This window comes from Cupressus sempervirens, chromosome 10, assembly GCF_028749045.1.
Source record: "Cupressus sempervirens isolate cs-2001-9-10 chromosome 10, ASM2874904v1, whole genome shotgun sequence".
NCBI classification, from domain to species: domain Eukaryota; kingdom Viridiplantae; phylum Streptophyta; class Pinopsida; order Cupressales; family Cupressaceae; genus Cupressus; species Cupressus sempervirens.
Window position 1 is genome coordinate 38,521,800 of NC_143127.1, and position 72,089 is coordinate 38,593,888.

Genomic DNA, 72,089 nt, shown 5'->3' on the forward strand with positions numbered 1-72,089 from the left:
CATAGCTCCACTTTGCATCTCATTCTAGCTTAATTTTCATTTGCATTGCATTCTTGAGGAACTCCTTGAGACATTTGCATTCTTGCATCTTGTCTTTGGAACCTCCCATTGCATGGTTTACTAGCAAGAAGAGTATCTCTAAGGCTCATCTGAGAGCCCTTAAACTTGAAATACACTCTCTTGCACTCCGTGAATAGGGAGCTCTAAGCTAGCATCTGAACATTCCAACTCATGGAATCGTTTGGATAGAATGGTTTATAGTGTGACACATTTCGAGTGTACAGTATTTAGGTTGTAATCACTAGATTGTAATAAGATCGAACTTGTTGTTTGGTGGATGTAGCCCAGGGATTGGGTGAACCACGTTAAATCTTGGTACCTTGTGTTTATTTCTGCGTGATCTATTATTGGTTATATTTGCATGTAGTTTTAATTTCAATCTATGGTTTATCCTAACACATCTAAGGAAAGACTTGCATCCTTGGAGTCATGTACTATGCCTTCTATTTTGATGGGTGATGATACTCCTGTCGGGGTGTGTGGGAGAGGGTCTATTGATGTGGGGGATGGAACTTTCCATGGTGTTCTTTTTGTACCCTCATTATCAACTAATCTCCTATTGGTATACCAGATCACTCATATAGGTTCAGGCAAGTGGGTTGAGTTCACTTTTGATTTAGTGGAGATATGTGAGTTGCACAATGATTCTATAGTTACAGTTGGGAGAGCATATCATTAGTCATGACTCTATCTATTTTCTCACTTTTTTTACAATCCTCCTTTGACCTATTTTCTCACTCACTCTAATGATGAGAGTAAATTATGGCATAAGAGGTTTGGCTATCTTAACTTCCACTACTTGCATCAGCTCAACCAGCAGAGCATGGTCACAGGGTTGCCTTCAGTTTAGTTGTTAAGCAGTGTTTTCCAAGGTTGCATTCGTGGTAAGCATCCTAAGGAAAAGTTTGACAAAAGTAAGGCATGGAGAGCTTCATAGATACTAGAATTAGTTCACAGTGATTTGGTTGATCCATTTCAATATCCTTCTTTCAATAGGGCTCAATATGTCCTCACATTCATTGATGACTTTTCTTGATATACTTGGTTGTACTTTCTCAAACAGATGTTAGAGGTATTTGAACATTTTTAGGACTTCAAAATTTTTTTAGAGAAGCAATTTGGGAAAGCCATCAAAGTTTTTCACATAGATAATGGTGGTGAGTATGTCAACTATTGGTTTGAAAGATTTTGCACTTCAAAGGGGAATGATTTACAACATCCAATTCCATACAATCCTTAGTAGAATGTTGTTGTAGAATGAAAGAATAGATTCTTGAAGGAAATAGAAAACTATATGATTCACTCTAGATCTCTTGCACCATAGTATTGGGAAGAGGCCATTAACTATGCTTATTATATCTAGAATCATGTTTCTCACTGAGCCTTGAAGGGAGTTACTCCTTTTGAAGCTTGAAGCAATCGAAAACCATCAGTTAAGCACTTTTGAGTTTTTGGCTCTCCTACATGGGCCCACATTCCTGCAAAGAAATGCAAGGCATTGGATCCACTTAGCAGACCTTGCATATTTGTAGGTTATCCTGATGGTGTGAAGGGTTATTGGTTGCTCCACCCTACTACACATGAGTTTTTCATTGAGAGAAGTGTTTAGTTTGAGGAGGGATTTTCAAGTTCACTTTCTATCACTTTTCCAACTCCTACTTTGACATTGGAGTCACTCAGAATACATGACAAATCTTCTAATGAGTCAGATTCACTTGAGCAGTCTTCTACCTCCACTTTTGATGCAGGGAGTGATTCAGAGAACTCGCCTCCTTCCTCTCCTAGTCATCATTTAGAGGTTAATGATTCCCCTCCAGATTCTCCATCTTTCAGTCCACTTTGGGCTAGAAAGACCTTGCAGTCTATAGGTGATTGGGTTGGGGATCCATCAGACACCAGGAAGACTTGTTTACAATTCCAAGATGCTCTTCATGCCTTCATTGCTACTACCTAAGATCCACGGTCCTTTCATGAGGCTTCTAGTATTCCTAAGTGGGATACAACTATGTAGGAAGAGTATAGTTCCTTGATGAGGAACCACAGTTGGGATCTTGTCCCTCTTCCTAAGGGAAGAAAACTTGTTTGATGTAAGTGGATCCATCGGACAAAATTTGTAGCAAATGGGTCAGTTGACAAGAACAAGGCTTGCTTGGTCACCAAAGGATTCTCCTAGGTCCCTAGGATTGACTACTCTTAGACTTTTGCCAGTTGCTTGAATGAATTCCATTTGACTTGTTCTTGCCATTACTGTAGCTAATCGTTGGGAAGCACATAAGATGGATGTGAAGAGTTCTTTTCTTCACAGTGATCTTCATGAGGAGATCTACATAGAGAAGCCATATGTTTTCTTTAGGAGTGTTCACTTGTGTGTCATATTGAAAAGTCTCTTTATGGCCTCAAACAAGCTCCTCGGGCCTAGTATGCCAAGATGGACTCCTTCCTTCTCTCAATTGGGTTCACTCGGTGTCATTCTAATCCTTATGTCTACATTTTGCAACAAGGAAATTCACTCCTATTTTTGGTTTTGTATGTTGATAACTTGCTAATCATAGGAAGTTCTTCACCCACCATTAAGGTTATCAAAGTTTCCCTTTAGGATAGTTTTTTGATGACTGACTTGGGCTTGTTGCATTACTTTCTCGAGATTGAGATCTTTCAGTCTCCTTTTAGGATCACCATCACATAGTCCAAGTATGCTCTAGATTTACTCTCAAGGTTTCATATGGTTGACTATAAGCTTCCTCTGACTCCCCTCCTTTTTGGAGTCAAAATTGAGGCTCAGTGTTCTTCTCGACTTGTTGGTGGCACCTTGTATCACCAACTTGTTGGCAGTCTCATTTATCTGACTCATACGAGACCCAACATCGCATATGTTGTAAGCATGGTCTCTCAATTCATGCAGGAGCCTCATGAGCTGCACTAGGAAGAAGCCAAGTGGATCCTTCACTACATTCAGAGTTCTCATAGTTATGGGATTCACTATGCAGCAGGTATTGATCTTGATTTGGTGGGTTACATAGATTTAGATTGGGCTGGTGATTCTCAGGATCGCAAGTCTACTTCAAGTTATAGATTTTCACTTGGTTTAGGTCTTGTTTGTTGGTTGAGCAAAAAAAAAAATCTACTATTGCTTTATCTTCTACTAAGGCTAAGTATCAGGGGGTTGTGAATGTCGCCACTGAGGCCATTTGGCTTCAACATCTTCTCACTGATTTTGGCATCCAAATCAGATGGCCATCAGTCATATTTTGTGACAACTAGAGTACCATTTAGATCTCATGAAATCTAGTCCATCATCAACAGACCAAGCACATAGAGATCCACATGCACTACATCTGGGAGCTCATCCATGGTCATGTCATCAACCTTCACTATTGTCTGAATTCTGAATAGGTTGCTAATATCTTCACCAAACCCTTTACTGAGAGCAAGTTCCTTCATTTGCGAGCTTTGTTAGGGGTGCAGGATGCTTCATCTTCATGTACTTTTATGTACATGGGTACCTCATCAAGCTTGACTTGTCGGGACCCATTTCTACATCCACCTAAGCTTTGCTTACTAGGGGGGGGGTGTTAGTGTAGTTTTTTTATTTCCTAGTGAGTTATTTATTTTTTCCTATATTGCTAGGTTTTTCCTACACTTTTAATAATCTTGCTTAGGTTAATAAAGCATGTCTTATTTAGTAAGTGGTTGTGAGGTGTCACCTTCCTACATGTGAACATCCATTAGCTATCTTAGGAAGATACTTTGCTATCTTTAGTCTGATAGATGATTGCTCCTAATTGGTCAGTGTTGCCACCTCCTCTCTCTTCCTAGTCCATATAAGCATGCTACCTAGCTTGTATTTGGTATCAATTTCTTTTGCATCCACTTAATGCTATTTTTCTTCTAGCATTTGCATTACTATCTTGGAGATTAACTCTATGTTGCTATTTTGATTTTGTATCATTTGCATTCATAGTTTAGATATCTATTATGTGCACTAGTTTTCTAGGTTACCAATTTTTTTAGATTCTAACATTTCTAAGCCCCTTCCTAATCTTAATTGTGAGATGCTCACACTTCATTCAATTTATAATTAAGTGTTTTATGATTATTAATTAGGTTTATAATTTTTTTGGGGGTTATTCAGTGAATGGATAATGGCACAAAGGGACCATGTATTGAGTGAAAATGACCACTTTCAACCCTTCGATGCTTGACAAATTCTATAGGGAGATTCATTAATACCCAAAAACCAAAAAAATAACTTTTTTTTCAACATCTAATGTATAGTTTAGGATGTATATGAGTGCAACATTAGCTATGATGACTATTAGTATGTGTCCTCTAACTTCCTGCAAAATCTCTAAGGTTATTTTTATCCAAAGAGATATTAAATCTTTTGTCAAATCATCCCATAATTTTCCTTTTTTCAAAATTTTCAAATTCTCAATTTTTTTTTTATTCTTTTTTTATTGATTTAACTCACATATTACAAAAGAGATTAAATTTGCCACTTGAAATTGCAGCTTAAAAATAAAAAACCAAATTGACTATACATGATGTCACCAACGCTACATTTTACTTAAAAAATGAATATTCCTACTAAACAAAATAAGTTAGCAACTACATGGAACATATAAAAAAATGAATAGTCCTACTAAACAAAATAAGTTAACAACTACATGGAGACATATTGTTAATGGAGGATTTGAGCAATACAAATCCATAAAACCCGAAGGACACCTGCATGCAAGAACCTATCATAGAGAAGAAAAGACAAAGAGAAGGCAAGGGTTTGGCTCTAAAAATATGAAAGAATATATTATCAAATTGAAGGAATGAATGAAATTTACAATTGTTCAATCCTTATAGAAGGAGATTGTAAAACCTAAAAGGGAAACCCTAAGAGGTAAATGACATTTAATAATTAAATGAAAATGCAAGTGCATAAGGGGAAATATTAAGAAAGGAGTAAAGGTAATTTAATAAATGAAATGAAATTAAAAATTTACTCTAACACCCCCCCTTAATATGAGCAACAATGTAGCTACAAATAATGCATGAAAAGGCAAGAAAATTACAATGCTGAAAGCAAACTTGGGTCCTAGAAACAAGGCTTGATGAGGTACCTAGTCACAATCAAATCTCTATGAAACGGAGAAATATGGAAAACCACATGGGAAAAGACCTACTCCAAAAAGGCGCTAGCTAATATAACACAAAAAAAATGACATGCATATCTATGTGTAATGCCTTGCTAGGGAATCCAAAAGAAATTAACCTAAAGTTTGACTAAGTTTGTCAAACATTTTTTTAAAGATAATAAACAACAATAGATAATACATTAGAAAAGATAACAACAAGAGATAAAATAATAGTAGAAACATTAAGTCACATATATAACAACCATCATAAATAGATTACATCTCTTAGGGTTTTGTGACATTGAATCGCATTTAAATTTAATTAATATTAAATCTAACATGTAACAAATCCATATTAAAGAATAACTACAAGTACAAATTCCATTTAAACAATATACAATTATCTCGAATGCCACTTGGAAATAAAAAAAATGCACAGTCATCCATTGTACAGGTCTCAGGGTATGAAAGGCTGAAATAATATACATCATAAAATAGATTACATCATCTCATAAGATCTATAAAATTAAATACAATCCACTTAGAGTAACTATCCATCATAGAAATTCAAGATCAAATAGAAAGGAACATTTGCACAAATGCATCTAGCAATGGCATCCAATGGTCAGATCTCAATCCTATAAGAAAATGCACTACCATCCTACCTTGTGAAACCTAAAAAGGTCCACTCTCACCCTATTGAGGAGACAGTCTCAAGTTCCAAATAGGATAACAAAACATAAGTCAAAACCAACATCTAGGTTCAAGGAATCACTTGAAAGCTAACTATCTCAAAGGGTACCAAGACACAAGTATTAAATAATCCCAAAGGAAACACAGACATGTAGGAAATCTACTATGCAAGTGGGTAGGCAAGTGTCATCACATGAGCCAACTCTAAGGTTATCCTGGTAGCCTCTCTAGACTCTACCCCCCTAGTGTCTATATGTAGCATCAGTATCCTTTCATATAGACAAGGCATACTAACGAGTCAACTCTAAGGTTACCCTGGCAGTCTCTCAAGACTCTGGTCCCCTAGTGACTTTATGTGGTACCATGTCTTATTAATTCATTTTAAACCCATTTAATGAAATGTTATCACTTATTAAAACAACCTACAATGGGTTACCTAGGCAATGTATTTAGGGTTGTGGCCTCCATTACAAGTCACTTCCCAACATGACATACTGATAACCTACCCTAAGCTTAGTAAAAGTAGAAGATCACAAAAGACCACATACCATACATCAGTTCTTAAACAAGCAAATAACAAGTACTTAAAATCACAAATCATAATCACAAATTCTACCAATACGATCATCCTAATAGGATTGATCCCAAAATCAAGTAAACATAAACCAAATCCATGTCACAACATGACATCACCAAAACAATTCATTTAATCACCTCAATCCTATATAAGTAACTGGGGAGCAATCATAGATAATTGATCGAAGACTCATAAGGTTAGACTAGGAAAATCACACCATTCACTTCAGTTCTATACAAGAGATATTGGAAAGCAATAACAACCATCTGAACAAATTCCTCATAGAATACACATGGCACATCACCATGGTTGGGTATAAAAGATCATATAAAAAATATTTTCATGACATCATAGAACAAACCCCCAAGCCTCTGGTAAACATCCTGACTGGTCAAAGCTAAGTCAAACCCCAAAACCCAACATCAGTAAATCACATGTCATAAAGAGTACATACAAAAGTCATTTTCATAACTCATAAGGTTTTAAAAAAATCAAGGTTTATTTTCACTTATAGGTTTTCAAGTTCTCATTTTCATTTTCAAGTATCACAGTTCATAATGTTTTTGATCTCAATCAAGGTTTACATTTCCATTTCTCTAGTTGCCAGATTTACTATGGTTTCTAATTTCACTAGAATCCCAAATGATTCAACAATTCATATAAAGTCGTTTAAACATTGTTTCATAGTTCAATTTGTTATCCAAACATAAGAGTTCAGGTTTTTATTTCTAAGTTTTTGACTTTATAAAGTTTATAAATTTCCCCTATAATAGAACCCATTTCCACTCTTAAATCCAATCACCCAATTACCACTAACTCAAAGAATTATTGTCTCTATAGAATAATATTAATAATAAATTATTAAATAATTAACTAGTAATTATTTAACAATATTAAATAATAAAAATAATTTCATTAAATAATTTCCTTTTAATGTCCTATTAACAAATTAATTAATTAATCAATTAATCAATTAAATTAATTGCTAGTAATATATATTTTAAAGAAACTACTTAATGGACTCTACTTGATGAAAAGTTGGTGGTGATGAATGGTGAGTGCAAGGTGATTTGCAGGGGCTAGGGCCTGCGTGCCCTAGGCTTGGTGTTGGGTGTCTCGCGATGGTGGAGAACACATAGTGTCTAGTTCACAGGGGTGGACTAAGCAGGCTATGTCATGATAGGGTTGAGGGGTGTGGGTCTATGTGCTCGGGCAGCGGTGAGGCTGGCAGGGGCAAGCCTGCATCTGTTGCTTCTTTGATTCGAGGTAGTCGGTGTGAGGCCAATAGCAGGGGGTGGGTTCTTGCTGCTCTCTTATTTGATTGGTGATTGGATTTTGGTCTCTGCTCATGGGGCAACTAGAGGTCCCATCTCAGATTTTATTTGAGGATTTGGTGATGGTTGAGACCTCTCTTTTGTTGCAGGGAGGGGATGAAAGCAAGGCTATCAATATTTTGTCTGGGATGCATGCATCATCATCGAAGGATTATGTCTGTATCAAGAAGAAGAATGGATGTTTGGAGTGATCTGATGATCGACCAGTGTTAATTATTCAACTGGAACAGATTTTAGAGGATGTGGATTATTGGGGCAAGCATGCGCTCATATGTAAGTTTTTGGGTCTCAAGCTTTCTCTTCTTGTGCTAGAATCATGGGCACATCGGATATGGAACCCAGAAGGGGATATGGAAATTCTTCTGGTGGCCAACAACTATTTTTTTGTTATTTTCTCAAGTATGTCAAACAGGAACAAGGTCTTTGAGGGAGGCCCATATTTCTTTAACTAGGTTGGGCTTTTCCTCAAACCCTGGTACATTGGATTTAACTCTGCTAAGGAGATCTTGTCTCGGGTCCTTGTGTGGGTTCGGCTTCCTTGATTGCCTCTAGAATTTTGGAGAGAGGACATCCTTCATTCAATATCACTTCTGCTGGGGAAATCGGTTGGGTCGGCCACACTAACCCAAGACCGCAAGGTAATTTCATATGCTCGAATTTTTGTGGAAGTTGATCTGAATAATCCACTGCCTGATTCTATGGAAATTTATATGAGCACTTCTTCATGGGTTCAACAATTGGACTACGAGACTTTACCCTTCAAATGCAGGATTTTTCATGAATATGGGCACCTACAGTGCAATTGCCCCTAGAATAAAATTTCTCAGTCATCTACAGCCACTGTACTGACTCCTAAGGAAGACAAGGGTAAGGCCCAGATGCCAAATGGTCCCTCTATGGATAAGGAGGGTTTTATTCCAGTAAAACTTCTTAATAAAGGAAAGGGGTAGAAGAGAACTTGGATGGATAGACAAAATGATGGTAGTTTTAACAAGTTTAATGTTCTAGAGAATTTGGTATAGGAGGAAGGAATCCCTATTGAGATACCCCCAGGTGATGGGTCCTTTTCTACACCCTAGCTCTAGGTGGAAGGTATTCTGGTCCAGGATTCTGAGAAAGAACAAGGCCAACCAATTGGGTTAGATGGAGTGGTTCAGGAGATTAGTTGTGATATTCCTAGAGGGTCGCATCCTGGTGATGCTTCATGTATCACAGCTGCAAATCTTCCTAGCAATAAAGGGGTGCCTGATAATACAAAAGGCTCTAAAGCTGCTTCCACTTTAGGTTTACAACAAAAGCCTTTTAAAAAGGGGACCTCAGAGAAGTCTGCTAAGAGTGGAAGGAAGACAGATCAGGAGAAGGTTAAGATGATGGGCAAGACTTTGGTTGAGGTTGGGTTAGTGATGCCCATTGACTCCCACTTCTCACAGTCTTCTAAATTATTATTCTATCTTGGAATGTGAGGGGGTTGAGCAGCATCCCTAGAAAAATGGTTGTTCATAGATTGATAGAGTCTCATTCTCCAGATGTTATTTTCATTCAAGAAACTAAGCTTTCAGTTGATGAATTGGATAACTGTGGACCAAAGATTTGGCCCCATGGTTGCTGGCAGGGAGTAAGTGCTCATGGGAGCTCAGGGGGTCTCACTTGTCTCTGGAATCCTAAGAAGGTCACTCCTTTGTGGTGGATTGCGAGTAGGTCTTCCATCTCCTTTTTGGCTTCTCATTTTGAGACAGGTGAAAGGTGCTTATTATCTAATATTTATGCTCCTAGTGATTTGATAGGTAAATCTCATATGTGGTCTCATATTATGTTTGTCTGTTCTCTGGATCCCTTTCTTCCTTAGATTGTGGCTGGAGATTTTAATGTTGTTACTAGTCTAGAGGAGAAGAGGGGTGAGATTTCTCAACTTGGTCCTTCTTCTAGTATGCTTAGAGATAATATTGGTTCTTTGAATCTTATTGATGTTAAACCCAATTCTGGTATATTCACCTGGAACAACAGAAGGAGTGGGACGGAGGCTATTTCAGAAAGGCTCGATAGGTTCCTGGTATCCTATTATTGGATGCATAGTAGATGGTCTACCAGTTCATAAATTCTTGATTGGAGAGGCTCTTATCACTGGCCTATTAGGCTCTCTGTCACCCCTTTCAAGACCTCCAAGAATCCCTCTTTCAAGTTTTAGCTAATGTGGTTGAGGGATCATTCTCTACAAGATCTTATGTTAGCCTGGTGGTATGAGGGTAGGCCTCCACATCGAACTTCCATGTACACCTTTGAGAAGAGACTTTAGCATGTAAAGTTCAGGTTGAAGCAGTGGAATAAACAGTGCTTTGGAAACCTGCAAGAGCATTTGAGATATGCTCAAAGTTGAATAGTGTCACTCACCAGATTTGATGTCTAAATTTGAAGAATTGATGTCTAAAGAATCCTCAGCTCTGAAGGAAGTTGAAGAATGGGAGCTTCGAGAGGAAATATTTTGGAAGCAAAAGTCTTGAGTGGACTGGTTGTAGGAGGGAGATAGAAACACTGCTTTCTTCCACAATACGGTTAAAGCCCACAAGTTTGGAAACTCTATCACTTCTCTTGTGTTTACTTCTGGAGATCAGCTATGTTCCAAGGTGGCGATTGCTTTAGAGGCCATCAAATACTTCTCTCAACTCTTCTCTAAGGAAGATCCTGCTTCTTTGGAGGAGACTAGGGCTATCTTAGACTATATTCCTCATCTTGTTTCTAGCAGTATGAACAGAGATATATTAAAACCTATTATGGTTGAGGAACTAGAGAAAGTGGTTTTTGGTATGCTGAAAGGTAAAGCCCCGGGCCCAAATGGGTTTCCCATTGAATTTTTCCAAGATTTTTGGGAGATTATTAAATTTGATCTTCTAGATGTTGTCCAGGAGTCATATCAAAATAAACAAATGCTCAAGTCTATGAATGCTACTTTTTTGGCTCTCATTCCCAAGATTGATGGGGCTAACAAGTTGGATCAGTTTAGACCCATTGCTCTATGTAATGTCACGTACAAAATCATCACAAAATTAATTGCTGAGAGGCTTAAGCCTTTTCTTGCCACTCTGATTTCTGAGGAACAGGGAGGTTTTGTTAGTGGGAGACAAATTCTTGATGGGGTGGTTATTGCTTCAGAAGCTATTCACTCTATGGCCATGTCCAAGGAAAAGGCTATGTTTATTAAGCTGGACTTAGCTAAAGCTTATGACCGAGTTAGTGGGGACTTTCTAGGTCGTGTGCTTCTAGCTTTTGGATTTACTATGGATTGGGTGGATTGGGTTCTCAGCTGTGTGTCTTCCCCATCCTTTTTGGTTCTTATCAATGGAGAACCTACTAACCTATTCTCTGCTTCTCAAGGACTCTGTCAGTGGGGTCCTATCTCTCCATATCGATTTATCATTATGATAGAGGGCTTGGGCAGATTTATAAAATCTCAAGCAGATATGGGACTTATTCAAGGGTGGAAGTGGTGCAATGATATTCCAGCTTATACGCACCTTCAATTTGTGGATGATATTGGACTGATGGGTTTGGCTACTGCTAATGAGGCAAGAAACTTCAGAAAGATTTTGGATACTTATTTAAAAGCTTCTGGACAACAAATTAATGAAGGTAAATCTTCTATTTATTTCTTTAATACTCCTCAATCGATTCAGCTCAGGATTGCTAGAATTCTTAGGTTTCAAGTTGGATTCCTCCCTTTGATCTATCTCAGAGTTCCTTTAGCTTTGGGGACTCAACAAAAAGAATATTGGCAAGGTCTTGTTGACAAATTTTGTAGCAGAGTGAGTCACTGGACTCATAGGTGGCTCTCATCTACTGGGAGGGTTACCCTGCTCAAGACTGTGATTCAGGCTCTTCCTATTTACAGGTGTTTAGTGCAAACACCTCCCATGGGAGTTTTGAAAGATTTTGATGCTTTGTCACGACAATTCCTTTGGTCAGGCAATCTCCAATCCTCTAAATGGAGCTTAGTCAACTGGGACATTATTTGTTTGCCTAAGTTTGCTGGGGGTTTAGGCCTTAAATGTATGGCTCTCGGTGTCAAAGCTCTTGCTGCAAAGTTATACTGGAGATGTTGCAAGAATCAAGATCGGGATTGGGCCAAGATTCTGACCCATAAGTATTTCCCAGGAATGGAGGTCCAAGATATTCCTAGACTTGAGCTTGATGGTAAGGGGTCCTTTATTTGGGACACCCTTAAAAGGGGTGCTCCTCTTATTAAGGATGGCCTTTTCTGGATCTGTAATGAGGGGTCAAGTGTGTTATTCTGGAAGGACTCTTGGGATGGCGACCCTCCTATTCTCTCTAGTTTTCCCCACCTTTTACCTCTGTTTTAGGTTTTTTCTTCTGCAAGTTGGACCATGGTAGCTCACTTCAAGACTATTCGGAGGTGTGGATTGATAGAGGTGGCTAGTTGGAAGGATCCACAGATTTGGCCCATAGGGGGCTCAACAGAGATTCAGGCTAAACTGGTGCATCTTCTCTCTACTAGGCTTTGTAGCTCTTCTAAAGACAAAGACATCTTGGCTTGGGGTCCTTGCCCAAAAGGTAAGTTCAATGTGGCCCAGGGATAGGCTTGGCTGGATAGCCAATGTAATGTAGTTTAGGAGGTTCGTTGGTGGAGGAAGGTCTGGAATAAATTTTCTTAGCCGAAATGTAATTTTTCTCTATGGTTGGTTGTGCAAAATAAGTGTCTTACTTGGGATAATCTCCAGTGAAGAGGGTTTCAGGGACCCTCTTTCTGTCCCCTATGTATGTTGGATGGGGAAGATGTTTCTCATGTTTTCTTCTTATGTCCTCTCTCTAGAGAGATCTGGCATAAGTGGTGGGAGGCATGGTGCCATAGCTGTATTCATGCCAAATCTCTTATTGAATTTTGGGACAACCTTGGCAGACCCCCTACGAAAACTTCATTCCTTCAGGTGGCCTGGGCTATTGGACCTTCTTTCATTCTGTGGAATCTTTGGTTGGAGCATAACCGTCGGATCTTTTGTAATTCCAGCTTGGGAGCCACTAAACTATGGCAGCTGATCCTAACCAGGCTTCAAGAGACTCTCTGCTAAATGTGATATGTCAGAGCCGGTGGATCCTGGTGATTCTCGTATCGTCAGGAATTTAGGATTAGTGGATAAAGGATTTGGAACTAGTAGTAGTAAGAGATCTCAGCCACGAAAGAGGAAGGTTTGTAGAGTGGGGAGATGGAGTCCTCCTCCTGATGCAGTCCTAAAGATTAACGCTAATGGCTCCTCCTGTGGGAATCCTGGACTGGCTGGAGTGGGGGGGATTGGGAGAGATGCAGATGGCAATTTTATTTTCATATTCTCTATTCACAAAGGAGTTCAATCCAATAACGTGATGGAGGCTTTGGCCATTAAAGTGGCTATGGAGCGGGCTTGTTCTCTTAGTTGGAGGAGAATGGTGTGTGAGTCTGACTCTCAGATTATTGTGGATATGATAAATAACCAGAGAGTGGATGAATCTAGCTGGCAAATTGCCTCTATTGTTAGAGAGGTTCTCCACTTGAGTAGCTTTGTGGATGGGATCTCTTTCTTTCATATTCCTAGGGAATGGAATGGAGTGGCTGATGTCTTGGCAAAATGGGCATCAAAGAAGGGTGTTGGTTGGGATATTTCTGTTAGGGATGATCTTCCTGCTGATCTTGGTGGGACTTTCGAGCAATTAGTGGAAAAGGACATAATGTAATTGGTTTTGGGTTGGTGTTTTGGTTGGTTGGGCCTGAGGCCTTCTGTAATCTAGTTTTATTTGAATAAATTTTTACCCCTTTTTCCAAAGAAACTACTTAATAAAATAACATGCTTTACTAACAAAAAGGAAATTATTAATCACAATAATAATTATTAAATATTAAATTATTCCAAAATAATAATTATAAAATTATTAATAAAATTATACGAGTTTATTAATAACTATAATTATTATTTAATAATTTAATAAAAAGTATTTTAAAAAAAACTCATTACATTTCATATTAATTAAATTAATTAATAATTATTAAAATTATATTAACTAAATTGATTAATTATAATATAAACTATATTATAAAAATTAATAAATTAATTTTTATTTTTTAAAATTACATTTTAGGCCCGTTGGTTGACCCTTAAAAGGGGTTGCTACCACAACGGTTTGCGGCTATAGCACCTCTATGTGCAGCCGCGGTTAGTACCATAATTGTGAGGGGAGGTGGGGTGTGGGACCTGCCTCCCTCATTTTTTTTAATATTTTTTTAATATAAATTATTTCAAAAACAATTTAAAGAAATACTTCTCCCCTAATACTTTTTTTTAATATATATATATATTTTTAATAAATATTGTGAATTTCATCTGATAGGGAAATTTAGATAAACCAATTGAATTTACATTCTAAATTTTGATTTTAAACAAAAACCCAACTGATTATAATTAACAAGCACGAGGGTTTTCCCAAAAGTTCCATTCCTCAAACACAAATAACTTTGAAACAAAAAAAAACTTAGATTCACAATAGGGTTTCATTAAAGAAATCAAACAAATCAACAATTATCTGAGAACATATCTATCCAAACACAAAGCAGACAAAAGATAGGAAAATTGAAACTATTGATAAATTAAACACTAGATTCTACCTAAATCTAATGCTAACCTGCAAACACACAATCGCATGAAGAACCCAAGAAAATCCCTTTTATCTGAAAACTCCCTTCCCTCAAATCGCTTCTCCAAAATCCTCAGTTCTTGCAAAATGAGCTCTAGATCTCTAATAAAGAGTTATCCCCTAAATTTGGGGCTCTAATTGAGCAATCATGCGAGGGAACTTGCTGATCAATTTCTTTTAATATTTTATTACTTTTTTTTACATTTTCATGCACAAACTCTTTTAGATATTTAATTACAAAATATCTTTATAATTTTCTTTCTCCCTTTAATTTAATTTATTACATTTAATTTCATGCATAGGCTTTATGCAATTTAATTAAAATAAACTTTATTAAATTCATGTTTTCTCTCTCTAGTTACTTACAAGATGTTTTAATAATATATTTATTAATTCAACTAATAATATTATTTAAAGTTTATTATTTAAATAAAACTCCTAAATAATAATTATTAAATAAAATAAATATAAATATGCCAAAATTAGAACTTTAATAAAAAAATTAAATTTAATTCCTTTATTTAACTAATTTCTCAATTAATTAAATATTAAATTTCTTTATAAAATTTTCATTAAATTAAATCATTAAATCATCTTTTAATTTGATTTAATTACAACAAAAAATCATCACAGACCCACAAGACCAAATACGAAAATCCATCATAAAGCACATAATACCAAAACAAACTCTAGGGTCAAAATCACCAATTCACATCACTTGACAACTTCGAAAAGGTGAAACTGACTCATATACTTGTCCTATTTTCTAGGACAATTGGCTTAGGTTAGGATTTGGACTCAAGAGTTATCTCCCCACTTATACCATTGAAATATTGTGATAGGGTATGCTCATCTTGATAATTCAGGGAAGTTGATACTCGGTACCTACAATCTGCATAAAATCCACACATGTACAAACACATATTCAAAACTAAATAGGCAATGGTGGGGAGCTGTACATCATGTAGATCCCAACTAGCAGGTGACTACGACTCCCTCCCTCAACCACATTAGAAATGTCAAACATAAAGAAAACATACACATACACCATACACATGCAAGTATGGGGTAAGTAACCATTGAAACTGCATATAAATCATTCCTCTAACTAACATCATGAAATAATTGAAAGTCATTAAATGAACATATATATCATCATGGAAATAATCCTGAAATAACTAAAATAACTTAGTAACTCATCACATACATAAAATGAGTATGAAATACATTTAATCTAATCTGGCAACCAAGTACCAATAATCATAAAACTAAACATAAAATAGGGTTAAAAGAATATGGTAATATGACAAGAAAAGTCAAGTAGGGGTAGGCATTACATCATGTATTTATATATAATATGATATGATAAGACATCCATTGATATCATGTTTTAAATTTTAAATTGAGAGGACTTAGTAGACGAGCATTTGACAGATGCTTGGTCTGATTCGTATAGAATTTGATATATTTCTCCTGCTCAAAATTTTTGTATGATATTGATGTACAAAATCTGTAGAGAAAAATTGAAAGAACATAATTTGAATGCACTAGAGGGATGATGAAGCTCATAGAGCTGGAACAAGGAGCAGGTTAGCACTGAGAGAGGGAGGAGAAGAGAGGCGAAATGAAAACGTCCATGCAAAATCCAAGGATGCACTTCTTGTCCCTTTAATTTTCCCTCTTCTTTATTTTCTTTTTGATTTTTTAAAAATTCAGTTATCTTGTTTTCAAGATTTTGAATCAATGGGACCATATAAATGGTCTTGCACATTCTCATTATATTTTATGGGGTAACAATGGTATTGATTCCGAGGAAAGCATGTGACGTTATCATAATTTGATGATTGTTGCTTTTTAATGAAAAGTTTCCAGAGGAATATCCATGGAAACATTTTCCATGAAGAGAGGGTTGGTTTTGGAGAGCATGAGAATGGGCTAGCAATAAATGACTCATATAAGAGTTGTCATGTGAGGGAGAAAAAATAGTGTATCAAAGCAAATAATGAGTGTATCATAGGAGATCATAGTGCTAGTGTGGGATTTACAGTCTTTTGGAATCACCACCCTTTAGCTCACTTAGGATCATGCCATGTTTTCTAATACCCCCACCATTAAAGCCTTGTGATGTAGTTTCTAGACTCCCCCCACCTTTGATCAAGATATCAACAAGACATTTTCTAACTATTTTTGTGAGAAATAATAATACACTATTTCCAAAAATTCTACGTCAAAATAGAAGTAAAGGAGATTTTTGTATTTTTTTATTGATCAATAGTGTGAATTTTTTGAATTTTTAAGCCTTTTCACCAAATCATTCATGTGTGTACTGTTGCAATCAATATATTTGACATTCTAAATCTTTATTCAAAAATTCATCTTTTGTGTGGATGATTTGTTCAATGGATGCATATACACATGGCAAAGTAGGCAATGAAGAAGATGGAAAATATTAGGTTGTGCACCTGCATTTGCATTTGTATTCAATTTTAAATCTTTTTAAATCTCCATTTTGTGTAGATATTGCATCATAACATAATTGGTATGCATAGGCAGGAGAAATAGTGGACAAAATATATGGGGTTTGACATTACAATTGTCAATCACATACGTTTCAAAGTTTTCAAACCATTCTTACGAACCCAATTTATGTACATTCTAAGATCACATTAGATTTGGGAGGTCTATATTCAAAAATTTGTTGCATTTGTTTTCATCAATGACTATATACAATAGGCAAGACTTTTGCAGCAACAAACATATGAATTCATACACCAAATCTATTTACTATATAATCAACATCATGGTGCATCATTTTACATCAAATTATTATCTGATATAAAAAAATATTCTTTCAAAATTCTTGAAAGAGATATTGGTGAAGGATGGAGAGGAAGGCTTACCATAAGAATTAGGAAATAAAGTTTCTAAAGGCAACATGCAATTTTTCAAAAAAAAAAAAAGTATTAGAATTGTAGTTTTATTTTATAAAATTAGAAATAATGTATGAATTAAATTTTATTGATAAGTTAGAGTTGGGTACTTGTGAACCACTATTCATGAAATACAGGTCAATGAGTTTGACTCAAAAATTACAAAGTTGAATTTTCATAAGAATATTATAATTATAATTCTATTTTGATCAAGTGATGGTATTTATGAAAATTATATTTAATTTTGATGCAGGTTTAAAGAGATTGTGAAATTCAATTACATGGTAACAAAACTATAATTTTATGTGAAGTTGGGTTCATTCGCATCACCTCTCTCTATTCGTAGTCATTCCAACATATTTTTACATACCATAAAATCATCAATTAGTTGTACATCATTTCATATAATGAAAAATAAACACCACCTTTAAGATAAGCTCTAATTATTATTTTACTAACCATGATCTTACTAGGTACCTAGATGTGATATGGTATTCTTATGATTGTAATTTTTATTATTTTATAGAACTACTTATAAAGAGCTCAAGAAAAATGAATTTATGTCAATCTCAAGATTCTAAAAGAAAAAATATATTATTCTAACCCTAAACAGCTTAAATAAAGTAACAAAAAATTAAAATTACTTATCAACTAAATAATTATATTTAATAATTTATATTCTTAAAACAATTGGCATGTTCTTATTGCACTAATAATATAAAGATTTAGAAAAGTATATAATAAAATTAAGTTATAAGTTTATATTCTGTAAATATTATACATATGGTTATTATAACACTAATAATGATTCCCATATATAAAAAAATTTAATTTTTTTAAAGTGAAATTGAATATTTTTAGCACTTTTCGTTTATGATGATAGAGCATAATTTGAAATGTTGATGTCAAAAATTTTACACAATCTAATCCAAAAAATTACCAAGATTATTTTTTTTGGATTGTGAAAATTTGATAGCATTAAAGAAGAGATTGACATAACTTTCTCAAAACTCTATCAGGTCCATAACGACACATTATCTCTATAGTAGGCTAACGTGTCATGTTTTCCTTGTGTCGTACTTGAGTGCTTGATTATCCTCTTAGTATTTATATTAGAAGCCACATAAAATGTATCCATTTTGAAAGATATCATGTTTCAAAATATATTGTGTTTGAAACAAGTAGTTACAAAATATGTTGTATTTTGAAAAATAGATGGTTTTATGCTTATTTATCACTTGCTTGGATAACATGACATATTAGCCATAAATTTGCAAATAGCAGGACATCTTAATCATATATATTCCAATAACATGCCATGTTGGCCCTGAAAGAGTATTAGCCCTATAATGAAGATGTCTTAGTTTTGCGATCAATGATGGGAAATTATATCGCATGCACATTTATCACTTTATGGAATAATGCACCATATCAGCCTTAATAGAGTTTTATCCCTATAATGGATATATCTTAGATATCACATATAACTGATCTGAGAAATTTTCAATGGGATAAAATATCTCATAGTGGAATAATGTGTCAAGTTATATTTGCTAATCTTTGTGTTATCCCATCCCCTATTTCATAGAGGGTCAAAATGGTATCCTACAAAATGGATAACACAACATGTTAACTGACTTTTGTGTGTGTTAACACACCTATGCTATATAAAGAAGGAATCTTTGCAAAATAGTGAAACTTCACTATTTCACAAAGGCAAGGAAGGAAGCTTTGCAAAATAGAAAAATTTTGCTATTTCGCAAAGGGCATGAAAGTGGCATTGCGAAATAGTGAAAATAGACAACATGACATAACTACCAATTGTGTGTGTTAACCCACCTATGACATATAACAACCCATTGAAAATATCTCATATCAATTACTATGATGGGATAAATGCGGTTGAAACTAGCCAATAGGTTCTTCATCAACTCTTTCACTACACAAAGTTCTCCTTGCCATCAAGTTTTCTCCATCATCAAGACCATAAAATATTATTAAAACTATTATATCAAAAATGGGAAACATGATATGTTAACCACCGATTGTGTGTGTTAACCCACCTATGATATATAAGGAAGGAAGCTTCATGAAATAGTGAAATTTAGCTATTTTTCGCAAAGGGCATGAAAGTGGCACTGCAAAATAGAAAAAAATACAATGCCAAACATGTTAACCACCAATAATGCCTGTTAACCCACCTATGACATATAAGGAAGGAAGAGCCTAGACTAGTTTTGCCATTTCGCTAGGAGCATTAATGGGATAACACAAAATGTTTGCCCAAAACCACATGGCACAAACCTGTTGGTTGGCACAAACCTGTTTGCGTGGTAGAAGAGGCAACATCAATTTCATAATTTTGCGGGTCACTAAAAATGACCCTTGTGAAATGGAAAATATGGGGATAACACACAATTTTTCCCACCACTACATGGCACAAGTCCATTTGTCATAAACCAATGTCACTATTTTGCAGAGGCAAAGAAAGAAGCTCTCCAAGACAACAAAATTTGCTATTTCAAAAAGGCAAGAAAGGAAGCCTTCTAAAATAGTGAATTTCACTATTTTGGAAAGGGCATGACAATCACTTTCTAAAATAATGAAAAATAGTTAACACAAAATGTTAACCCCTAAGAAATCACGTGTTAACCCATAACAAAGAATCCAACCCATTGAAGATTTCTCAAATTGATTATTAGGGATGGGCTAAATGGGGGTAAAAAAGACCAACAATAAATTTTGGAGATCATTCTCATAACAATGGAAATAACCATCCTATGGATTTGAAATACAAAGACTTGATGCCTTTGTGTTACCTTTGAGAACTATTTATATGCTATCTTGAATTGGTGAATTATTTATATTCCCTAAGCCCTATCATCAAGTGCACCTAGAAATAAAAAATATTAATATATACATATGAGAAATGTATTGATAAATTTATGTTGACTACTCTCTCTCTCTCTCTCTCTCTCTCTCTCTCTCTCTCTCTCTCTCTCTCTCTCTCTCTCTCTCTCCCCCTTGCCCACCTTTCCCCATTTCCCTACCACTTTATTTTATACCTCTACCAATTGTACCATCAATATTAGCCTAAAGAGAGATGAATAAGGGAGGAAGAAACCTAGATATGGAAGGGAGGAAGAAGAGGAGAGATAAACAAATAAATATAGATAGAGGAGTAAAAAAAAATAGAGAGAGAGAGAGAGAGAGAGAGAGAGAGAGAGAGAGAGGTGGATAAAAGGAAACATAGCTCAATATATTGAAAAGGTGATGTCACATTATCATTCTCATCATATGTCACATACTTCATCATATGTGTACCAAAAATCATAAACCTTAAACCCTTATCCTTATTCATGGCTCTATGATTTGGCAATGGCAGATCTATTGTATTTGTGGATACATCTTATAGAAAGAGATCCTTTGAGTATACATGTAGATTAGATCATTTATTATACTAGATTAACCCTAACCAAAATTTTAATCATAATAATAAACCCTAATCATAATCCTATCCCTAACCCTGATCATTACCTTAGAATTCATCATCAATGTAAACATAGATACAAGAAGTAAGATATAGTGATACATCATGGTATACACAATAATACAACTTTTGCTACACATGTTGCAAAAATAACAATAATGAATCAAAAAATTATGAATACAATACAAGTAAATATATACATCTACTAAAGGATGTCTCAAATTGATACATCATAGATCTCTCTCTCTCTCTCTCTCTCTCTCTCTCTCTCTAAACCCTAAACCTTAATCCATAATGCTTAAAACCAAAACCCTATAACTGTAAACCCTAAACCCTAACTCCTTCTCTCACTATGTCCCCATTTCCCTACTATTTTATTCTCTCTCTCTCTACCAATTGTAGCTTTATCTTCTCTCTCTCTCTCTCTCTCTCTCTCTCTCTCTCTCTCTATCACACACACACACACACGCACACACACACACACACACACACACACACACACACAGGTGGATAAGGAAGAAAAAGGGTGAGATATATGGAGGAGGATAGAAAGAAGTGGGTAATTAGTTATTATTAGAGAAGTGGATTGAATACAAGAGCTATACATAATTAGATATAGATAAATAGAGTGAGGTAGAGATAGAGGCATGAGAGTGATGTAGATGAGTAAGAGAATAAAGGAGAAGTGAATATGGATAGATAGAAGGCAAGAGTGAAACAAGGGAAAGAGGCGGGGAAGAAGAAGAAAATTAAAAAGGAGAGAGTGAGAGTTATTTGAGGAAGATATGTCACAACATCCATCTTCAAGTAAAAGAGATATGCACACCTCAACATGATTTCATTATGAATATGAAGGTTGGTATTAAATTAAATCTTGTATCCCCCCTACATATATCTTACCACACTCTCTCCCTATCTAGTTCTCTCATGTTTCTCTCCCTATCAAACTTTTCTTGTTTAATAACAAAGAAACCAATAAGAACTCATCATGAGAAATTGGTGACATGAAAAACCATATTCACTATAGAAGATCAAAATCTAGGATTGCATAATTGTTTAAACATGGATTATTTATATGTAAGATATTATTGTTACCTTTAGAGTTTCCATAGTATTCACCATGTTGTGATTTTGAAAGTTACCAATTTTATCTAGAAATAAAGATATACAATGAGTGCTACAAATAGAGATGAATATCTTGGGATAAGGGAAGAAGTAGATTGAGATTGTTATCCCCATATCTAGCATTTTTTCATTATTTCATTTATTAGATCTAAAGATCTCCTTAGAGAGCAAGCAAGTGATACCTCCTTTGAGTGTATGCAAATATTTCATGATAAACCTATCTATGATGAAGACATGGATGCATGTTATTCACTTGAGAAGCAACAAAATGACTCTAGACATACTTTTGAGAGAAATTTTACTCCCTTGGAAGATTCTTATGATGTCTTACCAATGCTCCTTGCTAAAGACCTTTGAGGAAAGACAATAAATATGAAGAAATTGAGAGGGAGATAAAGATATATGGAAAGGGAAAGGGAGAGAAGTATTGATAGAGAGAGAGATATAGGAGGATAAAGGGGTAAGTGCACTAAGAAGGTGTACAAAAAGGGGGGTATAAGTGGACACCTTTTTTTTCTTTTGAAATCATTTAAACCTAAACTTGGACAAGACATTTGAGGGTCATCCATTCAAAATGACATATATTTTAGGGATTATGGTTATAGGGTTTTGGGCTTTGGGCTTAGGTACATTTAGGGTTTAGAGAGAGGGAGAGAGGGGTGGACCTTCATGGGTAAAGATTTTATTACAATAAAATTTGGACGTCACAACCTTCCTCTTTGGTTAAAAGATATAAGTGCACCTCGAAAGAGTTTGGTTGTAAGTATGAAGTACTAGGGTGAACTACATCTCCTATGTTTCAAGATACACAAATTTAGTTCTATAATGACGTAATATATTGACTTATACATCTACCTTATTCTTGGAGTAAATGTCATCTCAGTTATATGTAATTATAACCAATATTACAAAGGACTAAATTGCACTAAAATAAAATAGAAGACACAAAGATTGAAAGTGTTTTACCCAATCGTAGGCTACATCCACAAAATAGAGAGATTTCAAGAAGATTGAAATGTAAAGAGAGAGCGGGAGTTACGAAGGTCAAGAAAAGAAGGCTAAAGTGAAAAATGGAAAGATTGAGAGAAGGGAAAGAGAGAAAGATTAGTAAGGAAACGAGGGGAAAGATGGAGAGAGTGAGATAGGAAGAAAGAGAGAAGGGAAGGGAGCTTGGAGGAAATAAAGGGAGAGAGGGAATAGGAGGAGACAAAGAAAGTGAAGAGATAAGGGAGAGGGAGAGAGAGAGAGAGAGAGAGAGAGAGAGAGAGAGAGAGAGAGAGAGAGAGAGAGAGAGAGAGAGAGAGAGAGAAGGAAATGTGGGGTTCCACTTTCTCTTTCTCTTATATATCTTTCAAAATATGATCTTGTGGGGCCTTAAACTATCCATGAGCCTAATTGAGTGAATGGATTATCAGTCTCATATCATTGCTTCTCTCTCATTTAAGGTTTATGGTTATAGAGTTTTATGTGTGTGTATCTAAGAGAGAGGGGGCATTTAAATAGACAAAAATAGAGAGAGGTGAAATTATCTAAAAATAGAAACAAACAATGTAAGATACAAATAGAGATAAAGATATAGGGATAGAGGGAGAAAAAGATAAAGAGATGTAGTTATGGCTTGTAGTTGGTCAAGGATTGAAAATTGTCAACTCAAAGGAAGTTATGGCTTAGATATGTGAGAGTAGTCTCACTCACTCACACACATATGTATGTAGTTGTATTTGGTCATAGTTGGTCCCAACAAATGGTTGTAGTTGGTTATGGATTGCAAATTGTTGAGTTATTTAGAGATTACAATGAGCACTTGATCAATTGGCACATTGAAAAGATAATGTTGTTTATTCATTATATTAAGTGGTGAAGATAGTTCAATTGAAGACTATAAGAGGGAGAAATGACTTAGATTTTAGAGATTATGGTTATAGGGTTTTGGGTTTTGGGGTTCAGAATTTTTAGGGTTTAGAGAGAGGGAGAGAGAAAGGTAGACCTTTGTGGGTAAAGATATTATTTGATTGAAATTTGGATATCACAACCTTTCTCTTTAGTTAAAAGAGGTGTGTGCACCTCAATAGGGTTTGGTTGTACGAATGAAGTACTAGGGTGAATTGCATCTCATGTCTTTCAAGATTCACACATTTAGTTCTATGATGATGTACTATATTGACTTCTACATCTATTTTATTCTTGGAGTAAATCTCATCTCATTCATATATAATTATAACCAATACTACAAAGGAATAAAGCATACTTAAATTGAATGGAAGACACGAAGATTAAAAGTGATTTTAGCAAATCTTGGGCTACATCCCCATATCTCTGTCCCCTAAACCCTAAACCCTACCTAAGTCTAACATCTTAAAACATCCAACCCTAAGGTCTAAAATATATATTAGTAGATAACCCTAAACTCTATTACCATAATCTCTAAACTTTAAATCCTTTCTCCTTTCTCCATTTTCACTCTTTCTTACTCTTTTCCTGTCACATTCATTATACCCATCAAGGTGAAATAAAAGAGATAAAATATTAATCAAACAAAATCTCTTATTGTAAATACATCAAAGAAATGATACCTATAAATTACCAAATAATTACTAATTTTTTTCCTAGGTCTCTAAATCCCTCAAATAATACCTCTCCTTAATCTCTTATTACTCGTTTATATCCCCTTGTGTGTGTGTGTGTGTGTGTGTGTGTGTGTGTGTGTGTGTGTGTGTGTGAGAGAGAGAGAGAGAGAGAGAGAGAGAGAGAGAGAGAGAGAGAGAGAGAGAGAGAGAGAGAGAGAGAGAGAGAGAGAGAGAGAGAGAGAGAGAGAAGGAAAATATGGAGATAGTGCGAGTGGGGGGAAGAAGGAAAATATTCTCTACAAAGGGCTTATAATATAATATTTATTGTACATGATTTAGGGTAAATAAGGTTCAGGGTATTTCCAATGATAATTATTTCCTCTTATCTTTTTATCTCCCTCTCTCCCTATATCCTCTTTATAATAGTTGGATAATGGGGATGAGAGGAAGAGAGTGAGAGACAGATAAAGAAAGTGGGGAAGTGGACCATAAAGGAAAGAGAGTGTATGTTAGGATGACAGGGTAGATAGGGAGAGAGGTTGGGGAAAGGAATAGAGGGATGGGGAAGAGGGAGAGAGGGATGGTAAATAGATAGAGAATAGAAATAGTGGGGGAGTAGTATGGAGGGAATGACATACCCATCTTTTGAGCCATATTTCATAACCAACTCTAAGAAAGGTTCCATAACTATCCTTTTTATTGAAGATGTAGACAAAATTGTTGAATGTTGTCACTTAATACAAGAGAAAGAGGTCTTGAAAATAGATCAAAACATTACAAAAAGATCAAACTTTCTTGTTTAACAACAAAGAAACCAACAGGAACTCATCATGAGAGATATAGACCGGAAAATATACATAAGTAGACATTAACATATATAAATAGAGAGAGGGAGATAAAAAGGGAGATACAATAAATATGAAGAACAAGAGAGGGAGATAAAGATATATGTGAAGGGAAAGAGATAGAAGTATAGATAGAGATATGGAGGATGGATAGGAAGTGAAATAGTGAAAAATGGAGAGAGATAAAGAGAGGACGGATTGGAGGTAGAAAGAGAGGGAAGAAGGGCGAGAAGTAGAGATAGTGGGCAGGTTGAGAGAGAGAGATATGTAGAGAGGGAAAGAGAGAAGATGGGGGTGGATAGAGGGAAAGATAGATCAATATATAAAAATGGACTTGTAGAGTGAGAGAGAGAGGGTGATATGAAGAGGTAGAAAGGTATGCTGAAGAGATAAAGATATAGATGGAGTAATAGAGAGATATAGTGAAAGAGATTTAAAGGGAGGAGGGAGAGTGATATTAAGAGAAATATAGATGGAGATATGATGAGGGATAAATAGGGGGGGGGGGTGATGTACTCAATATGAGAGATAGACATAATCAGATATCAATAAATAGGTGAGATAGAGGTGTGAGAATGAGAGAAATAAGGTGATGGATATAAGTAAGAGAGTTAAGGAGATGTGGATATGGATAGATATGAGGAGAGGGAGAGAGTGAGACATGGGGGAGAGGTGGGGAAGAAGGATAGAATGAAAAGGAGATAGAGTGAGGGAGGTGAAAAGAGATAGGCCCCACTCATTGTCAAGTTCTCCCCTCCACCTTCATACCTCTCTCTTTTCCTCTCTCATACTCTCTCCTTTCTCCCCCATCTCTCTCTCTCTCTCTCTCTCTCTCTCTCTCTCTCCCTCTCCCTCCCTCCCTCCCTCCCTCCCTCCCTCTTCCTCTTTCCTCTTCTCTAAATATAAACTCTAAGACCTAAACACTTAATCCTATGTACACTTCCTTCCGCCTTATCCCTTTTATTTTTTTCTCTCCTCTTCTCAATATAACCCTCTCCAAGATCAAATCATGAATCCCTCAACCTTAAATTATAAACCCTATAATAGTCTCTTAGCACTAGATCCTTTAAGCCCTCAGTCCTTGACCATCTCCACTATTATTCTCTTTAATTATAAACCCTGATCTATATGCCTTAAATCCTAACTATAGGGAAGGAGATAGAAGATAGGGATATATAGAGTGCAATTATTTTGACCACAAATAGTAATAAAAATAGAAATATTTTATGGAATGTTTTACTTAAGCTACAAAAGTTAATTAAAATTATAAACAAAATAATAACCATTTAAGAACATGTTGAAGGTATACAAGTAACAAGACTATTAGCTTAACCCTTGTAGTTTTCAAAAGTACAAGTGCTAGTTTGTTAAAAACTAAAATTATTAGGGTCTTATGTTTGATTCCCGAAATGAAAAAGAAGCTAGAATTATAAATTAATATAGAAAACAAAAATACTCCTGTTTTTAGTTCTTAATCGATAGTTAATACTAATACAATAGCAAAGTCCACGTGTTTCCTTATGAAGGTGCTGTCAAAAGCGGTTAAGAAGCTGCAACAAAAAAACTCCGTATTTGGCAATGGCGCGTTCAGCGGTTTTATCTGAGCCGCTGGGGGGAATTTCTTTATAACAGTCCGCACTAAATTAGACCATTATCCTTTGATGCGTTTTACTGTATCTGATGTCATCCACCGACTTTTAATGACAGAGACGCGTGTTGCCTCGTATTCAATTTTACAGCTTCCTTTGATTGTCGCCACGTCTCATCCTACTTCCTCTGCCCAGATTTCCCTCGTATTACATCCTATAAAACCCCCAATGAAAATTGGAAATTTCCAACCCTACATACACTGGTAAGCTTAGCTCTCAAAAAGCAGAAGAGAAGTATGTCAACAGTCACAGTGCCATCTCCCATTCCCTCTCCCACTGAGGACTCTGAACAGCTTAGGAAGGCTTTTGAAGGTTATTACCGTTTTAATCTTAATGAATGATAAAATCTTTATTTCTGATGAAGCTGTTTTCATGCATGTTTCTATAGTAGTAAGAGGAATTATCAACTGCATCTCAGGTATTGGGTTCTGAATGGTGGTGGTATTCAAAATTCTTATCAATGTCAATGCCTGAAATTTTGATCTTTCCTTTTGTTTGTTTCTTTTCATAAATGGTGGAAATTCTCTGTTTTGGAATTTGGGTCTTTAATAAATTGATAATGCTCTTGGCACTACAATTTAGATCTTGGATTAGTAATGTTCTTGGCGTTCGGTCTGATATGTAAGTGTTAGAGTCGAATAAAGTAGCGTAGATCGATCCATAAAGTCTGTAACTGCTTCTTCTAGAATGCTTTCGATCGTTGTAGGTCTGGGTGGTAATGAATCGGTTTTGACATTGTTGGAAGTGCCAAGGTCTTTTTAAGCCTCAGTCACAGAGAAGCTCTGTAGTTCAGTCTTCCAGCATGCACATGGAAGGTCTAATGTTTGAGTACTAGCTGATCATTAGAAAATACCAGATTTGAGCACAATATTTGAGATCTAAAATGCCAAATTCTATGGATGCTTTCAGCCGAACCCTTGATGATGGTATTGAAAGAACAAACAAAAATATGAACACATCCGAGAACTATGCATTTAGAAGGTAACTCTCTATTGGTAATGTTGTACATATATATTATCAAAATATAATTGAAGAGGGAAACATAAATCACAATTAACAGAAATAAACTGAAATGGCCCGGCAGTTATTGGTTCTTTTAGCACTCACGATTCATACTTCAAGGATTAGTCATTTCGACAAACAATTAACTACCAGACACTGATGGCCCTCTCTATAAGAGTTTAAAGTGTTAACCTTTTATCAAATACTTGCCATGAACCAGACTAATCTTATACAACGAATAATAATATGGGCAAGAATCAGTAAGTGATACAGTTGCAAGAGAAACTATAGTATGAACTATCCAGTTTTATGGGTGATCAAATGGAAAAAATTACAATAGCGCAATATTAGAAATGGAACCTGTTGATTCGTGCCCCAGATTTGGATTATTCAAGCGTCCATTTTCAGGGACGGTGGGAATATGGGTGCCGTCTTTCCTTTTATATAATCTGCTGTGCGATTCACTTAGGTCAAGATTCGAGGATCTCTTTCCCAGCTAATCGACAGACCACCATTCTCCCGCTGCGCGCATTAACTCCCATCGCCTGTGATTTGGTGACTGGACCCCTGTCTGCGATCAGGTCGTAACTTGTGGAGGCGCCCGAACTGTCGGCAGCCGACCCCGCTGGTTGCAGGAGTAATTGAAGCTCACAAGCGATTCCAAATCCGCGTTCCCTCCCCTTCTGTAATCCAATCTCAGATTCGGTGATAAATCTGCAATTAGCCCAATCTTGATGCGATCTCCCTTCCTGTTGGCTTCCTATCTGCCGTCCAATCTTAATGCATTCTATTGATCACGTAAACTCTAAACTGCTGTTTCGGACTGGAAAGAGAGTTTCACATTTCAATTCTGCCAGTACTCAGGATTTCAAATCGTCATCCTCAAAATAATCCGAATGCGCAAATAATCACAACATGAGATGGCTGAAGACCACCTCCAATGTGCAACCCTTCGGAAGATATCCCACCTCCTCAGTTATGCAGATCCCAGGGAGTTCTCGTTCCCAAAGATCTAATGGGAATTTGCAGACTGAAGACCACAAATTGCTCCAATATGATAAATAGAGAAATCCACAAAATTGCTTGCTTCAAAGAGAGCCCTATGTCCTCTATTTATCTCTTTGCCGGGAAGTTTCTGGGAATTATCCGGAACCTTCTTGCACTACAAATATTAACTTTACAAAATTAAATAATTAACTTTATAAAGTTAGAATACAACCTTTATTTAATATTCGAATGAGTAGGCCCCACTTATTTATTTGGAAGACAAAATCGACCCTCTCCCCATAATTATTTGCCTACGAGAGTCAATGATAGGCAAATCCCCTGTTATAATTATGTTGCTAAGAGAGGGACATGACATAAACAATGCTCATTATCCTCTTAAAAAGAAATTCAGCATTGTTAAATTAATCATGAACATGCTGGTGCATCCTGAGCTACTGGTTTGATTAGTGACTGGTCCATATTTGGTTTGGGGACTGATTCTTCAAGAGACCCACCTTGAGCTATGTCCTAGATTCTTAGAATCCTAGCTTGGCTTTGATACTGTGTTAAATTTTTATGAACCAGCTAGGAATTGAACCCAGGACCTGTCATTTGCTACTAGATGTTATACCATCGACCTACCAGCCTTTTAGTGACCAGCCCATATTTGGTTCAGAGGTGACTCATTGTTGATATCCCTCTTAAGTCGCTCTGCAGGGACATGAATCTTAGTTAGGTCTAGATATTGTGTTATATTTTTAATGGATCAGCTAAGAGTCGAATCTAGAACCTGCCATTGGTTGGTGGATCCAGGCCTCTGAATAACAGGTCCACCTTTGAGTCAGATATGATCCATTTTCCAACATTAGACAAGAAATTCAAAATTTCAATACCTTTGTGAATGTGCTTCACCTATTATTGAAGACATACTATTAAGCAGATTCAATCAATATCGTGGTCATAAACTATCAGTTGCAAATATAGATGCTAAGATACAACAATCAACGCATTTATTTACAGAATCTATAGCTCATTTTATTCACATGTTATTATTTATTAACTTATTTGGTGTACACATCTATAACCAATAATACTACTGCTAATTATTGGAATGTAAATTTACATGTTTATAACCAATAATATTACTACTAATTATTGGAATGTAAACTTACATCCTTGATAATGGGGTTCCTCAACTTTTTGGGAACGTTATTATCGTATTTGGAACGCACCCTGTAAGTAAGAATTAATTGCACGACCTTCAAAGTATTTTACATTATTTGTCTTGAACTTTTTTTTGTTAATTTAGATGTAATCTTTTGCTGTTCAGTCATATGATGCGTTGCACATTTGAAACTTACAGCTTGATGACCAAGCACAGGCCTTGAAAATCCAACTCGCAGTTACCCGCCTCGTGCAAATGCAACATTTAATAGAATAAATTTTGTAATATTAGTTGAGGAAGAGGGATTTTAATAGGATAATGACTGCATAACTGAGTTATTCAAATGAATTTCAGTTATTTTAGTATTTTAAAAGAACATAAAAGTGAAACTATAATATTGCTTTTTTCCTTACAGGTTGGGGCACAAATGAGAAATTAATTATAGAGATATTGGGACACAGGAGTGCAGCTCAGCGCAAAGCAATCAGGCAAACATATACTCAGTTGTATGAGGAGGATTTCCTGAAGAGATTGGAATCAGAACTCACAAATAATTTTGAGGTGCATAATTATTTATTTTTCCGTACCTCTACATAGTGAATCTAGGATCTTGATTCAATGTTCAGCCTACTTAATTAATAGGTTTGTGATATGATCTGTTGATCTTTGAGCTTTGGATTGTACATGTCTTCTTAAATTGCCTTGATCCTTTGCCATTGCAGTATTTCTAGAAGCTTTCAACATATTCTCTCTAAACAGCCTTTTAATTTTGGATTTTACTATTGTGAAAGAGGGCTTTGCTACTTTGGGTACTGGAACCTGGGGAGCGCGATGCTCTTCTGGCACATGGAGCAATAAAAAAGTGGACTCCAAAGAATCGGTCACTTTTAGAAATTTCGTGTGCTCGGTCTTCAGCTGAACTGTGGATGGTGAGACAAGCATATCATGCACTGTACAAAAAGTCTCTTGAAGAAGATGTTGCTTCACATACACAGGGAGACTTCCGTAAGGTACTTGGTTCATTGTTAAATATTGTGAGATGATTTTTTCGAGCCACAGAAAGGGTTGCACTTGTCTGTTTAGAACAGCAGGGAATTATGCATTTAACTTATGAATGGAGGTTTATATCTAAATCTAACACCATATTATGATTATATCTTGTGCATTGTGATTCACATTTTCTCAATTCTGTTCAGCTCTTGGTTGCCCTTGTAAGTTCATATCGATATGAAGGCCCAGAAGTGGACATACGCCTGGCCAAGTCTGAGGCCAAGCAACTGCATGAGGCCATAGAGGAAAAGGCTTTTAATCATGATGATTTCATCCGAATATTGAGTACAAGAAGCAAAGCTCAGTTGAATGCCACTTTCAATCATTACAAAGACGAATATGGTCATCATATCAACAAGGTATCCATATAACCTATGTGCCTATAAATTTTTATTGTTTCATTCCTTTTCCATGCTCCGACTGTCTTTACATGACTATTTGTAGTTTACTATTATCCAGAAATAGATGTAAGATTTGTCCATAACAAATAATATCAGAGAAAAGTGGAAGAACCAAAGAAGGAACTTATTTAGAATAGTATCTGTTCTGTTTTTTGCCGTATATCTCAGATAGAAGCTTAAATAATAAAAATTCCTGCCATTTGAGTATATTGTCAAATCCTCATGTTTGACTTTGATTATCAAGTAGTGTTGCCATTGAATGAATAAAAGAATCTGAAGTTTGATTTGCAAATTGTGAAAGATCAATTCAATTAGCACATATAGGATAAATCAGGGCGCATAGTGGAAAAATGTGTCATACATATTGCGCAGAATTCATCTATTCAAAAGAAGTTTGTGCCCGTTCACTATCGTGGACGTATATGATTTCTGAGAAAACAAATTACAGAGCTTAATGCAATATGTGACTCTCAAAAGCTTTTTTCTAGAAGGAAATTCTTTTCTTCCTGAGGTTTGCCTATATTTGCCCTGGGTATGCACAGGGTTGCTACTTGGGACTCTGTGTTTGTCTCAGGTATGACCAATGGCATACCCAGGAGGGATTGCATCCCAGACCTGTACCTGCTCTGGTTCAGTACAGATAAAAGTTAAAACCATGAAAACCGGGGAAGCCGGGTAATGTAGATTTTCTAAATTTAAACTCGCAAAAAACTTGAAGCTTCAAAGTCATTTTGCATTTTCCTCGAAAGAGCTGACACAAGGATTTCTTTTAGGACTTCTTGCTTTCAGGATGACTGGGGCTTCTCTGAACTGATGTAGAACTTTCGGGTTGTGGGAGAAAGTTTTAATTACAATAGCTTACTATAAGCTTTTCTTAATTCCAAATATGGTCAGAGTAAACGTAAGATAATTCAGCATTTTGTTGCTTTGTAGACCTCGTGATTATCTTTTTACTCAATGCACCTGATTATCATTTTATCTGATCCAATGTAATTGGATCTTAGGAATTAGTTTCAAATGTAATAAATCAGTTCAGTTTTCCAGTGTCTCCCCTGCCAGATTCTTTTTCAATGCCTTTGTTTAATTAACGTAATCAGTGGCAATTTTGACTATGATGACTTAAAGTTGCACTTTTAGAATACACAAATTATAAAGAAACTGATAAACAACCACTCTTGGCTGCATCATACTCGATGTGGTTGAGTGAGATTGTGGAGATGGATGAGAAAGCCTGTTAAATCTTATGACACATCCATCAGTGTCAGTTGGTGCTTGCTAAATTAGCCCAATGAGGTGCTTGATGTTGGTAGTGGCAATGATGATGCTAGATTTAAACAGAAAGAAAAGTCATCTAGATCCTATACTGATCTGTGGCTTTGAATTAAGCACTTTGATTAAACAGAAAGAAAACTCACCTTAACAGTTGCTGTTATCTCTCAGCAACTTTCATAAGCAAGATTCTGTGAGGTAGAAGTAGAGAAAAAACACACTTATTATTGCTTTATTTGTTAGCAACTTACTAATCAAGATTTTCTCAAGGGAAACTGGGTGGAGAATGTTGGGCCTTGATTTTGTTGACCTTGTAAGTTTTCTTCTCTGGTAGAATATTGTTAACATCCTTGTTTTTTACTGTCAGATCTTGAGGATTATACAAGGTGGTAGATGAACATGTTCTTTTGAATCTAGAATGCAATTTGTCAACTAGGGCAGATGAGGAGTAAGAGCCTTAAACAGGGTATCTCTATCAAAAGATCTTTCTTCAGAGCTAAGTTGCTGGGTTGGGGCTCAAGTATCTGGGTTCACTGGGTTTTCATGTGCAGGGGTTTTTCCTACTTTTGCCTAATTTATGCTTAGATCCACCCAGGCTCGTGTGTTACTGTTCATTGACATAACCAGGCCAAACCTGGACTAGGATCTCAACTTGATTGAGACAGACTATGGTTGAACCCAATAACAGAGCTTTGGGGTATGCTGTACTGGAGTGAGGCATTTTAATATTCAGCGCTTTGATTGCATAAGGAAATGAGTTTCAAGTTGGGAAGAATGAGAGCACCATCACAATATCTGAAGGATAAAGGTGAACTTTTGGTAGCATCAGAGGTTTAATATAGTCATTAGATTGTGTTAGTTATTACTTATGTTGTCATCATTTGAAATATTTAAGTTTCTATAAACTAATTTTACAGGTGTTAAGGGAGTTGATGCAATGTAGTAATAGAGGGATTCATAGGGAAAATGAGTCGTAAAAGGTCGTAAACCTCGAGCAATAGGGTCTTTCTGTGCTAGATTGAGGAGGTAGCTGAATGTTCCAATTGTTGCCCATTCTTACCTTGAATTGAGCATGAGTTGGCATCTGCTAAATATCAGGGAAGTTATACATTATTTTGTGTAACATTAAATGATTGGTTGAAATACAACATATTCCTATTATAATCTTTGTTTGCAAGCAGTTTTCATATTTCAAAAATCAGTTTCAGTTCCTCTCTCTACCTATTTTTTGTAGATGGCCCAAAAAGTAGCCAAAAAAGGCTTAGCATTTCATGCATGTGAGGAGATATAAATCCTGGAGGAGACAAATGGCCATCTTTAGAAGCCATATGGTGTGGTTGCCCCTGATAAAAACCCATTATGTGACTTGGATGTCAGTGACAATGAAATCATGGATTATAACATATTCAACAAAGTCCGAGAAGGTGATGAAACTAATTATGAAGATCAACATCCTTGACAATCTTATATTCAGAAACATCCTTGACAATATATTTGACTGTGGGGATGTAATTATATCATCCTTGACTGCCACATTGTGATGATCTTTGAAGGCAGGGTTTAGGTTGTCCAACATTAGGATGACTACTTTTTTGAAGTAAGCATTTTAGAATGCTATTGGTTCTTGGTGATGACAAATATAAAAGTATAAGAAATTTTCAAATCTACATTGATATTTTGATAACTTTCATCATGACAAACAATTAATTAATAGAAACTTAAGTTGTCCTAAGCGCATTTGGAGTGCATAATGCCCTTTAAGTTACCCTTTCTAACAAGTTTGACAAACAATTAATTATAAAAGTATAAAAGTATAAGAAAATTTCAAATCTACATTGATATTTTGATAACTTTCATCATGATAAACAATTAATTAAGAGAAACTTAAGTGGACAGAGACATTTTAGCCTATTTATTGTTTCTCCTTTTACCAGTAACATTCATTCCTCAAGTAAATAAATTGACAATAAATCTAGTTCATTGTTATTGTTCTATATTTTACTTGTATTTTTCAAGAAGGTACACTTTTGTGGAAACTAACTAGATGCAACAATTGTTGGGTTTTCTCTCCTAACATGTTTGTGGTCATTCCTTCAGCAAAAGCATGCTAAAGAATTGTGCTCAGTTTATGTTCTTCTGCATTATTATGAATTTTTCAGTGTCAGTTGTGATTGTTACTAAAATTTCTGATGTATGTTACTAACAATTAAGGCAATTGGACACTTCGCATGTCATACAGGCACTTAAGTTCATTTGTTAGTTGTGGCAGTGAACGGTAATGTTATCCTCTACTTTGCGGGTTTCAATCTCTACTTTCTTTGTCAATTACACAGACAACTCAAAGCATTTGTTATTTTGGGGAGAAATGGTAAATACAATCCACTATTTCGAGGTTTTTACTCTCTGGTCCTTTTGCCCATTGGAGAAGCGTTTAGGGCATGTAATGTTTTGCAAGTTGTAGTTGCCTCCCAGTTTTAAGTTTTAACTAATTCTGGATTAAGCCAATTCTAGCTGAATCATGTATTTGTGCTTCTTTCTTCCCTGGGAAAGCATTTGGAGTGTGTAATACCCTTTAAGTTACCCTTTCTTACAAGTTTTGACCAATTTGAGATTAACTAAGTACAACCAAATCATGCATTTAAGTGTTGAAGAATTTCATTTATATTTTTAATTGTTGTGAAGTTTGACTTGTGTGTTTTAAGTTGTCCTGAGATGATTTCCACAATTACTGATTATACTAACGAAATTTTGCCTCAGGTTGTAAAAGGATAAGGGGCTCACGCAGCATACAGAATTTGTTTATATAGGAAATTAATGGTAAATAGAACCCTGTAGACTTTGTTTTATAATTTCCAAAACATTTGGAGCATATAATGCCTTAAAAGTCACTTTTGTCCCACAATTTCAACCATTGTGGGTTAACCCAGTACAAATCAATCCTCATGTAGTAAAAGGATAAGAGGCTCACACAGCATACAATATTTGTTTATATAGGAAATAAATGGTGAATAGAACCCTGTTGCCTTTGTTTTATAATTTCCAAAACATTTGGAGCATATAATGCCTTAAAAGTCACCCTTGTCCCACAATTTCAACCATTGTGGGGTCAACCCAGTACAAATCAATCATGTCTTAAAGTCTTAGCTGTCATATATGTGAAATTATACGGAATTTATTGCCAAGAGAGACTTGGTATGTATGGTAGACCATATATAGAGGATCATTGTGAACCCCAATAACTACAACACTTGGACAATTATTAACAGCAATCTAATCAATATTATTGAAAAAATGGAAGGGACATTTCTAAAAACCTAACCTAAAAAACCAACCATGCACATGCATTGTGTTAGCATACGAGTTCCAGATATTACATTATTTTTAGAAGACTTTACGCAATGCATAGAGAACTTATAGACTTCGTGCATGATATATGATCTATGAGCTTAAATAAAGAGAGAATATGATTATTATATTTTGACTTTGCCCAGGAAAACCATACTCTCTTAATAGCCTAATATATGGAAATGAAATCAATTTCTAGCAGTCTTTTAGGTTGCATGCTTCCATAGTTGATGTAGTTGCATATTGTGATATCTAGTAACTTTTGAGGCCATAGAGTATATATTCTACAATTAATTTGGCTTATTTTTCTCTTTCATCAGATGACTCGATGCCATTCTAGTCATTTGTTGTAATATATTGTATATTTATTTATGTTTTATATTAATATCCAGTGGGGGTTTTGTTTTGTATTGATGTTTATAGGATTGATCTGCCTTAGATACTGTATGTAGCAGATCTAGTTATTATAGGTTTCAACTTACTAAAATAAACCTACCAATCAAAGTATGTTATTGTCTATAGGATAATATGTTTGTCACTGGAGTGAAGAATCTTGTAGTTAAAGTGAAAGAATTGGAGTAAGCTTAATAAAATGAGTACAATCTACAAGACTTTTGAAGATAGGCCTGAGGATTCTAAACATTTGGGCCTTGTTACTCCACTAGAACCCTTAGCACTTCTGCCTTGGTGGGATAATCAACTGTAACTCCTATATAAATAATTCACATGAGAATGTTACTCTCATCCGCCAACTATCCAATGGAATAAAACAGAATAATATTAACAGACTTGCTGGAAAGATTTCAAGGTCGTCTTTGAGAAATGCAAGTGCTATAGTGGAAGGATACGAACATGAATCATTAAGCTTTATTCCTTGCACTTAGTACTGTTAAATGAAGTGTTGCCCATGATTGTTCTATCCATAGTTGAAAATCTCGGTCTTGGCAATATCTCGGCTGACCCAAAAATAAATAAAAAAATCTCAGAATCGGCAACAACTCGGTGGGAAAATTGGCAATAAATTGACACTTTTTTCAAACATTTGAAAATATTTAATTTATTGTTTTAAGTCCCTTCCTTGTGGGTATTCATGGAACAACTACAAAACACCAAAACTCTGAATAAAATATATGCAGATTCAAACAATTCTCTATTGCATAAGTGGGGACAAAAAACTCTATTTTGAACAGGATGAGTGTATGAAATGAAAACTAGTTAAAGCAATTTTTTCACGGATGTTGCAAGAGTTACGGCTAATAGTAAATAGCAGAGGAGAGGTTACAAAGTATTTGTATTGCAATGTAAAATTGATTGTCATAGCCTGTGAAAGGAATCGATGGTCATAGTATAACCTCAGATGAAAAAACTTGCTTATAGTTTTTAATGCTACAGCCTACAATGGCTTTGAATACTTGTGTCCACCGAGCTCTCCAAAACAATAGCTCGGAACAAAATGATAAATCCTCAAGTCTGACTTTCTCAGCCTCCAAACAAAACGATAAAATGTGATTATCACCTTTTTTTATTTTATTTGTTTTAATGCTGATTCTTTTGCTGTCTTCTATCTGCTGACTTACTAAAGAATTATGAACTTGGAACATTTAGGCCCACTCAAAGGAAAGCATGGGAAAATATAGTATATTATAGTATATTTATAAAAGATTATAAATGTCAACAGTATTTTTTGAGTGCAAATCAAAAGACTTTCTGTATCAGAAAAATGTGTAAGTACATTTCTTGGAACCTTAAAGGATTAATATAATTAGTTCACCTGCTATCTTGCACAATTGTTGCCTCAAATGAATTAATCGGATTGTTTTTGCATGGTCTGCAACATCCTTGGAATTTGAGAAGGTTGAACTTGTAAATTTAAAGATTTTTATTTGTTCGATCTTTTTGATCCTGAAATAATTAAAGTATTTATCTGGATATGTTTATTTCTAATTTGTGGTAAACTCGTTATAGGCCTTGAAGAATGAGAAACCAGAGGAGTTTCTAGATGCTTTGCGAGTTGTTATTAAATGCATCTGCTTCCCTGAAAAGTACTTTGCCAAGGTAATATGACTGTTAAGATTCAGCCAAAAAAGTCAGAATTAGTATGTTGGTTGATTAAATTTGACTTATATTAGCAATTACCCATGCACAAGCTAATAAAAATCCAATTACCCATGCATGCGGGATGCGTGCTTGGAAAAATAAGATTTTGATATACAGTTGTCACACAGTGAAGTCTGTTCTCAGCAAAAAAATCCTAGAACTTATCCAGAGTTATGTTGATGATTGTTTGCTTCAGGTTTTGAGGCTATCTATAGATAAACTTGGGACGGATGAAGAGGGACTTCTGAGAGTGGTGGTTACTCGTGCTGAAGTTGACATGAAGCGAATCAAAGAGCAGTACTTCAATCGAACTAGCAAGTCTCTAGAGCATGCAATAGCAGCCGACACTTCCGGAGACTACCAAGATTTTATGCTTACATTGATAGGAAAAGATTAGAGAAGTCCAATTTGAGCTCTTATCTCTGTTGGCATGTTTCAGTTCGGCTTATTTGTTTTAAGATCTCATTATAAAAACTGTCATTTCTGTGCTATTGTAAGTTTGGTTTTTCTCGAGTGTCACTGAATTGCTACGGGTGTCTTTGGTGCTAATAATATTAGATACGTGAATGGCTACATGAACATATTCATTTATATATATTTATAAGTTGGATTAAATTTATTTCATCTCTCTTTTTATTTCCAGCAAATCCATAGCGTTCATATTTTTTTTTTCGGTCATTCTTCAGAAAGCAAAAGGAACTGTCACAATATAGTAAGTACCCTTTTCCAGAGATAAAGGCGGGAGTTGTAGATTCTGTGCACATATGAAATTACACCTTTCTTGAGTCATTTATTAACTTTTTACTTCTGAACATGCACTGCTGCAAAGGATACATATCTGAACATCGTTAAAAACACTTATCGACGCTTCTATGCTTTGAGTAGAAAGATTATGATTATTAGTGAGTGCGAAGTGGTAGGATTCGGAATAAACAGTCACTCGAAATTAGTATATAACTCATATGAAAGTGTATATTGAAATGTTCTTTCACACCTCAGACTGGTTACCCTCACTTGGAAAATATATTCGATTGGCAGGTAATGTATTGTGTCTTTTGATTGTGCATCTGTTGTTCTATATCCATAATATTTGTCTGATTAAAAAAGATAAGAGAAGGAATTAACATTATGGCAAAAAAGATGAAATTTCAGTCAACATTTTAATATATGGGTTTATATTATTTTTCCAATTCTAAGAAGGAAAAATCTACAAAGTGGGTGGAAAGGAATTTAATAGAAACAAAGTTTTGAGAATTCAGGATGTAATGTCAAAAACTGCATACCTTGCAATTTTTTGTTATATCTTATATGCATTGTAGTGTGTTTATATAATTTGCACTTCACTGTTGGGTTTATTGTGATTCTTGTGATTGTTTTAGTCCTTTACACATTTCTTGAGTCCCAATTCCTTGGATGGAAGCACATTGGGCTGATGTGCATCAAAATTTAATGATTAATAGCCTGATTGAGCATTTATGTCTCCCTATCATTTGTGGCTACAGGTATGTAAGACCCCTCCTCTCAGGTATGTAAGACCCCTCCTCTCATGCACTTATTAGTTCCTGCCGTATGGCAGGATACTATAGCATCCAAGTGGATGCAAATTTTCAATAAGTTTTGACCAATTGAAATGTTTTATTTATGCATTCCAACCTAGTTTCATAATGTTTTTGAATTCAGGTCATTATTTTAATTTATAAGAACATGTTAAATTCGAATTTCCCATTGGCTGTTGTGGTGAACAGTAGGGTATTGAGCTTTTTCCATTGTATTAAAAAATGAATTTGTGGCAATGGTGGCGGATGGATGGAACATAGAAATAGTGATTTCATTAATATTATTCACCTATCTTTGAACAATATCTGGCCAATTTTGACAACATTTGATCTAACATTAAATAAGCGTATTGTCAATGACATTTTTTTCTTTGTAGTCTTTATTGCTTGGCTTTATGTTTCGTCAATTGTCTTATCTGAACCACTATGCTCAGCCAATTCCCAGATCTAAATCTTTAGGAAATCCACCGTATTTTGATTTGGATTTATAATGTGCACTGTATAGGTGTCATATTGTCAGCGAAGATGTCAGTTTTGGGAGAAAATGTGGTCAGAATTCTTTGGTCTGTCTTTTACTCATTGTCTTGGGGAATGTTTTTCGGCTGTCTGTTGACTGCATTTAATTGGATTCTTGAATTCTGGTCATCTAAAGTTCCTATTTATTAGTAATTGTTGATTTTGGAGGCATCGGGAAAATTGGACAGTCCCTTCTGTGTGCTTCTGAGAAGTAGTTTTGTTGCAGAAAACAGGTATGTTTTTCTCCTTCTGTAACGTATTTTGCTTAGGATTTTTTTGAATAGATTTTTAGGCCTTTTGTAAGGAAAAGGAGATCTTATTTGATGTATTCAATTTTTCATTCCTTCATTCATGATTTGAAGCATATTTCTGCAACAGTATATAAAAGAAAACTAAACCATACCTGTCAATCCTAGCAGCCCACAACTCAGAATTACAAAGCTTTTCTCTCGCAGTCTTCTTCATCTTTCTTCTGCATCTCCGCTGGATTGTGTTCCCTTAAATGCCTGGCTCTTTGTTGAATCTTTTCACCAAGCTTGTGTCGGGCAGGAGTTCTAGCAGCGGATTTTGGCTGCCTTTTCGCAAGTTTTTTGGCGGAGCCTCTTAAGGAAGATTTGAGAGATTAAGCTTCCGCTTGTCGCTAATCTTCATCCCCAGAATCCACGTATTCTACTACAAAATTCTTCATCTAATATTTTCTATTTCTTTAGAGAGCAAGTTAGAAAAATCTAAATTGGACATTAATGAGGAACAATATGTTGTGTTGTCCCGAGTTATTTTGGGGAATGTTGATACTGCTTCCTTCACTACTTTCTCTAGAAAATTGTTTCAAGTTTGATATGCGTTCTGTATGTATACATGTCTTATCTTTTTATTTACTCTTCAATATTGGTTTGGCCTTTTGGTAGCTCGTCTTCTCATATTTGTGAGGATTTGAGCGTGCTTGATAGAGGCCTATATTTTAGCAAGCTCTATTGAGTCGCTGTATTTAGGGAAAAGTTCTTTCGTACGAGCAAATGTTGTTCTGCAAAATCTATTTTACAATAAACAGTGAAGGGTTCTGATACAAATCCTTTGGTCCTAGCCCTATGATGTGATGTAATCTTTGAGACTTGAACTTTTGATGTTGAAAATTAGCATTTGTTGAGGGCCACATAACTTAATCATGTTGCAATTTGGTTTTATTATCTCCTCGGGTATGACGGCCTACTTCATTGTAATTTCTCACATTAATGTACTTTTCTTGTGTCTGATTCAAACTTTCTGTAAGGGCCTCCACCTGTTTTATTTTTTTGTTTATATTTCTATAATCTACAGCCTCATGGCTTTTAGTCGTCATGGCTGATCAACTAGGAATACTCGTTGAAAAACAATTTGGCCATCTTGAATCTGACAGAGACTGCTAGCCTTGCGCTTTCATAGGGGTCCTCGATCATATGGGCAAGCAGTAGGTTAAACAAATCTGCTTTGACGACCAACATAACGAATGGGGGCAATCTGGCCATATTTGGGGCTCAAAATCTGGCCATATTTGGGGCTGTCAATATTGAATGGCTGATAGCCAGTTTCGATCTCTACAGCAGACTTTAATTTTCGTATGCGTTGTTAGTTCTTGCTCAGCCAGAACAATAGCAAGGATTTTTAGGCGTCAAATTGTACTTGTTATGGTCTGGCACATTTGTCTTAGTTAATTCTTTGTCTTCAATGTGTGACTTCTCTTTCTTTGTCCTGATTTTCCTTAGAAGCATTATCTGAAACAGCTAAAGGGCCTTCGGACACATTTGCAATAGTTGAGAGTAGTTGAGATTTGACTTCAGTATTTTTAGCTCCAAGTACCCTGATTTTGGATGAGCTTGTTGTTTCTCTATTTTTTCGCTGTTGTTGTTGCTTCTTCTGCTGCTCTGCCCTACACTTCAAGATGGAGACCTAACATTATTCAGTGAGGATGTTCGCAGTTTTGATTCCTTGCTGGTTGTCCCTGATTTTCTTGGACTGCCTTTTTTGGTTTAATGAAATTGTGAAGAGTAAAATTTAGGGTCGACTATTATACTTGTGAGATCTCTGGCTCAGTTTTTGTGATTAGGATTTTTTGCAATTTTTTCTTGGACTGCCTTTTTGGGTTTAATGAAATTGTGAACAGTCAAATTTAGGACCGGCTATTGGACTTGGGAGATCTCAGGCACAATTTTTGTAATTAGGAATCTTGGTAATTTTTTCTTTAAAATGGGCAATCTGAGCTACGGACAACTTGCTGGAGTTGCAGGGCTTGAGTAAGAGGAGCTTTTTTTGTGGTTCGTCGTCAAGGGCATGAAGGTTGACATACCCAATAGCGGATTCATTTATTTTGATGTTGGGGTTGTCTATAAACAGTTTGTTCTGTCCCTATTTGAATCCCCTCCTGATTGCACCCCCGTCACCGGAGAAGGTTCTGACATGCAAATCCAAGTGTTGTTTGATCGATCATCAGGGTCGTCATCCGATCATTTTTGTCTATATATATGATTGTGTTGCCTGGGTGTTTAGTTATATGTATGAATTCTATTGGTGCGAATTCAGTACATGTTTGGTCAAATCGATGGGTGTTTGGATTTCGAAGGCTTCATTGCATGCCAATTTTAGAGAGTTGTTGGTGGGCGTTTCTAAGGAATTTTTTTGCAGTACAATGATCACATGCACATATAGAGGCTGTATTATGTTTGGTTGTGCTCTTCACCAGTAATACTTTACTCTTGGGAAACAATATATTGTTTATTGAAATTTCTATACGTCGATTAGGAGGCGAGGTTTTATTTTTACATGGTTGGCTTCACCATGCATGCTTTTTCCTTTTAGATTTTTTGATCTACTTCTCCAGGCTCCAACCACGTTCTAGTGTTTGTTTCAAAATTTCATTGTAGCTACTAGAAGACAATGGATTATTTTGGCATGGTAGGCTATGTTGTGCTCGACTGTTTTCAGTCATATTTGATCTGCATATCATTTTTTCATCCTTAACAGAACGCTTTTTCAAAAACTCGCCCTGGGAATTAGGAGGAACTAATGTTCTCAACATAGTTTTTGATGGCATGTGTCAATTAAGTTTAAGATTTCTTTTACAAATTTATCTGAATACTGTGGATCCATTTTGAAAGAGATCTGAAATTAAATAAAATGTGGGGGTGAAATTTTTTAAAAAAAATCCCAACGAACAATTTAGACAGTCAACATCTAACGACCAAATCAAATTCCATAAACTCTACATCCCACAACGGAAAAACGCTTGTCCTTTTACATTGATGTTTGATATCAGATTGTTTTGTTTGCTTTAAATTTGGAGAAATATTTCTTATAATGTAAAGAAATATTAAGCTATTTGTAATTATAGTGTGTTGTGTTTACTATAACTGAAAGGAATGTATATTAGCATTATGAAAATATATTAGAAAATAGTTGTTCTAAAATATTTTGAGAAAACACATATAATTGATGATTATAATTTGTGAAAATATTAAAAGACAATAAATTATAAATGACAGCTTAAATTGTAACTTTTTGAAATAACATAACACATGGATTTATTTAGTAAATAACACATGGATTTATATAGTATTTTTCAAAACTATTTGAGTTTGCAACGTGCATTTTATAATTTTGTTTGAATTTTAAAATTTTAGGTCAACCATGTCACTTCTCTTAAAAGTGTTTATTCATTTTGAATATGTGACAGATATTGTGTTATCAAAATGTCTGAACGAATTTATATTCCAAGTCTGGGTCCTCATTGGGATTGTCCAATCATTGGTGCAATTTAGTCTACAACTTTGGAGCATGTATTTGTCATAGAATGCAGAAATGTTGAGAAAGCATTACGCAATGTACTTGGTGAAGAATTCTTGGAAAATAAATCTGGGAGAACAACTTATGCAGATATTGTTTCTAAATTCCTCACCAATTGCATGGATCTTTTAGAAAATTCTGAAATTGTAAAGAAAATGGCAAATGCATATGTGAAGCCTTGTTTCAAACCTCTCAAAGACTATGATGCATACATCAATGCATATGTTATAGAGATGAGTACTAGCCTCATAGGTGGCTTGTTCTCTCTTGAATCTTTGAGCTCTTGTGATGTTACGACTTGTGTTTATTATTCCCTGAAAATTGCAATAAGTAGTAAGTACAAACCTCTAGTGGACCATGCATTGCTTGCTCACCAAACTCATTTCTGTGAGCTTAGTGCATCAAGAATCTCAGATGTTTGCAATGCAATGATACTTCTGCAACTACATATTTCTCCTCCTGTAATTTCACCTTATGTAAGCACCATTTGCTCAACAAAACCTCTACCTGCTGGGGATGTTATATAACCTATTACACATTCATCCATACGGAATTGTAGTAGATGAGCATATTATCCATATATGTACATAGTAAAGAACATATGCAATGGATAAATGAAAATGTTTCATAACTTTTGCAATAAAAATACATATAATTATCTTGTTATCGATGCATCATATTTATTTTCATTTAGATTATCACAATGTATAAGTCATAAACCAAATTAATCGAATATTGAAAAAGTGATATGAGCCATATTTGTACTATATTTTTTTACAAGTTAATATTATTTAGTACATATTCCACTTCATTTTCAAATATTGCATAATGCATTCCATGATTGAAAAATTTATAGAAAGTTTGTTATTTTTTATATATTGTACAATTTTTGGTTTAGTAATCTTTATGAAAATAAATATAATACATTTGTAAGAAATGATTTTGTGAACTATGTAATTAATTGTTCTTCTCTATCTGTTTCTCAAGTGCAAAGGTCGTGAAAGAGACATTGAAGGTTGTCAAACTGGAAGAACGTCTTAGAAACAATTGATAATTAACTGGTATATTTCCATCCTTTTCTGCTCACAAAAATGTACTATCACATGTCAGTGAATTAAAATGCATTTATAATTTGTGGTTTCTCAAATATTTGCAATGCATTTATATTCCTTGAATTAAACCAAAACTTGATCAATTTAATGTAGATTTCCTCTTTTCTCTTATCATCTCTGTTCTTGCCCTCATCATTATTTTCCCCATCTTTTCTCTTTTCCATCTTTTCTTGGTCACTATTTCTCTTTTTCTTCTCACAGTTCTTTTCTTTAGCATTATGTTTACCCTTCTTATCGTCTTCCTTTTTTTTGTCTTTCTCCTTAATCTTGTCTTCCTTTTGCTTGCTGATTGTGTTTTCCCTTTTTAGCATCCTTGTCCTTTTCCTTTTGTCACTTATCTTTATCCACAGTCTTATCCTTTTTAGCATCCTTCTCCTTTTTCTCGTCTTGCTTTACCTTATCCACAACCTAATTTTATTTTTGATGCATTGTATTTATTTTTATTTAGATTATCACAATGAATATTGAACAAGTGATATAAGCCATATTTGTACTATTTTTAGTACACATTCCTCTTCATTTTGAAATATTCTATAATGCATTCTATGATTCAAATATTTATATTTTATACAATTTTTTCGTTCAGTAATCTTTATCAAAATAAATATAGTAGATTTGTAAGGAATGATTATGTCAATTATGTAATTAATTGTTCTCCTCTATTTGTTTTTCAAGTGCAAAGGTTGTAAAAGAGACACTGAAGGTTGTGAAAGTAGAACAACGTCTCAGAAACAATTGATAAGTAACTGGTATGTTTCCATCCTTTTTTGCTTACAAAATAACACAAGTATTACAAAAAACATATAATTTAGATTTAGTCTTAAAAATGAGAACTTAATTAGCCAATAAATAACAGGAGATGGGTAGAATTTATTTTACAAGTTGAAAATTGTACTATCATATGTCATTGAATTAAAATGCATTTATAATTTGTGGTTTCTCAAATATTTACAATGCATTCATATGCCTCAAAATGCATATTTGTCTATAAATAGTAACAATGTATAGGGTCCTCCTACATCATCCTACTCTTTATTGTACATATCTGAAATTTTTGTGCTATCTATGTATAGAAACCTACACATTAATTAGATGCATATGAATTTCCCACCAAGAATATCTCTAAAAAAATGGAAAACATTGAACTTAAGTTATATCTTAGAATTCAATTATTCATAGAAAAAACTAAGAAATGTTGCTCATTTTCAACAGGTTTTCCTCTGTCCACATTGCATCAGTATGAATACTATAAATGCATCTACTATAACATACCCTCGAACAGATGAATTCTCTGAAATTCCACAACTTTGTATCCTTGAAAGAATCCAACAACTTCCAAGTGAATGCCAAAGAAAAATATTGGAAAGCTATTTTTATGACAACCATGCTCCAATGTTTCGATATCATGGATGGGGAAACATTGAGCCGATAGAAGAGACCAATGAAATTCATGTTTTGTCTCCATTCATGACAAATGGAGAATTAATTTACCTAAAATATCTGGTGCAGATATATAGGGAAGCTCATATAATAATTCGTTGTCAAGATATTTTAATTCATTTCCCTCACGAAAATCATAGTGTTGAAGAATTAATTGCCATTTTCAATCCAGCATCTAAAATGCTATTTTCTCAGCTATCACCATTTAGGGCAAGTAATGAAAACGACACACTTATGTACATAATAAACCTTATCATCTCATATCGAACTCTTTCACTTGAATGGATTATAAGATATGATAATATAGAGCTTGTAGGACAGTGGTATGAGGATGATAGAGGACATCTAGCAACTAAAACCATAAAGCATCATTACTCATACCATTATTTGTTTGAATTTTCAAATAGTGACATGTCACCTGGCATTCATCTTGTAGCAGATATTGGAAGATGGCACATCCCAAATGGATGAATTAAGTATTACATCATGACGATTGACAGAAGCAAATACTTATGATGTATAAGATTAGCCTCCATTTCTGAAAAGTTGAAAAAATCTAGAGCAATATGTATCTGCTCATTGGCATGTCAATAATGTCTGCATATCTAAGTTTACCTAACTATGTCTTTTACTATTACAAACTTATAGCAATTTCATGAATTGCACTTAACGTAGAAGGATAATAATCTCTTCAGTTTGGAAGGTTGTCATCTTTTTAAAAAATATCAATTTCTTCATTAGAAATAAAATTGCAATTTTGTCATTCAATAGAGTTCCAACAATGTCTTGTTATAATTAAAGCAAAAGCATTCAAAGTTCCAATGTAGACATAGTCATCATTGAGCCATAATATGCTTTTCAATGGCCAGTTGAAGTCAATATATTCATGTGGCAGGATTGACACATTTGAGGGACACATCTATTTTCTATAAATTTCAATTTCACATCGAGAGCCATTGAAGTTGTTCAAAACTCACTGTGTGAAACTCTCAGCAAACAATGGAACTTCTTGAAATAGTATTGGGAGTTGATTTTATCTCTCTCTTGGTTCTATTTTTCACTATGAATGAAACACCTACTTTCATTTATTTGTTGACTTTGAATGTAGTACTCTTCTATGTAATTCTCTATTTATTTTAGAAATATATGTAATGTCCATTGCGAAGAAGAATTTCATAGACAATAAAGTAAATATTATTACATTCAAATGTAGTTAATGTTGATGATGTCATGACATGACTACATCACCCAATCTAATGAATAAGTGTATCTTGCAATTAAAGTAATTTAAAATTATCAAATATAATGATATATACATTGTCATTATTTGTTTATAATGTGTCTTTAATATTAAAGCATAATTATATTCATTCATGTTTTATATATGCTATTCATAAAGAATTCCCTTTTTAGTAACAAAGTAATCTTCTACGTGTTATAATATAGGGTGCTAACAATGTTTCAAAATAATGACTTCTCCCTATTTCATCTGTTCAAATAATCATGTTTATGTAAATTGTTTATTCTCTTCACAGAAGCAATCAAAACCATGACTACTTTGATGCAAATACCAATTGTTGATTTAGATAATGAAGAAACATCAACTTTTGAAAAAATCAAGTAGACCTGTTGCAAAAGAAGGAAATGTTCCAAGCATAAAAAGTACAAGGGTGTGAGGAGACGACCTTGGGGTAGCTATGGTGCAGAAATAACAAATCCAAAGACTAAAGATCGAAAATGGCTTGGAACATTTCAAACTCCCGAGGAAGCTGCAAATGCATATAGAGAAGCAGCTCTCTCTCCATGAAAGGTGTAACAGATTGTATAGATTGTCATATAAATTTGTTGGGAGCAAATAGTGAAGCAATTCATAGTGCTGATATAATGACAATGACAGAATCTCTTTCTCAAAGTAAGCATATCTCAAAAAACATGGAAAGTCATGTTTGTGGAGAGTTGACTGATATCTCTCAAGGAAAAAAATTCCACTCACCATGCCTTGATGATATTGCATTTGAGAATATAGTGGCTTTTGATGCAGAATATTTACTGACATCTACAGATATGAATCACTGTCAATCTTGGAATTCTCAACATTTACAATGTCCAACAAAATTATCTAGCTCATATGAACCCAACTATTGCACACAATATAGTTATCCTCAATAACAACCATTATACACCATAGATACCCAGAATCCACAACAAATAGAACAACAAGAAAGCATATGCCAGCCATATAGTACTTCAACCATGCACAAAGTTGTTATCACAAAGCCAACATTAACATACAGTTCCAATGTTGGAGATACAAATTTTGACCAAGCAGCTATCGGAATTCTCAAATCTACAGACTTAGAATGGATGAAAGTACATGGTAGCATTGGTATGTCCTCAAACCTATTGCTACATTTTATATTAATAGATTAATTGATTAGCATTTGTAAATGTAAAAAAATAGTTACTACAATCAAAATATTGGCTCTGTACATATCTTCATTTTTGCTAGCTACTTTATCTAACTATATCGTTCCACAATCTAATGTAGGAAATGATACTATGGCAAGGCCTGCAAGACAAGAAAGACTACCATGGAACCCAACTAGCCCAGTCATCCAAAAAAATACATACAATTATGACTTGATTTCAATGAACATTGAACATAGTATGCACCATAGAAGCGAGTCTACCTATGCAGCAAACAAACAAAGAATTAGCTCAACATCTGGTGATTTGCAAGCCTCAAACAATCTTGACAATAAACACCTTGCATTGTATGACAAAATTAATTTGGAAATGAATTTCATAAAGTGCAAGGTATCGAAAATTGAGAGCATTGTAACTAATATTGAAAACTGTCTGTTTAATGCTCTCAATGGAAGTAGCCAACCACTATGAAATGTCTTGAGACATTTATATGAAAGGTCTTGTTATTTAACAATTTAAAGCTTCAACAGTGATTATTCAGAGAGTTCACAAATCAATATTCATAAAAAGTATAAATGTTTGCGTAAAAGTGCAAAAAAATATTGTTACAATGTCTTTGACATAAAATTTATTTAGAAATGTTATTACTTTGTTACTTAGATTATCAAGTTTATTCAATTATTAGCCAATCTTATAACTAGTCACTATTTTCCAACATTTAAAGAAATATTTCTTGAAAAATAATTCAAAAAAAGTGCCTTGTATTCTTAGATTATCAAAATTTCTAGAATATTACAATTACTAATAGTGTAATAGATCATGTGTAAATGAGTGAATTTGTAAAATACTATTGTCCATAATTCAAAACATTCTATATATCTAGTACTATTGATTGAAATAGTATAATAGCAATGTTCAAATGATAGCAGTTTTTGAGTAAACTAACAAAATTTTCTACAAAAAATATTCTATTCATAAAGTGACTCAATATAAATGAAACATTAATGTAAACATTGATTCATAATAAATGCAGGATGCCAACCTATAGCATATGGTGCACAATCAAAATGTAGCACATAAGTATCAACATACTACATTTGAAACAAACAAAAAACTATGACTTGCAATTTAACAATAAAATAAAAATAAAAATCAAACTCATTAGTAGAAGACTTCATTATATGAACAAATTGAACAATCAAACATCTACAAATCATGCAGCGAGACCAAAACAGATGTAACTGCAATGTACATTCAACTCACATTGACAAAACTCTTCTAAAGCATGGCTTATATAGGCCTCATGACTTCAAATACAATATCGGTGATTGTTTATTTGATAAATTTGAATATCTACTAAAATTTCAACATACATCAAATGAAATTCGTAATGGAACAATAGATTTCTTCATTTCTTGCCTCCAAAATGGAGATGAGGAAGCTATCAATTCCTATAACCATGAACTCCACCCTCAAAGCTTGAGAGAGCTTCACAATGTAGAAGATATTACAACTTATTTGCAAAGAATGCATTTATCCGCAAAACCATCAAATAAGACAAAGCAAAATGGTTTGTGGGGGGATATATTTTGCATACATTGGATATCAACGTGGCTCAATATTTGTATATGTGTTTGGTCTGCATCTTATGGAAAACGATATTTAGATTTTAACAACCAGCTTGATTCTACTCCATTCAATATCCTGTTTCATGATGCAAATCCTTTGTCAGGGCACTTTGAACCATTGCTAACCAATGCAATCTTAGAACAAAAACAACATAATATCAAATTGCACAAATTTAAAAAAATGATAAGAAACAATGGCAAGACACCACTCAAAGAAAGAAAGCGAAAGAAAGAAACATTAAAGAACTACAATATGTCTACCAATGATAAGCATAATATTGCAAAAAATCAACACAATATAACATTGAGTGCAGTGAAAAGATTAATTAGAAATAAAGCTTGCAACATTAATCAACAAACAATTACAAACGAAAACAATAATATTTTCTCAACCAATAACCAAAATAATATAAAACCACAAACTCAATCCAGAAGAACAATAAATAGTAAAAGGAAATCAACTAAGACAACTTTGACACCAATTGATAAATTTTTTTCCACAGTAGAAGACACACCAAAATATCATTGCACAATTTGTCAAATGCTCCATTTCAAGAAAGATATAAAACAATACAAAGAGGAACAGAGAGTTGTATACCGCAATTTGACAAAATCTTACATACCACTGCTTACTGAGTACATATGTAAAATATGCAACGATTCTCTCAATAATAAAAAAAAAACCTAAATATGCAGTTCCTCACAACATATGCAAAAATAAGCCATTACCAACTGTACAAAAAATGACACAACTAGAGGAATGTCTAGTTTCACTAAGAATTGCATTTGCACAAATTTGGGAATTAGGATATAAAAAGTCTCAACTTGGACTAACTGGTTCCATCATAAATGTCCCTGTAAACATATACAATATTCAAAATGCTCTACCACTATCACTATCAAACACAACAACAATTGCAGTGGCTCTTAAAAGACAATTGCAATATAAAAATGCATTTCAAAAAGGCATGGTACGACCATATATAATAATGCAAGCTCTATTCGATTTAAGCAAAACAACCCTTTACCAAATGCAAAATGTACAAATAAATGAAAAGTGGATAGAAACATTAGATATCAACAATGAAGACAATGGTTGTGAAAACAAAAGTTGTTCTAAAAGTGAAACTGAAAGTGATCTTCAATATGACAATCCAACTGATTCTTTAATACATGGATAGACAGACTCTACATGCATCCACAATATGGATGACAAAATCATTCAAATTGCACCTGCTGAGAATTGTTATCCTATTGGTATTTTCAAAGACAAGTATGCAGAAGAAATGAATTTTCCAACCCTCTTCTTTGGTGAGCCACGAGCAAGATTTTTCACTTCATACAACAAATCTTTTCTTCAAAGCCATAAAAATAATTATACATCAGGTCTTATCGACACTATGGATACGAATTAGAAAAGGACAATTAAAAGGATGCAAGTTACTCGCAAAAGATGTAAAGCAAAAACCAAATTTGGAAAAAATTTTACGATCAGACATTGGATATGTAGATTTCAAAAGAATTCGAATATCCCCAGACTATATGCATCAATTAAAAAAAATATATTTGCTATGATTCGACAACTTGGGCCACCTACATTTTCCCTCACTTTTACAAGTGCGGAAGAGAATTGGGAGCCCCTAATGTCGACTCTCCAATATTTACAAAAATTACGTCAACAAAAAATAAAAACAAATGACACATTTCAATGCAACGACACCAACAAAATAATACTTGTGAAAAAAGACCCAATAACATGTGCAAGGTACTATCGACATAGGATTAATGCTTTAAGAAAACTACTATTTCAAGAAAATTCACTATTTGGAAAAGTTGTAGACTATTTTTCGGTGACTGAATTTCAAAATAGGGGAAATGAACATGAGCACATGTTAATTTGGGTCGAAAATGCACCTATCTATGGAAAGCAAACAAATGATGAAATAGTAGACTTTGTGAACATGCACATCACATGCAATACTGATAACTTAGAAGCACAATATGCTAATTTGCATAAACATCACCATACTAGACAATGCAAAAGAACTTTGTACAAAAAATGTAGATATAATTTCCCAATTCCACCTATGCCAAATACAATGATTTTAGACCCATTGTCTGATAAAAATGCTACTATTAACATAACTGCCAATCAAATATTTCAATCTTTGGAAAAAAGAGACTTCGATAGCTCCTTCACATTTCAAATGTTAATTGATGAATTACAAATAACAAAGAATGAGTACATCATTCTACTACGATCAACAATAGACAAGCCAACTATATTCCTTCAAAGAAATCCTTCCCAAATATGGAACAATAGTTTCTGCAAACAAATGCCAAAACTATGAAGAGCTAACACAGATACTCAATTTGTGTTAAACACATATGCTGCTGCCATGTATTGTAGTTCATATATGGTAAAGGTTGACAAGTCTATGACACGTGCATTCAAAAGAATAAGAGATGATCACCAAAGTGAAAATATAGATGCGATTAAAATGATAACAAAATTAGGAAATGCTTTACTAAATTTGCAACAAATGTCAGCACAACAAGCTGCACATTTAGTTCTATCACTTCCCCTTAATAAGAGTTCACGAAAATATGTTTTCATTGATACAAGATCAGACAATAAGCGAGTATTTGTACTCAAATCTACCTCAGAATTAAACCAAGAAGTAGATAACTCAGAAAATGTAATAGAAAAATTATTAATAGACCATTATAAAAATCGCCATGATAGTGTACAAAACATATGCCTAGCTGAGTACATCTCTAACTATAATGTTAGAGGAAAAAATAAAAAACTAAAACAAAAAGAAAGTATTATACGCTTTATTAGTTACAATAAACACAATGACTTAGAAAACTATTGCAGAGAACAACTACTTCTTTTCGTACCATTTACAAATAACGAATCTCAACTAAAAGAAAATTTCAAAACTTGGGAAAGTGCATATACTTTTCATGAAAATATAATAAGACAAAATAGTTCAAAATTCTACTACAAATTAAATCAAGCATGGGGTGACATTGATAAAGAAGCTACAGAAATCAATAATCGATTATTAGAAAACAATCACAATAATAAAACAAATAAAACAACTGTCATAGATGACATATATGACATTCATGACGATATTCAAATTGAAAAATATAACAAAATTACAAATACAAAATATGTAGGTTTCGAAATAGGAAAATACCCGGAAATAATTGATAATGATGAATACTTTAAAATTCGACAAATGCTAAATACAGAACAACAGGCAATAGTAAAAGACATTGTTTGCAAAAAGGTCACAAATAAAACACCACTTCACTTATTCCTTACTGGCGGAGCAGGCACTAGTAAGACCTTTATGGAAAAGATGATCTATCAAGCACTCTTGCGTATATATAACAACACAATTAACAACAACCCAGATAAACCAAAGGGAATAGTTGTAGCTTATACAGAAAAAGCAGCATACAACATCGGTGGGATGACTATACACTCTGCATTTCATATTCCTTTCAATAAATCAGAATTTCTTCCACTAAATAGTGACACACTAGACAAAATGTCCAAACATTATGAACAACTCAAAGTTATATTGATTGACGAAATATCTTTAGTAGGTTCAACATTCCTACGCTATATAGACAAATGACTAAGAGAAATAATGTGCACACCAACCTCTTATTTTGGCAATTTGGACACAATTTTTTGTGGTGACCTATATCAAGCCCAACCAGTTCTTGACTCTTTAGTATTTGAAAATAGAACTACAGACAAAGACTTAATGCCTTACAACTTTTGGAATGATAACATCAAATGTTACACATTGCATACCACAATGCGTCAAAAGGATCAAAATTTTATACATATACTTAATAGAATTCGATTGGCAAAACAAACAATAGATGATGTAACATATTTGAACCAACAATGCCTACGGCCAATACCAAATGACCCAACACTTCCTTTCCTTTTCTATAGAAAAAATGACGTATATGTACACAACCAAAAAATGTTAGCAAATATGTCTGGAGAAGTTATTGTTCTAAGGGCCATAGATGAATACAAGGAAAACATAAATGGCATAAGACTCTACAACCATACGACAACCCTCCCAATTGAAATACAACTAAAACGAAACATGTTGATAGAGTTATACTCAGGAAACTACAATACAACTGATGGATTAGTCAATGGTTCAGATCGAATATTCAAAGATTACACAAACCACAACAATTTAGAAATTGTTTGGATCAAATTTAACGATTCTAATATTGGAAATCTCCAAAAAATAAAATATGCACAATACTACAACGAAAGTATTGAGAAAGCATGGGTCCCTATTGTAGAAATTGCAAGACCAATCCAAAAAATCTCAACAAGCAAAAAAATTACTATTAGAGAAAAAATTTCCAATACAATTAGCATCTGCACGCACAATTCATAGATCTAAAGGATTGACAATGGAAAGATTAGCTTTTGATCCAAAAAGTATAAGACAACATGGAATAACATATACTGCATTATCACGTACAAAAACAATACAAAACCTATATCTTGTGAAACCACTCACTCAAAAACATTTTCATGTAAAACCAAAAATAAACATGCAAATGGAACGCCTACAAACAAGTGCCTGTTGGAAACTTGAAAATGAGGCTTCATGCACAAATAATACTGAACATTTACTATTGTGCACATTAAACACACGAAGTCTACATGCTCATGAAAATGATTTATTCAATGATATTGAAATTATGTCTTCAGACATTATATGTTTACAAGAAATTCACATAAATTCAATAAAGCAAAATTTAGTTCTAAAAGACTTCACTATTCATGTCAACCATGAAGCAAAAAGAGGGGTAAAAATTTATTAAGATAGAAAGGAATACAACAAGGAGAGCTCAACAAGGAGCTTGATCCTGAGCAACAAGATCATCAAATTCTTGCACCATCTCAAAGGACAGTTGCCCCCTATCCCTAATATTCCAACCCGGATCATGACTAGAAGCCCATTTGGATAAACAATCAGCAGGTCTATTCCATTCTCGCAGAATATACTTGAACCTAATGAACTGAAAAGAGGAAGAGAAGAAAAGAATATGCTTAACAACAGTGGCCAGCTGCCAACTAACATCCTCAAGCTCTTGCGAAGAAAGCATGTTCACCACCACCTGGGAATCAGACTCACAAATAATCTTACTCCATCCCCACAAGCAACACTGTTCCACAGCATATAAAATAGCCTGAGCTTCCATGAGATTGTTAGTATAATCACCCTTATGAATTGAGAAGAAAAATTTAACATTCCCAGAACTACAACGAGCCACCTCGCCAATACCAGCTGGACCAGGATTCCCACGAGAAGAACCATCAGTGTTAATTTTCAGAACTCCACAGGGAGGAGGAGTCCAGTGCCCATCTCGGTTAACCCGACCCTTCCTTTGATGGTGAAGCTGCCTGGACATAGAAGGAAACCTATGAGCCGCAACCCCATCCTGCAGATGAAAATTGAGGCGATTACAGATAGCAAGATCAACCGGATCCATACCCCCATCAAGCTCACACTTCACAAGAATAGTTTCCTGGAGAGAATGTGATATTTTCCACCAAAGATGCAAAACACCAAGCTGAACATCTTGGAATATGCGACGATTCCTCTCCAACCAGATATGCCAAAGCATGAAAGATGGGCCAACAATCCAAGCAGCATGGAGAGAAGAAGACTTGGAGGGAGCACTACCCAAGCGAGCCCAGAACTCAAGCAAAGAGGAAGCATGCCGACAAGAGCAACCCCAAGCGCTCCACCAAAGGTGCCATATTTGAGTAGAATAGGAGCAATGCAAGAACAGATGGGAGACAGACTCCTCTCCATTACCACACAAAACACAATAAGAGGGGCTCTGAAATCCACGTTTACAAATATTATCCCAGGTAAGACAATGATTGTGAGCCACTAGCCACATGAAAAAATTGCACTTGGACCAAGAAGCTTTATTCCAGACTTGCTTCCACCAAGGGACCTCAGCATCCCCAAATAATTGTCTAGTTATCTCCTGATACCCAGCAGAGACATGATATTTACCAGACAAGGTACCGCCCCAAGCCAATATATCTGGACCAAGCAAAGAGGAACACTCTCTAGAGGCCAGAATTTGAGAAAGCTCCTGACGGTCCATGTCTGTACCTCCAAGAGGCCAATCAAAGGACTGCTTCCATCTATAACCAACAACAGGTCCCAATTGATAAGGAGTCTTGTAATGAGCCACTTTATCCCATCCAGCGGCAAGAAAAGAGTCACAAAGAGGCTGAAGATGAGGGTATATGGATAAAATGGAAGGGAATCCATCCCAAGCATCAGACCAAAACAAAGTCTGAGAACCTCCTTTACATATCCAGAACAGACCCCTCTTCACCAACATCGCACCTGTCTTCAAAGTATGCCAAACCATTGAGCCACGACCTTCAAGAGGAAGTGCAGAAACAGAGCAAGGATCAACACCATGAAAATATTTATGAGTGATAATACGATCCCAAAGTTGATGCTGTCCAGAGCACCATCGCCAATAAAGTTTAGCAACCAAAGCTTGTCTACTCAATAGAGCAGAATGAAGACCAAGACCACCCTCTTTTTTAGGCCTACAAATAGTTGCCCAATTAACCAAGCTCCATTTAGTACTACGCAAATTACCACTCCAAAGAAATTGTCGAGAAAGAGCATCAAACTCCTTGAGAAAGTAAATAGGTGCAGCATGAACCATGCTTCTATAAGTAGGAAGAGCTTGGATAACAGCTTGAAGAAGAGTAATCCAGGCAGCAATAGAAAGCCATCTATGAGTCCAATGATTTACCTTATTCTGAAGCTTGGTAATCAAATTTTGCCAGAAGAGACGTGGCTGCCTGGAAACAACAATAGGAATGCCAAGATAAGTCAAAGGAAGTGAACCTATCTGAAATCGTAGGATACCAACAATCCTGTGCTGAATAGAATCAGGAGTGTTAAAAAAGTAAATGAAAGATTTGTGCTCATTAACTTTCTAGCCTGAAGCTGCCAAATAAACATCCAAAGCATGTCGAAAGGCTTCAGCTTCCTTGATCCTAGCAAGATCGGCAAGAGCAGAATCATCAACAAATTGAAGATGGGAAAGAGAAGGTAAGCCATTACCCCACCGCCAACCTTGAATAGAATTCTGGGACACCTGATGCTTAATGAATCTGCCCAAGCCTTTAGCCATGATGATGAATAGATATGGGGAGAGAGGGTCACCCTGGCGGAGGCCTCTAGAACAACCAAATAGTTGTGAAGGTTGACCATTAATAAGAATAGAAAAAGAGGCAGAAGTAACGCAACTCATAATCCAACTCACCCAGTCAGAGCTAAATCCAAAAGAAAGAAGAATACTCCTTAGGAAGCTCCATTTAACTCTATCGTAGGCCTTAGCCATATCCAGCTTAACAAACATGGCTCTCTCCCTTGAAGTAGCCATAGAGTGAATAGCCTCAGTAGCAATAACCACCCCATCCAAAATTTGTCTTCCAGCAACAAAACCACCTTGTTCTTCTAAGATAATAATGGGAAGCCACCTTTTTAGTCTCTCAGCAATCAGCTTAGTAATAACTTTGTAGACCACATTACATAAGGCAATTGGTCTAAAAAACTCCAATTGATTAGCACCCTCTCTCTTAGGAATAAGAGTCAAGAATGTAGAGTTCAAAGCTCGAAGCATCTGCTTGCTAGCATAGGATTCTTTAACCACCTCCAACAAATCATGATTAATGATGTCCCAAATTTCCTGAAAGAATTCAACTGGAAAACCATCAGGACCAGGAGCCTTCCCCTTAGGCATGCCAAAGACCACCGCCTTCAGCTCTTCCAAAGAGATAGGACGCATGAGATAATCATTCATTTCCTGAGTGATAAGGGAAGGAATACAAGACAAAATAATATTTTCTTCATTATCAGCAGGAGGAGAGTCCTCAGAGAAGAGGGTAGAGAAGTACGAAATAGCCTCCTGGAACAAAGCTGACAAGGAATTCAGTTGGATACCTTGAGAATTAACCAAAGAAGAGATAGTGCTCTGATTCCGGCGAGATTGCACTGTTTTATGGAAAAAGGCAGTGTTTCAATCACCTTCCTGGAGCCAATCAACTCGAGCCTTTTGCTTCCAAAAAATTTCCCCTTGAAGTTCCCATTCTTCTAGAGCTCTAGAAGCAAGGGATTCAGCCTGGCCAAGATCCTCCGAGAAACCTCGATCTCTAATCTCCCTTGTGATGACATCAAGATTTTCTTGAGCAAGCCTCTTCATAAAGTGAAGATTCCCAAAGCATTCCCTATTCCATATCTTGAGCTGCCTTTTAACATATTGAAGCCTTTTAGAAAATGAGAACATTGCAGTACCATATGCAGGGACACCATCTTTCCACCAACAAAAAACAAAATCATGAAGAGAGGAGTCACGAAGCCACATCAACTGGAACTTAAAAGGAGGATGCTTCAGAACATAAGCCCCTATAGCAGAAAATTTGATTAGCCAATGATCTGAACCCCTCCAATCAAGGATTTCTGAAGAGATAGTAAGGGTGCCACTAAGCCAGAAGCAAGAAACAAGAAATCTATCCAGGCGTTCTGAGATAGCAGCAACACCAGTCCTGCGATTATTACAGGTATAGAGGCCATTAGAAGGCTTAACATCAGAGAGATGCAAAAGAGATAAGTGTTGCCGAAGAAGAGCAGAAGAAGGCCCCAATCTAGCCAAACCACCATGCTTCTCTTCTAGACTTAAAACTGAATTGAAGTCCCCTGCTAACACCCAAGGATGATAAGGATGACAATTTCTAACATATTGAATATGTTCCCAAAGTTCCTCCTTTCCCACAAGATCAACAGGTGCATACACATTGGAATACATGGCATGGCATTATGACATTAGTAAGAAACAATATCAATATAACAACATCATCAACTCACACATCAAAACATGTAGAAGCAATCACATTAATCATAACAAAATCTACCAATATATTGAATATTTGCAATATCTATTCAAGGCCAAATACTCCCTTCATAGATATTAAAAATGTGTTAGACACTCTAACTTCCAAAATGCATCCAACTGCACTCACTTATATTCTAGGAGATTTTAACATTGACATGTTAGCTAATACAAAAAATACAAAAGAGATAAATAATCATATGCAACAAATGAAATACACATTTCTGCTTCAACATAGACATAGCATGAATAAGCCACTCATAGATCATATCTGGTCAAATACAACATCAAATGTATGCTTTATCCATAAAACAGAGGCATATTGGTTAGATCATTTCTCTACATTTCTTAAAATACATTTACCTAACACAATGACTATAAAAAAATGACATTTTTATCATTCTATCATAAAACTTTAAATACAAATTTACTCACAAGATTCATTTTCTACATTCAAAACAATTCCACATAACAAATTTTATTAACCACTATATGAACAATAAACTTCAAATTTCAATAATTGCATTCTAAAAATTATGAAAAATGTCTATGGTAAGAAGAAATTTGATGCACTAAAGCAATTTCTCGTATCCACAATTTATGCACAGAAATCAATGGATGCAAACAAAAGAGAAGGAAAGGCTACACAAATGAGGCAAGAACAATCTACAAAAAGGTAACATCTACTTGCTTTCATGAATTTTATAATTCTACATGCACATGGAAAATGCACTAACATACATGTCAATGCAGGACAAAAGTGAAAACTACTGGCTCCATTACAATAGAAGAGTTGAATGCAAGAAAAGGAGGCAACATACTTGAAGGAGATGTTTTGGTTGTCTACAAAGTCAACCTGGAAAAAGTCAACAAAACACGAGAAGTGCTACGAGCAGATTTGACAGATCATAAAGCAAAAATGACAATAACAGTCACTGTCAATCCAAACTTAGTACAACAATTTGAAGAAAAAATAATCCCAAGCATGGGTGTTTGTATTACCGGATTTGACATTCAACCAAAATCAGACTTTGATAGAGGTGATTGCGACTGCATTATTGTACTAAAGGAAACAAGCACAGTGGAAACAATCAATCGCATATGCAATGACTACAATTTCATCCCCAAAACTACAATAAGGAGCCTACTGAATAGCACAAGCAACTACCCAATGCATTGGTGTTTGCAACAAAAAAGCAAGGCAATCTCAACATTCTAGAAATAAAGGATGGTCAATCTGAGGAAGACAAAGCACAGGTAAGAATTAATGGCAATTATTTCTCAAACTGTACTTAGTCTAATCAGTAAAGCATTCAATATGCAAATAATCCACGTAATCATTTCAACTCCGTATATGCATATTTTATGCAGCTAGAAATCCATCCAAATTTCCTTCAGCACTACACCACAGCAGAAGAACATCTTGCTCAAAATGAAACACCAACATTGCTTTTTAGAAATATTGTAACAAAGATAGAAAAAAAGCATACACTTCGTACAGGGCTCTCCACATTTATTTGCAAGCTAAATGACAAAATGACATTGCAAATGTTACATGACATAATGCAGAAAAATAGAGAGGTAACGTATAAGCAATATGAAAATCTAACAATTGTCTCTATTAAATGTGACCAAGACTTACACCCTACACTTTGCAACAGGAACATGGAAAATTGAAAATTGCAAATCCATTCTCTAATCCATTTGCTGCATTTTGTCCACACTGCCACCACAAATTTGAAGGATATGGAATCCTTGATGAAGAAACTGCACACTGCATTGGATGCAAGAAAGATGTCAACTATCTGCACAAGTTACACTTGAAGACATTGCTTCTTACTGTAAATAAACAGCCAATCCAATGCTTCATTGACAACACATTAATTGAACAGTTAATCCCACGACTCCACAACATCAAGTATGAGGAATATATGCAATAGAAATCCAATGTCATCTTCATGCTTAGAGAGTTTTGCATTGAAGGCACTTTCACCTTGACCCAGGCCAATGCAATTATGCGTGTCAACCTGAAGCAGAACACACAGGCAAGTCATAAAGTAAGTTAACAAATACATTTTAAGAAAATCACAAATAGGAATTAGTAGAGATATGTTTTATATGTCAACAACAACTATGTAACATTATTTTGTGGGTGATATTGCAGGCTAAAGAAGAATGAATAAAGTACAACCTACCATATGAAAAGAATCTCTGCTACAAAATGCTTGCAAGCCTCATAAACTACAATGTCAATGGTTACTCAAGTTTAACTCCTTTGTAATTCTGTAAAACATAAAACCTGTAAAATAAATAATTTTATTCTCGGGCTAGAATGGAGGTTTTCTTCTCCGTTCTTTCCTACCAGTGCCCATTTGAACAAAGATAAGCTATTGTAACTTTCTAGTTAAGTTAAATAAAATTAATGAAGGCCTTGGCCATTTACTAATAAATTTTTTTTCTTAAAATTGGTAATTTGATACAGTATAAAGTAGATGAAAAAATTACACAACTATCTTCTCAATCTAATGCTTTAATACAAATAGTTACAAATCAAATAGCCCATTCAAGAACTTGCAAAAGAATTTGTATTGAATGCTTTTGACAATAACTACACTACCTAACACATCTTTAGCAAAAGGTCAAAGATGAAAATAACAAATGATAAAACAAAACATACAATTTACTTCACAAATACAACCAAAAACTCAAACAAAACATAGAGCTAAAATAGATAGCATTTTACAACTTCTTACAATGCAATAATGTAAACAATTATGAAGCATTCTAACCCAAAATTTCCAATTTAAAGTTAATTTCCTCCCAACATAATCTAACTAAAAAATTGAAAAAAAATTATGCTTATTTATTAATTCAACTAAACAAATACAAACAAATCAAATATGTGGCCAATTGAAAAAGATATTTTATTTCAACACTATAAACTTCCAATCACAACACAAGACAGGAACTAGACGCTTTGCGTCCTTGTTTAAATATGAATTTATCTTGTAATTTTCTATATAGTTGATTGGAATTGACAGAGGAGCAATACGAAGTGATGGTATGGGCAATGGTTATAGTTTTCTTGCTAGAAAACATGTTAAGGACATCATGATAATTCATGCCACCTTAGGTAGAGTAAATTGACAGTTGTCACGGTATTAGGGTTTAATACTTACCCCGTAAGGATTGTTAGAAATTTGAAGATAAAACTATCATTACCTTGAGAGGTGATCATTAAATAACTTAAGGATTAGAAGTTAAAGTAAACTATTGTGCAGAGGCATAGGTAGGTGAGCCAGGGCCAGCGGGTTACCGATAAACTATTTCAGTTTCTTAACCGAGGCAAAGGCCGTAAATGATCCCACAGATTCACTAGCGGCAACCAAGGCAGAGGGAAAGGAGGCAAGGGAAGTCAAGATGGCATCCCTTCCAGCTTGATATTTAGTTGCAAAGCTGCCAGCAGATCTAAATTGAGTGTGAGAATGGTTTGTTGTAAGATGTTAAATTGCTGCATTGTGTTGAGTCTGACCAACTATGTGAAAAATAAGAATTAGATATTAATTGGGCGAGACTCCTTTGTAGACACTTATCTATATGTGTATATAATATGATTGATGAAACTAGAATATTGGGATGGTGCTAGGACCCCTTACGCATGCTTTGACATTTACCCATTCCGGTGATCAGTTGATGATCCTAGAAATTAGTGCTTATGTTTTGATGTTTTGCTATGACATTTACCCATTTAGATTTGATATAATGTTTAATAGAGATTGGTATGTGAATTATATTTAAGATAGGATTACATTTCTAAAATGTTATAGAAAGTTTTAGATATAGAACTGTAATGTTTTATATTAAGGAAAAAACAAGTTTTGAGGGAAACCGAAACTCCATACAAAATTAATCAAAGTACGTTGTAAAGTCTAATAAACTAATCACACAATCCAGATTTTAGGAGGACTTGGAACTTAAAGTCAAATATAGCCATCAAAAAGGTAGGTTTCACAAGGACTTGGAATCTCAGTGTAAAGTTAAAAAGATCTAATCAAAATCCAAAAAGGAAGGTGCATAATGAATTGAGTACTAGATATCGAGACCAAATACCAAGACTAGAGATTACATAAATGTAATGTGATGCTTATAGGATTTAAAGTTGGATGAACTAAGTGGTTTTAATCCTTAAATGAAATAGTGGATTATTGTGCTTTAACATTATAAAACTATTGTGCTACGAAAGATTATAGTTCTAGGTTGAGATGAGTCTACTAATTGTGCAGAAATGTGATTAAATCATGTTGACCTAGGTTATGTTCATATACCCTAGGTGTTATGATATTTGTGGACTAGATGATAATGAAGATGAAAATGAATCAAGGGTCCTTTGATTTATGTGTTTAAATAAAAGTGGATATTAGTTGGAAACTTGTGATGATCTACCTTATAATGACTTTACTAATGATTCTGATTAGGATTTACCTCATACCCTTTTATGATGACTTATATATGCATTTGGTTGTTCATTTTGAGATGGAAGTTGAATCACGATTAGACCCAAGAGGTTAGGTAAGATATGTCTTCAAGTGTAAGAATTGATGTTTATAAGTGTATCATGATGTTCAAACTTTGCAAATGTTTTATATGAATGTTGTTGTAGAAATGAAAAGGCTAATTGAAATTGAATCATGTTTATATTAGGAATAATAGATTAGTTATGTTTAAAAGTTAATAATTGATATTGTTGAGTATATTATGATGTTGAATGTTGCAAATACCTTATATGAGCATTTCTTTAGAAAAGAAAAGGTTGATTGAAATCAAATTGCGTATGTCCTACATTGAATTCAATTATGTAATGTTGATTTATGTACATAATTAGATGTGATTTTTCCTTGGACTATTGATGCTCGAGTCTAGTTTGTATGGTATTAATAGGAAAATCAAGGCTAAACTAATGTGCAAAAAATGAAAGCCAAGGTTGAATCTATTTTAGAGATTCAAACCTTGTTGTCATGTATTTTAATTTGTAAAAGTAAATTGAATGTGTGTATTAGATTAAAATCATTTTGTAAACCAACGACCTTGTAATGTGTAATGTGCCTTTATGGTGTATCTTGACACTTGTAATATCTATGTGTAAATGACATGTTAATTAGGGTTTGACAAGAGACACTTAACCTTAAACTAAACCCAACAGAGTGTCGAAGTTAACCTCACTTGTTAAGAGTTGTTATATGAAGTCCTGATCAAGTGGATTTCGAATTGAAACTTTATGGTAACTTTTGAGGGCTAAAAAGTGGTCCTAGAGTGCCATTTTAGTGGAATATAAATACCCATATGGTAGTACTATGAGTTTGGAGCCTATTTTTCACCACTAGAAGGTCCAAATAACTTTCGTGACCCTCCAAATGAGCCACTTTTTAAAAGTTACAAAAATAGAGAAGTCACATGTGTATATGAGCAATGTTAGTATGCTAATAGAAACCAAAATTAAATAAAGATTCTACAAACTAAACAAAATTCATAAACTTCAAGATAGACTAAGATGAACTCTCAATTGAGAATATGAGCCATTAATGGACTCTCTCAATAAGAAGCTCTCTTGTTGAGTAGCTTTATCTAAATGGATAGGATGTATGCTCAATATGCTTCCAAAGGCTTCAATGGATGATTGTGGATTTTTAGTGTGGATAGATGGCTTTCGTATGGATTTGGCTCTCAAAATAGCATTATAACTTTACTTCATGGATTGCGTTATTTTGCAAAGGGGAAGGATCCAATTTATAGGCAAGAGGCTTGAGGGATTGAGGGCTAAGATGTAAGGATGGGAAAAAGCTCATGGAGGGCTTAGATTGCATGAGAGGAGAGCACATGGATTGTGCTTCCTTACAACCAATCAAAGAGTGACACATGTCACATGGTGAGAGGATGAAGGAAAGGGGAAGGATGAGTCAAAAAAGGAGGCTCAAGGGATAAAATCTTCATAAAGACCCTTATAATGACTTGTAAGAGCAATACAAAGGGCTTGGAAGAGTCATTTATGGCCTAGTGGGCTTCATAAAGTTTTATGGTTGAAATATTTTGAGGGAGATGAGAGCAATTTCAACTTGGGCTTGATTAGGAGGGTTTTAAGCTTGCTTAGGCTTGTGCAAATGATTAGAGGATGGATTAGGATGGTTTAGGATTAGCTTAGGGATAGGCAAGTGGATGGCCTTTAATGAGGGTGGGTGAAGGAGGAGATATTTGTTAACTTTGGCTTGGGTTAGTAATTCTTAACCCATGTTTAGGGAATGTGACAAGGTTAGGAGGGGATTAGGATTAGGTTTAAAGACATCTTCTAGAAGAGTCTAGACTTTGGATGAGGATAAAGACTTTCTAGAATAGTCTAGAATTTCCTAGGATGAGGATGAAGACTTTCTAGAAGAGTCTAGAACTTCTTAGGATGAGGATAAATTAGATTTTTAGGAAATAAATAAAGTTTTATTTATTTCAAGGGTTTGGGTTGAGGAGATATTTATTAAAACTTTTTTAATAAACATGAAGATTAATATTTAATCTTAATTAAATATTTTGAGTTGGGATTAGGGGTAGGAAATGATGGGATTAGCCTTTAATTAAAATTAAAGAAGGATTAGAAGATTTTGGAAGAGGTTATTGGTCTTCAGGAAATTGGCCAACTTTTGGGGAAAAAACAAATAAATTATTTATTTTGGGATTTTTGGTTAATTTATTAATTAAATAATTAATAAATAAGGAAATAATGTTTAAATAATATTTAAACATTTTTGGGAGGGATTCCTTAATTAAATATTTTTAATTAAGATAAAGGGATTTAATGGCATAAAAATTAATTAATTAATTAATAAATGATGATGTCATTAGGAATTTTTAAAAAAATAAAAATACTTTATTTTCTAAAGGTTTTTTAGGTGTCTACATTTTGCCCCTCTTTGATGTGATGCCGCAAGTGGCATGACATCAAAGATAAGAAAATAAGATGCCCAAGGCTAGAGCAGAAGAGGAGAGAATGGACTGTGAGATGCCCCCTCAAGAAGGCAGCGGGGAGAGAAAGAGAGGCACGATGGCTTCTTGAAAAATACAAAAATCCGAGATGAGCAAGAAGAGTCAGATTGGCTTAAGAGAAGAGGTTTGGTTAGCTCAAACTCTCACTACGAGAGAATGATAAAGGGAGAATTAGAGGCACAAGAGGAAGCAAGCTTAAGTTCTCAGGGATTGCAGAGGATGAAGGAGCGGAGCGCTATAAAAGGAATCCAGGATGGGGAGATGGATGAGGGGACTAAAAAGCTGATGCAATAGGATTTCAAAGAGTCAGATTTGCAGAAGATGGGTTTTGGAGATACCTAGGACTAGGATTGTGGATCTCGAAAGATGAGGCTTGGTGGATTGATTTGGATTGGTGGATCCCTAAGACTAGGATTGTGGATCCCTAAAGCTAAAGGTGAGGAGTGATTCAAAGAGATACTGATGCATAAGCTGGGGTAGGAGAGACGAATGTTGGATATGGATGGGGGATAATGGAGATGAAGGAAAACCATTGAAGCTTTTTGAGCAGGGGGATACTTCAAAGAGAAGTACCACCATGTAGTTGAGCACTAGATTTGCTATAGGACTGTTGGTTAATTGCCAAGGTTACCAAGAACATCAAGGCCTTTTCACCAACTGTCCAGAGGACTGACGAAATGACTCAAAACAAACACGCAAGGATTGCCCCAATATCACACATGAATCCTAGAGGAAGCAGTGTGGAAACGACACTGGGTAACCCACAAGCAAAAAAGAAAACAAGCAAAAGACATGATCAAGACCTTACACTCTGATTGCCCCATTCACAATATACCATGATATGGAAGATCGTGACAACCTTGAGGAGGGAACAAGGAGATTGCTTGGAAAAGATATTTCAAGACCCAATAGAGAAGAGTCCAAATCAAAAGAAAGCAAAAATCCAAAAGAGAACTGTTTGCCAACGAGATGGGTAGGACGAGATACTAACGGACCAAGATCAGACATGAGGAAAGCTATATCCTGCAAGGACCTATCGGAGAGCACCTAAGCTGGTGGATTTGGATGAGTGATGCGTCTGGCAAGCTGAACTAAGAAAGATAACACTTTGGTGATAGGAAATCTAGCTAAAGGATGCATTGGAATAGCTAACCAAGATGTGCGATAGGTGCAAGATGCTGATCAAGGATGAACTGACACGAACGCTGGATAGATGCAATGGTACTAAGCTAAAGAGGATGTACAAGCTGATAGACCAAGATATTTACAAGTGAGCTAATCAAGATATGGTACAAGCTAACGGACCAAGATAGTTACAAGCAGGCAAAAGCTCAGGATGATAGGATAGCGGGATGGTTCGATGTTGTGCAAGATGAAAAAGCTAAGGGTGGGGTGATAGCGAAAGATATGGATTTGGTAGGATGCATCCAATGATGATGAGAGATTTTGTGACCAAGGATAGCTAGAGGAGCAGGATGAGATGGCTGGATAGGATGGTAGATAACTAGGATTATGATGGATATAAAGAGATGAGATTGGGTTTGCATGAGGATAGCCTAGAGCTAGATACCAATGACAAGGAAGGATGGACAAGACAAGATCTCCAAGGAATATAGTGCCCCCAATCAGAAGATAATAAGTGGAAGGAGTTCTTATGATGGATGTGATAGGATTGAAGCTAGGATGGAAAAAGTTGAAGGGGCTAGGGAGATGGATGATAGCTGAGATGATTGGTTGAAGCTGCATAAGATTAGTGGATGGTGTGAGATGGAAGCTGAAGGATGGAGGATAGGTGGATAGATTGGAAGATGGAGTTGGATGTCAAGAGATGACCAAAAGCATGAGGGTGATAGGCTAAGCTGGGGATGGCGGGATTACGCATGATGCTTGTTTGCCAAGTTTTCATCATGGTACTTATCCAAGGCGCTTGAATTGCCAAGTTTTCACCAGTGGACGCTTTATTTTTCTTTTCTTTTTTGACTTTTTGACTTTGGACTTAGCTGGAATGATTTTGGCTTTCTTCAGCTATTTTGGCTTTTTGGGATTTTTCACTGGCTGTTGGAATGTTCAATTTTGTTGCTAGTTGTTGGTACACCGGATGTGTGATTTATGCAATAGATCGGATTAGATGGGATTGATGGTAGGAGATGGAGGAATGAAAATGCTAGAAAGGAGCATGAGATGGGGATGCTTGCAAGAGAAACATTGGCACATGTTGGAACGGGTGTGAAAAGAGCATATGGGGGATAGATGGTAGATGCGGGCGTGATGGAGGATTTGTGGAAGTGTGCTTGGGGATATAGGCACCCAAGATGGAGTTAGGAGATGGGGGACATGAGTCACTAGATGGGGGATTAGCAATGGTGGATGCCATTATGCATTGGGTTTCAACTTTTTTCTTGGGGATCCACATGGTTTTGGATTTTCTTTTCATAGGCTTTTGCATTGTTTTGCATTCTTTGATTGGATTTTGCCTTTTTGGAGTATGTCTTTTAGAATAGACATATGACTACCTAGGATGTGGATTTTTAGCTTTATGCATTTTGAAGTTGGCATTTACATTGTTGTGGTAAGCTTTGGGAAGATGGTTAGGAGAAGCTTTGTGAGATGAAGAGGATATGAAAGAGCATGTAGGGGGATGATGATGGATGATGTGCCCTGATATATGCCTTTGTTGATCTTGCATAGGAATGGATGGAATAGGATTTTTATGATGGCTCATAGGAGGATGGAGGATGGTAGATTTTGGGACATAGGGACCCAAAATGGATTTAGCGGATGAAGGGGGGATATGGTAGGTTGTTTTGGGTTGCAAAGATGGTGGAGGGGGGATGACATAAGATTTCTTGAAGGAGTGATGGGAGGCCGGCATGGTGGGCTTGGAGATAGGCTTGGTTTGGGGGTGTGGTGTACCAACACCTTTAGATGGTGAGCCTTTGGATACATATCCAAGACCATGAAATCCTAGATTTTTTTGTGCAATAATAGGCTCTCTGATTCCTTGCTCTTGTGGTCCTAAACTTTGACCTTGATAATGCCATCGATTGAGCATTTGAACAAGCTGAGGAAACTTTTTGCTTGTAGAAAATGGTAGAAGTGATTTATTAGGTGTATTGCAATGGGGGGATACTGTTCTTAATTCTTTTGCTGAGAGAGGGCCACCATGGATGAATGTAAGTGAACCAAGAGGGTAGATTATAGATGGTGGAATAGCTTGGATAGGTGGTAAGATGGAAGCATGGAGTGGGGGAGATGGAAGGATAGGATCTTGATGTAGCTGGTGGGATGACAAGATATCTTGTAGTGGAGGAGATATGGCTTGAGGTTTTGGAGATGGAGGAGATGGTGACTGCACTATGGATGGAAGACATGGTACGATGATATCTTCATTTATGCTTTGGGGGATGTCAACATGCTTTTGGGCAGGATCTTGATAGGATTGGTTTGGAGTGGATGGTGCGATAGGAGGTGAAGGGATGGATTCTTCAAAGGTGGCGGATGGATAGATGGGAGATTCAGTAGTGGAGATGGGTGAGTAGAAGATGGATGCATAAGGGTCATTACGAGAGATTTGGGAAATGCTTGGAGGTGATGTGGATAGGATTTGGAGGGATTTGATAGGTGGTGGGATTTTGATGCTTGCGGGAAGTGGAAGGATTTTAAGCAATTTGATGGATGGTATGGGGATGATAGCTATGGGAGATGGAGGTGATATTATAGATGGGGAAGCTTCATCACTGACTACTTCACATGGTTGGATTAGATGACATGGCTTATCGACTGTTGGAGGTGACTTTTCTTGTATTTCCTCTAGGAGATTCCTTGGAGACTCGTGTGTCGAAGGTGGAGGTGGATTGACAGGAATAGCTAGTGTGATGGGGGTGGAAGATTGGAAGCTTGGTTGATGGGGTGATGGAGGGGAAGCTGGAATATTGGATGGCATGACTAGATAGTTTGGAATAACTCTTGGATTTTGGGGGATGCTTGGGGGAATGTTTCTAAGGCTTTCAATATACCCGTCATAGTCAACAATATTTTTATCATCATTGGAATAGGAGGTGGTGGGAGCAAGGACAATGCGACCAAACACATCATGATAGGATTGGTACTTCATGCTTTGATGATGAGTTTGATGGGGATGGGGTCTTGCATATGGATGAACACGGAAGCTCATGGTTGGATTTGGATTAAGCACAGATTTTGGATTGGCTGATGAAAGATTTCCTAGGGAGAGTCAAAGCTGTATGACAGACCTAAGGAGGATTGGCTGGAGATTTTTGGCTTTCTTGTGGGTGGAAGACTTCAAGGGTATGCTATCAAAAAGTGAGAGTTTTTCTTTCCTATGTGCAGGATTCCTGGTGATTGTGTCAACTTAAGGATAGACTAGTGATCCTATGGCATGACACGAGATTGACCACTTGTGGATCCCAACCTTTAGCTCAAGGTGATGAGGGATACAAGTGACAAAGCTGGATTACCCTAGACAATGCTCTGTCAAAGGGATAACCTTGGTGAGATTGGTTGATTGGTCGGATTGATTGGATAACAAATTCTAGTAGAATGACAACAACTCTCTAAAGGCTTGGGTGTGATTTTGGATTGGGTTTCTAGCTGGCTAGGGGGGGATGATTTGGAGAGACTTTGGATTTGGGATTGTTCTAAAGCAAGGAACTAGATAGATTTGGTTGCAGCGGGGGAGCTTGGATGATTTTCTGATGAGGTAGTGACTATGCTAAGTATGCCTTGAGTTGGGAGATTTTTGCTTTTTTGGAATTTTGACCAAAGTTAGCAAACATTCATTCAAAAGCTATGAACAAACAAGCAGACAAAAGTTTTTAGCAAGCACGTCAAACACACCAACATCCTAGGAAGCTTTCTACAAGGATGAAATTTGGTTTAGGTAGGGAGTCCTCGATATACGCAAGGTACGTGAGGCCCAAATCCGTAGATGAAACCAAAACGATGTCACACAGCTGAGAGGAGCGGTAACCCACTTCTCCTCTTTCACTTCTCAAGGGTATAAAGTTCCTTGAGGCTTAGCCTAAGTGACAAAATTTTGATCCCAAGAGAGGTGTCTTTGGATTCACCTCCTGATCTTTATACTCCGTCGGAACGCTGGAGTTGAGGTCGTCCCAAGGGGTGATGAAATCCCCAAGCAGGCCTCCTAAAAAGCTAAGACAA

The 72,089-nt window shown here is 35.4% G+C and overlaps 1 protein-coding gene across 1 annotated transcript; it reads left to right on the top strand.

The window, feature by feature from the left end:
* Nucleotides 1–27,258: 27,258 nt before the first annotated feature.
* Nucleotides 27,259–39,006, top strand: LOC149532453 (annexin Gh1-like). Its single transcript, XM_089807373.1, has 6 exons — nucleotides 27,259–27,383; nucleotides 30,641–30,786; nucleotides 31,017–31,235; nucleotides 31,422–31,634; nucleotides 38,256–38,345; nucleotides 38,584–39,006. The coding sequence occupies exons 1-6, from the start codon at nucleotides 27,308–27,310 to the stop codon at nucleotides 38,782–38,784; spliced, it is 945 nt and encodes a 314-aa protein (XP_089663499.1). The 5' UTR covers nucleotides 27,259–27,307; the 3' UTR covers nucleotides 38,785–39,006.
* Nucleotides 39,007–72,089: the final 33,083 nt, after the last annotated feature.

What these genes read in the sequence shown, in the direction of transcription:
- LOC149532453 (XM_089807373.1), top strand. Translation starts at nt 27,308, where the DNA reads ATGTCAACAGTCACAGTGCCATCTCCCATTCCCTCTCCCACTGAGGAC. An exon ending in ATGGTCATCATATCAACAAG is followed by an intron (nt 31,635 to 38,255) that starts GTATCCATATAA and finishes AACTCGTTATAG; the next exon opens with GCCTTGAAGAATGAGAAACC. An exon ending in CTGAAAAGTACTTTGCCAAG is followed by an intron (nt 38,346 to 38,583) that starts GTAATATGACTG and finishes TGTTTGCTTCAG; the next exon opens with GTTTTGAGGCTATCTATAGA.